We start from the raw sequence: 57,134 nt of genomic DNA on the forward strand, positions 1-57,134 counted from the left end.
ATCTGGATACCTTCACACCAATGCATATAACATAAAGTTAAATAAATTTAAAAAAGAATAAACAAAAACAAAACTTAGGGGTTATGACTGGAGGTGAGGGTAGGGGGATGGAGTATTTCAATCCTAGCATTTAGGAGGCAGAGGCCAGTCTGGTCTGTAGCAAATGCCAGGCTGCTAGGACTACACAGTGAGGGCCCCCCTTCCCTACCCCAATAAACTGAGCTATACAGAAATGGCCTTATCTCTGATTCAGTAGTTAATGATCTGGTACAATATTCAGATTTGTCTGTATTTGTACAATTTAATAATAAAAAGATCCCTTTATTTTTGTGGAGACATATGTAAATTCCTAAGATCTGAAGTGGCAAAACATGAAAGACTCAACTATTATAAGTTATTACAAAGCTGTTCTTAAGAAAATATAAACAGAGCCGGAGAGATGGCTCAGCGGTTAAGAGCACTGTCTGCCCTTCCAAAGGTCCTGAGTTCAATTCCCAGCAACCACATGGTGGCTTACAACCACCTGAAATGAGATCTGGTGCTCTCTTCTGGTCGGCAGGGATACGTGCAGACAGAATACTGTATACATAATAAATAAATAAATCTTTAAGAAAAAAAGAAAAGAAAAAGAAAATATAAACAAAAGTCCATTGCCTTATCCTGGCTCTCAGCTGTGCCACTCCAGGTACACTCAGGTTTATTGATCTTTTCACACCATACAACTTGGTTGTGACAAACCGGAAGTGTACGCCACAGAGATAGCAAAAGATGCTGGTTTCCTTGTCTTTGTCTAGCTGCTAGGCAAGCCCATTTGTGCTCGGGGTTACGTAAGAGGAAGCCTGTGTGATCAGTTGATGTAGGTGTGACTGTCTGTTTTCTAGGATATGTATGCTGGCACACCCACCAAAGTCAGACATGTAGACTGCCAAGTGGAGGATGAGTTTGATTTGGACGCTTGTTTAACTGAACCCTTGAAAGACTTCTCTGCCATGAGTTAACTGCCACCTGGTGGCAACTCTCGGAAATACTTGGCTCTGCCTAGCCATCTGGAAAGCTGGTTAAGCATGAGCTGCTGTGCATTTGTATTTGTTTTCTCTGTTAAGAGTTTATTTTCTCATGATAAATTGTTTTTCTTGCCTTATTTTTATGTATGGTGAGTGTTACACATGTTTTAAATTGTAAATGAAGCCAAATCTGGTGAAGACTGAATCTTATTGTCCACCCTCCTACCCTCCACCCCTCAAGTTAGACAACAGGATATACTTGTGTTTTTCCACAAGAACTTGAGACTTCAGTTGCCACTTTGCAGATGGGTTGGCCGTGGATTTTAACCATGTGTTTATGGGACCAATCCAGAGTCAGCTGTCTTTCTAGGTAACTGATTGAGTATTCTCTCAGTCCGGCAGCTCCAGTGACTTTGTAAAAACTTATTTTCTGGTCTTTTATCAATGTGAATGTAGTTTTCTCTCATACAGGGCTCTGAACAAAAATGTTATATTAATGGGCTTTATGTAAGTTATATAGTGTTAATTTGGAACTTGGAGTAGCACTAGTGTGAGGTAGGATCTTAGCATGTACTCTGAGAATTGAGGCAGAAGAGGGATTTAGAAAGAACTTTTTTTTTTAAATCAGTTAATTTACCATGTAATATTGCTGTAAATGATAATGTGTACAGATACTCTGTTCATGTATTCAATTGTAAACTTGTCGATATTTGCATTTCTATTGCTTTTGTATGGAATGTTAATTGCAAAAATAAAAGATGTTTTAACTGATTTGTAACATTGCTCTATACTGTGGAGGGAGGTCGGGTTTTCTTTTGCACCCGAAGCACTTGCTTGGCATATGGGAATGCCATCTTCTTTTGGTGAGAGAACCATGCCTAGATCTGGTGGGTAGTGGCTAAGCTCAGGCACTGACCTTTTAAGTCCCCACCCATTCCATCTTTAAGGGGACCTTGATAGGTTTGCTGCTCTGGCATGGGACCTGGTTACATGTCAGTATAGATCCCAACCATTCTCATGTGCCTAAGCACAATGAAACCCAAGAAGCCAGCATGCTATCTGACCTATGTTCAGTTCTTACTCATGTGCATTTGTGGTGTTAAGATAGTTAGGGTTTCAGTTGCTGTGAAAAGACACCATGGCCACACAACTCTTAAAAGGAAAATATTTCATTGGGGATAGCTTACAGTTACAGAGGTTTAGTCCATTATCATCACGGTGGGAAACATGATGGCATGTAGGCAGGCATGCTACTGGAGAAGGAGCTGAGAGTTCTAAGTCTTGATCTGCAGGCAACAGGGAGTGAACTACCATACAGAGCATAGCTTGAGCAATGGAGAGCTCAAAGCCCACCCCCAGGGTTCACATTCCTCCATCAAGGCCACACCTACTCCAACAAAATCCCACCTAACAGTGCAGTTCCCTTTGGGAGCCATTTTCTTTTCAAGCCACAAGGACTCTTCCATGTCTCCTGTGTTGTTAAATCCTGGGCAAACAACACTGGACCCTGGCATCTCTGTGGACATTAACCCGAAACCATGACCACATGTCCCTAACTGTTTTGAAAGTGATGATGGACTTGCTACAAGCAAGAGGTGGGTGGCACAGGCAGCTTCCTTCAAAGTGTTTCCAAAGGGCAATTAATTGCCTTTGTGTACTTGCCATCTGTCTACCTATAGGTTCTATGACAGCCACAGTAGATGTCCCTGAAGGCTGTATTCTTACTATAGTGGGTGCTTAGTGGTCAAGTTGAGATAAGTGAGGAGGGTGAGGTAGCGAATGTAGGAACTGCCACTTTTTCAGGGAGCCTGGAGATGGCCTGACAGGTGACATTTGAGTCATGCCTTGAAGGGCAAGTACAAAGGCCCTGAGGTAGAGGTATGGATACATTGACTAAGACCCTAAAATGTGGAGGCTAGGAGGTCTTGGAACAGTTGGTGAGAGCTGCAGGAAACAGAAAGCTGCTCTTTCCCCTGCTTCCCTTGTGCTGGATAATGCTGGGTGATACAGATAAGCAGCTGTCTGCCTTGTGCTGGGGCAGTACCTCCTGGTTTCTGCTCTAGATAAAATGCTTACTGATACGTTCAAGGCAGGCCTGTTGAACCCACAGAGTGAGATCTGAAAGGATCAGGAAAGGATCTGCCACATCCTTTCCTGATGGCAAACAGTGCTAAAATTAAGCACATTCCAGAATACAGATTTTCTAGTAAAGGTAAGGATTGTGGCTTTAAGATTTACACAAAGTTGAGAACTCTAAACCATAGTGCTGCTGATTTTAACAAACCTGTTTGTTTCCCAGCAGAAGCCCAAAAAAGAGGGCATATTTTCAAGAGCACATACATGTACTCACAAAGCTAAAATAGTTCTTTTTTGAAAGTTTAGAAATATGATAGGCTTAACAGGAATGGGCAGTGGAAGTAAAATAGCCTTTTGGGGCCCTTAGGATCTTGCAAACAGGAAGCAGGTTTAAGAATCCAGTGGCATGCTGGGCAAAGTGGTGTACACACCTTTAATCCCAGCACTCAAGAGGTAGAGGCAGGTGGATCTCTGTGAGTTTGAGGCCAGCCTGGCCTCCAGGACAGCCAGGACTACACAGAGAAACCCTGTCTTGAAAAACAAAACAAAATCCAGAGGCACACAGGTTATTCTCCATGGACCAGAAGGATAATTTTGAGGGTGAACCCAGTAACCTAGAGAGCAAAGCCAGGAGCCTAGAATCTGGCCCTTGGGGAAGAGATGAGAACTACTTGGGACTGCTTAAATGGCATGTGCTGATGGGATTCCAAGACTGCAGCATTGCTGTGGACTGGCCACCAGAGAGCATGTCCTCCTCTAGTATGCAAGCTGCAGATGGTGGAAGCGGTAGGCTTTGATCGGGTTTCTCTGCCTGGCAGGATCACAGCAGTTCATACCCATGACTTGCTGCATTCCCACCTGGTGACCAGCAAGCCTCAGCAGTGTGATACCTGATTTGCTCTGAGTGGAATGAGAAACCAGGGAAGCCTGGAGCCAAGGCAGGATTCAGACTCAGGTTTAGCAGTGCCTGAAGCTACTAGACCTTGCCATAAATTCTAAAAATACCTTTTTTTTTTATTTTTTATTTTTTGAGACAGGATCTCCCTAGATATAGCTCTGGCTGGCCTGGGATCTTACTCCATAGACCAGGTTGACCTCAAACTTGCAGCCTTCTACCTCTGTAAAGGGCATGGCTCTACATCTGGCTCTAAATTTTTCAAATGCTGTTACATAGCAAGAAAATCAATCTTCAGACTTCAGGTCTTGCTTTCAATGCTGGTCATAGAGTATAGTATTTTTCTATATGAACTGCTATTTGAGTAACCAGTAAGCTAGGGACTGAATTACATTTTTAATTTATTTGTGTATATGTATTTTGAAAACATGTGCCATGGTGTGCATGTGGAGGTCAGAAAAAAAAAACCTTTCAGGAGTTGGTTCTCTCCGTCCACCCTGGATTCTGGAGATAGAACAGACTGAGGTCATCAGGCCTGAGCAGCAAGTGCTGTTACCGGCTGAGCCATCTTCCTGGCCCTAGTTGTCTTGACTCTTCAACATAGAGCCAAGAAGTGTCAGAACTAAATTAAGTTGGTCCCAGCATGATTAATTCTTCACAATCCCAAGCTGATTGCTATCTCGTCTCTCTCTGTGTCTCGGGGTAGATGGGTCAGCTTATCGGGGTTGTCATCCCACAGCCTCTGGCTGGCTTTCTTTGTTGTGAAGCTGTCCTTGTTTCTGGCTGCTGTCAGGATCCTGTCTTTTCAGCAGCTGCTGAATTGCTAACTTCTTTGTCTTTGGTGGGAAGCTGTCAGTCGAGACTTCTAGGTGAGTTGTCAACTCTCTGCTGGATCCTAAGGAGTTTCTGAGCTCTGGGCAGCTCTTCTGATGAGCTCATGGGGCCCAGGTTCGCCCCCATCCATCATGGGCAGATCTAACTGGTCTATGGGACAGTCATATAACTGGACAAATGACATCCCTTGTAAATTGACATGTGGGCTTGTCTACTTTGAATCTGCACTGGTACAATCTGCATAACTCAATGTATTTGAGAATGTTGAGATTTTTTTTTTTCTTTGCTATTTTAAACTTTTATTACTTCATGTGTATGGGTTTTTTGCCTGCATGCATGTGTACCATATGGAGACCAGAAGAGGGCATCAGATCCCCTGAAACTGGAGTTAGAGACGGTTGTGGGTGCTAGGAACTAACTTGGATCCTTTTAAAGAGCAGCCACTGACTGCTCTTAACTGTTGAGCTATCTTTCCAGCTCCCACTGTTTGATATTTTTTTTTGGTGCCATTATTATTATTTTATTTTATTTTATTTTATTTTTGAGCTGAGGATCGAACCCAGGGCTAAATCCCCAACCCACTTCTTGATTTTTTTTTTTAAAAGATTTATTTATTTATTATGTATACAGTGTTCTGTTTGTTTGTATGTATGTCTGCACACCAGAAAAGGGCTATATGTGGTTGCTCATGTTGCAGTAAGGCCTGTTCCCTGGGACTGTCCTTGGAGTGGTTTTTCTCCACGCCCTTTCCGAACCCATGGCATTGCTGTCTTGTCGAAGGACACCCCAGTAATCAGCACCCTGTCCCATACAGAACTGGGTAAGGGTGGTCCCCAGGGGTGACAGCAGCAAAAAGTAGGAGCAAATTGATTGCAGGACCATCTCAGTTGTTTTGTGGAGGCTGGGGAGTGACTAGGTCTGCACAAAGAACCTAGTCACCCAGACTGAGACTGCCAGCTTTCTCACATGAACTCCCACCCACATAGGGCATGCACATGTCCTCCGGTGGTCCTGCATGAAATCTAGGGCAGAAATTACCTATCTGGTGTGTGAGACTACTGACCACCTACCCTTGGGCGGCAAATTATAATATATATGACCTGCAGGAATTTTGGCCCGCTCAGTATCTGTGTCAGGAGTGTCTGGTAGCTTTTTGGGTTGTGTGCAGGGTGTTGGCCGAGGCTGTACTCTTGTCTGAAGGGAGACCCCACTTTAACTTCACTGTGCCCCTAAAGATGGACAGAGCTGTGTGGTCTTCCATCACTGTAGTTAGAAGCAAACCATTTCCAGTCCACCAAAGGGATGGACTAGGATGTGAGTCCTAGGAGGTAGGGTGTTAGGTGTCTTAGATGACAACCTACACCAGAGCTCCTTGGGCTGGTTGTCAGGTGCCTTGGCTTTTGGAAATCTTCCTGCTTTTTTGATCATACCTAGAGGGCAGCTGACTTTCCTGCCACTGAAGACGTCATAGAGAAGGGACTAGCATCTCCAGTACTCCCTGGGACAGGTTGACTTCTCACCAGTCTGGAGACAAGGAGGTCAGTCAACCTCCTGCCAGGACGTTGTCCCAGAACACCACATAGACACTAGGTGGGCTTTTCCTGGGTCTCTTGCCAGCAGATAGCACCTTGTTGGGGTAAATAGGCTAGATGGCTTTTGCAGTCTCCTGTTCCCTCCCCACTCACCCCCACAATCCATTCTCATCCAAACCAGGGATCTGGACCACGTGGCCATTTCTCAATCTCCAGGTTCTTTTTTTTTTATTTATTTAATGTATTTATTTAGACTTTCCGTACATTGTTTTGTCTGCATGTATGTCTATGCGAGGGCGTTAGAAGCCCTGGAACTAGAGTTACAATCTTGAGTTGTCATGGCCATGGGAATTGAACCTGGGTCCTCTGGAAGAACAGCCAGTGCTCTTAATCACTGAGCCATCTCTCCAGCCCTCCAGGTTCTCTTCTGAAGCGAAAATCTCCTCCCCTGGAACTGGAGGTTACAGACAGTTGTAAGCTGCTATGAGGGCGCTGGGAATTGAACCTGGGTCCTCTGGAAGAATAGTCAGTGCTCTTAACCGCTGAGCCATCTCTCTAACCCTGGTTTTGTTTTGTTTTATTAAGACAGGGTTTCTCTGTAACAGCCCAAGCTGTTCTGGAACCCTTGCTGTAGACCAGGCTAACCTCAAACTCAGAGATCCTGCCTCCGCCTGCCTCCTAAATGCTGGGATTAAGGGTGTGTGCCACCACCACCTGGCTAACCCATGGTTTTTGAAATAGGATCTTGTGTAGTCCAAGCTAGTCTTCCATCTCTGATCTTCCTGCCTCCACCTCACAAGGGCTGAGGTTACAGGCACACAATACCACAACTAGCTTTAAAATATGCAACTTTAAAAATTATTTCCCATGCCAAACAAACCTCAGCACACAGAAGGCAGCAACAGGAGGACCAGCCTAGTCTACATAGTGAGCTCCAGGACAGCCAGAAGTATAAAAGAGAGATCCTGTCTCAAATCAAAACAAAACTAACCAACAATTATTCCCTACATAAGCACTCAGGAGATGATCCCTACACCAGCAGTTCACTAAAAGTAGTAATTAAAGGTAGAATGAACCAAAAGCTCAAACTGAGCTCAAATGCTCAGAACCCAATCTGTGATCAATTTGGTATTTCTTGATGGGAAAAAGTCCCCCTTTCATAAACATTCTAACCAAATTTCAGTTCTAACCTCAGTATGTAGAGTGGTATTTCTCAAGTGATTTAAAACACCCAAGCTGAGAGACAGAACCAAAGGAAGTACTTACAAAATTATCCTGTGAACTTGTCTGGGACTCAGAGCTGCTTTCTGTGAATTCTGTTTCCATTTCTCCAAGATCTACAGGTTGTCTGAGAAATGAAATTGAATAAGCATGTCAGTCACCTGCTACCATCAGAAGATGAGAATTTCTAAATTTGTTCACTAAAACCAAACACCACCCCCATATCAGTGTGTGTTGTCCCGAAGGTCAGCTTTCACACATTTGCCGAAATTTAATTCCTAACCAATAAACCCAACATAGAAACCTGCCAGGCTCACAGAAGACCAGAATCTGACAATCTGTGCTGTCATTCATACACACCTGTAAATATCCTGTTTTGTTTTGTTTTTGAGCCTGTGCCACAGAGGTAAGACCCTAATCAGAGCTGGGTAATGGTGGCACACGCCTTTAATCCCAGCACTCAGGAGGCAGAGGCAGGTGAATCTTTGTGAGTTCGAGGCCAGCTTGTTCTACAGAGTGAGATCCAGGAAAGGTGCAAAGTTACAGAGAAACCTTGTCTTGAAAAACCCCTCAAATAGGGTTGGGGAGATAGCTCAGTGGGAAATGCCTTTGTAGGTATAATGTCCTAATTTTGGATTCCCAGAACTCACCTCAAAGAAAGGTCATGGGCCACTTGGCCCTCGCAGTAACAAACTAACAAAACATGAGACCCTGTCTCAAACAATGTAGAAAGGACTGACATCCAAGGTTGTCCTCTGACCTGCACATACACAACCAGTTTGTCCTGGACTGTTTTCTAGCTCCAAAAGGCTGAATCCAGCACAGGGAGTAAGCTCTTCCCTGACATCCACAACCCTGTGCAATATGAGGCCTAAAGGCTAGTGTGTCTGTTCTCTTGACAACTTCCAGAATAAGAAAAGCAAGATAAAAAGAAAGCAACAAAGACATACATTTCTTGCAAATCACATCCTTCCTCAGCAGGAGGATCCCAAAAATGAAGAGCCACTTTCCAGAGTTTGATCTGTTGATCCCATGATCGCCGACTATACTTCTTAAATTTGTTGGGGGTCCTAGGATGGATTCCAGGTTGTCGTAGGTGTCTGGAAGACATAAGATCACCTCAGTACAAGCCATTCACATCTGCACAGTGGCTAAAAGACGAAACACACTTTGAGGCATGCACCACCACACCCAGTAGTAACTGAGATTCTATAAGGTGAGCAAAAAAAGGCATAAAAGCAGTATCTCAGTCAGGCATGAACCTGTATTCCCAGCACTTGGGAGGTTGAGGAAGAATGGTTAATGAGGACAACCAGAAAGAAGACCCTTTCTTCAAATCTTATTATTCCTTTGGAATCTATGCTTTAGGGGGGGAAAAAGTCACTTTAATCCTAATGCTGCCAAAAAGACTCCAAAAAATAAACAAGCTATATCCTTTTGTGCGTCTGTTCAAGAGAATAAAAGCAAGAATGTGCTGTTTACATTAAACAGAATACTGGCAAATTTTTCTCCAGTCAGTGACTCAAAGAGATGGCTCAGCTGCTGTAGACTATGCTCATTGTTAATAAAACGACTGGCTGGTAGCTGGGTAGGAAGTTAGGCAGGAAAGTCAAACTGAGAATGCTGGGAAGGAGGGTGGAGTCAGGAGTCACCAGCCAGATGCAGAGGAAACAAGATGAGAATGAAAATGTACCAAGCCACGTGGCTAAACATTAAGAAACATGTATTAGCCGGGCGGTGGTGGCGCACGCCTGTAATCCCAGCACTCGGGAGGCAGAGGCAGGTGGATCTCTGTGAGTTCAAAGCCAGCCTGGTCTACAGAGCTAGTCCTGGACAAGCTCCAAAGCTACAGAGAAACCCTGTCTCGAAAAAAACCAAAAAAATCGGGTTGGGGATTTAGCTCAGTGGTAGAGCGCTTGCCTAGCAAGCGCAAGGCCCTAGGTTCGATCCTCAGCTCAAAAAAAAAAAAAAAAACAAGAAGGAAAGAAATATGTATTAATGTAAGTGTAAGAGCTAGTTAGTTACAAGCCTGAGCAACCGGCCAAGAGTCTATAATTGATCACTGGGAAGCAGCTGCAGGACAAAGAAAAGATCCCGGTTACACTCAGTGGTTAAGAGCACTTGTCACTCTTGCAGAGGACACTCTTGGTACCCATGTGGTGGCTCAAAACCATCTAACTAGTTTCAGGGGATCTGACACCCTCATCTGGCTTCTGCAGGCACCAGGCATGCACACGGTATACTGTATATACACACAGACAAAACATTCATCCACATCTTTTATTTTTCCCACTTCAGCAGACAGGGTTTCTCTTTGTAGCCCTGGCTGTCCTGGAACTGAGAAATCCACCTGCCTTTTGCCTCCCACCCAAGTACTGGGATTAAAAGCATGAGCTACCACCACCCGGCTCCATACACATAATTTTAATTAAAAAGAAAAAAAAAAGCATATACCACCACACCCAACTTTCCAATTAAACACTTACATTCTTTAACTTGACTTTTATTTTTCTATTGTGTATTTTAATAACTACATACTTTATAAAACCACACCATATATTTCATAAGTCCTGAGGATAAAATGCTCTCTAATAGTCAAAGCTATGAAAATGACTACTTAAGTTCTTATGAGTCACTAATAAACACTTCCTAGAAGATGTGTCTAATATAAGCAACTCCTCAACAGGTACAATGTTGTTGGGCAGGACTAAGACACCTATGTGACAATACTACCTAGGAACCTCTTTAATGTATCGGTCATAGGCGATAGTGTTCTTCCCATAGTTGATCTGCTTCTGTCTTCTCATCAAGACACTTTCATCCGTCTCCACATCAGCTGGTACTGAAGACATAGACTCCTTTGAATCAGAACTGAAAATAATGAAAGATCAATAAGTCTTGGATTTAAGATCACTGTGTGCCAAGAAAACATTGCAACAGTTCCCCTCTCAATTTCAAATGATATGAATCCACGAAAACCCAGTCTACACTACAGGAATTTCCAGTACACACAATAAAGAACAAATAACAAATGCTACTTGAACAAACCCCTCAAATTTTTCATTAACAAATTAGAAATGTTTCAGCATGTACCTTCCTGATGAAGATTTCCTTTCTCTTCCAAAGTCATTTATGAGTAGTTTTCTCTTATATCTGAGAAGAAAATAAAACATTGCTGTTTTTAAAAGGATAAAATACATAAAAACTAAAAAACAGTGCTTCCAAAGCAAGAACGAAGCCTTTTTCCTGAGTAGCATGATTTGTGAGTGGGACAATGTTGAGTCTGAGGTTAGCCTGGGCTTATTATATTAGCCCCTGACTAAAAACTTTGAGGGGTTGGATTAGAATAGGAGATGAACTACTTTTTTCTTTAATTTCTAAAAACATGGCTTTTTTGGGCTGGAGATAATGCATGGCTCAGCAGTTAAGATCACTTGGCTACTCTTCCAGAGGACCTAGGTTCTATTCCCAGTACCATATGGTGGCTAACTCCAGGCACAAGGGAGATCTGATGCCCTCCTCTGGCTTCTATGAATACGATACATACATAGGACAGAGACATATATACACACAGGCAAAACACCCATATGCAAAAAGATTTATGAGCTACAACAGCTGTGAGCCTCTATGTGGGTGTTAGAAACCAAACCTTGGTCCTGTGCAAGAGCACTAAGTGCTCTTAACCACTGAGCCATCACTTTAGCCCCATTAAAAAAAAAAAAAAATTAAAAAGACTGTATGTGTTTGTACATGAATGCCACAGCACATGTGCAGAGGTCAGACAACAACCTGTGAGAGCCACTTCTCTCTTTTCATTACCTGAGTGCTGGGAGTCCAACTCAGGTCATCAGGCTTAGACACACATTTTAACTACTGAACCATCTCACTGGCCCAGCATTATTTCTTTGAGTCTATTCCTTTGCAATTTATGTTCCAGGTAAATTTTAATCCTGACACTCAAGGAAAAAAAAAAAAAAAAAACCCTCCAAAAATGTCTGTCCTTTCCTGTGTTTAAGTGTGTGCTCATGTGTGTGTATGCTCATGGAGGCCATAAAAACTTCATATATCATTCCTCAGAGCCATCCCACTTTGGTTTTGGCACTAGGTCTCTCTCTCAGGGGCTAGGGCTTGCCAATTCAGCTAGACTGGCTGGCCAGCAACTTCAGGGACCTTCCTACCTCTGCCTCCCTAGTATTAGAAGCATACACTACCTCACATGGCTTCTTTACATGGGTTCTGGGGCCCTAACTCATGTCCTACATGCAAGGCAAACACTTTACTAAGCTCTGTTTTAGTCTTGCCTTTTTTTTTCTTTTTCTCTTAAAGGTAAAAATCTAAGTTGCCTAGTCTGGCTTTGATGCCAGCTGGTCAATCTTCAACATCTCTCAGTTACATCATTTCAGAAGACAAATTATTTGTCAAGAGTTTAGTTTGTTGTTTAAAGCAACCTGAATAAGAAAACATTCTCTTACACTCTCAGGTACACCATCCTATGCAGAGCTTCCCTGGGTCCTAAGAAATCTTAACAAAGTGGCTAGCAAAACCCAATCATTATCTACTGCCAAGATGGAGACAGGAAGCCTTGCTGCAGAATTGGCTAACAAATCCTATCTGATCTCCTAGCTACTTGGTTTACATTCATTAACCCAATCTATTTGATTTGAGACAGCACGTATCAAAAGAAAAAGACCAAAAACACAAAAAACAAAAAGCAGGTAACAAAATCAAGGGAAATTTGGAGCACCTCAAAGTTTGAGGCCAGACTAATTTACATAGTGAAATCTTGTCTCAAAAAATCTTTTAAATGCTGGGTGTGATGGTGCATGCAGAGGCAGAGGCAGGTGGCTCTCTATGAGTTCGACGCCAGCCTGGTTTTACAGGGGGAAGTTCCAGGACAGCCAGGGCTGTTAGAGAGAAACCCTGTGTGTGTATGTGTGTGTGTGTGGGATGGGGGGGGATTTTAAAAAGTGACTGAAGATTGCTGGGTGTGGTGGCACATGCCTTTAATACCATCACTCGGCAGAGGCAGGCAGGTCTCTGAGTTTGAGGCTAGCCTGGCCTACAGAGAAATCCTGTCTCAAAAAACCCCAAACTCCCCTCCCCCCCGCCCAAAAAAAAAAAAGGAACCTGGAATTCTAGCTTAGTTGGAAAGTGCTTGCTTAGCATGCATAAAGCCTTGAATCTGATTTCCAGTTCCACATAATTAGGGCATGATGACATGCCTGGAGGTGGAGGCAGAAGGATCAGAAGTTTAAGGGCAAACCTTGCAAGGGGAAAAAAAAAAAAAAAGTAAAAAATTGGGATTATGGCTTATGTGCTACAGCCTTCAGTAGGTTCTCACTCTTCTAGATTTTTTTTTGGGGGGGGGGGTGACAGGGCTTCTAGATATGGCCCTGGCTATCCTGGAACTTACTACATAGACCAAACTGGCTGGTTGGTTAAAGGTGTATGCAACTACACCCAGTTATTTTCTGGGAACCTTAAAAACAAGACTAAGCCAGAAAGTCTACCAACTGTCTTTCAAAAGCACTTTCTATTTTGCTGAGGCAAGGTCTCTCCATGAACCCAGAGCTCATAGTTCACCTAGTCTACTACTTGTAGGAGCTGGTTCCCAGGAATTGAACTTAGGTCATTAGGAGGCAAGTGTCTTTCCTTACAGAGTCATTTGCTGGCCTTGATCTGGTTAATCTAACCAGCTTGCCACTGGGAATTCCATTTCTGCTTCCCAAGTGTTATGGAATCACGGGCAAGCCACTGTGCCGACCCAGCTTTTATGCAGGTGCTAAGAGATCCCAACTCCAGGCCTCATTCTTGTGCAAATATTCCATCCACTGAACCACCCCTGCCATTTAGTTTTACACTTTGCAAATTGTAAATCGATTGAAATATCCAAACTCTGGAGTATTTTTTTTTCCTTCCCCAGCATCTCTTTCTAGTAACCCCTGTGCTTAAAATCTATGTTAGGGGACTGGAGAGATGGCTCAGCGGTTAAGAGCACTAGGTGCTCTTCTAAAGGTCCTGAGTTCAATTCCCAGCAACAACATGGTGGCTCACAACCATCTGTAATGAGATCTGGTGTCCTCTTCTGGCCTGCAGGCATACATGCAGACAGAACACTGTATACATAATAAATAAACAAACAAACAAACCTTTAAAAAAAACTCTGAACTTTTAAAAAAAATCTATGTCAAAATGTTTTTAATAACTTCCAACTCTGTGTCATACTGGCTCATCCTGAAATTCTTTTCTCTGGCAAAGCCAGGGATCTGGTTTTACCTGAGTAATGGTGCCTAAAAGACAAGGCTCCTTAAAAGACAAGGCAACCCCTCAGGCTGCTATGGGTAATAATATGGACTGGTTTCCTTTCTGTTTTGTTTTTCTAGACAGGGTTTCTGTATAATCCTGGCTGTACTGGAACTTACTCTGTAGACCAGGCCCTGAAGGCATGCACCATCACCACCTGACATGTTTTTTTGGTGTTTTTTTTTTTTTTTGGTTTTTCGAGACAGGGATTCTTTGTGTAGCTTTGGCGCCTGTCCTGGAACTGTAGACCAGGCTGGCCTTGAACTCAGAGATCTGTCTGCTTCTGCCTCCCTAGTGCTGGGATTAAAGGCATGTGCCACCACCTGGCATGAACTGGCTTCTTTACGCCAACCAAGTAAAATAAGTACTCTTGTTGGAGAGCATACCCAAGACCCTGGATTCAACCCCCCAGCATCGCCAAAAACAAAAAATAAAAACCTTTTAGAGTTGGGGAGCTAAATCCATGGATGAAGAGGTTTTTTTCTCCCCCCACATAAATGTAAGGACCAGAATTTGGATCTGTACCACCTAACAATATCCCTAATTCCAGTGCTTGAGAGGCAGTTTCATGGGATCACCAGGCTAAACTGGCTAGGTAAAATAACCAAATTAGCAAGTTGAGTTCAGTAAGAGATTAGCTCTGCTAGAGAGCAATTTGAGGGAGACACCTGATGGCAAACTCTGATCCCAACATTCAGCTGCATGTGTGCATGACTTGCGCTCTCTCACTCACACATACCCACATTTTAACACGAGAAGAAAGCCCCATCACTGCAATTCAAGCACCTCCCCTCATATTTCAGGAGAACCTCCTAAGACAGTGGTTCTCAAACCAGGAAGCACTCAATTAGAAGAGCCTCTTACAAAATACCTGGGCCCTACTCATCAGTGGGTCAAGGAACCTGCACATGTGTATTTCTAGCAAGTTCCCCAAGAGACACTGATGCTAGCCTAAGGACTAGATCTTTCCCTTTTTGGTTGTACAGGGATCAATAAACTTGGGGCTTTATGATGCTAGGTAAACTCATTACCACTGAGCAGCAATCCCAAACCCTAAAGAACAGATTTTTAAGAACCGTTATTCTTCTTTTTATTTTTAATTTTTTGGTTTTTTGAGACAAGATTTCTTTGTGTAGCCCTGGCTGTCCTGAAACTCGCTCTGTAGACCAGGCTGCCAAACTCACACAGACCTACCTACCTCCGCCTCCCAAGTGCTGCCATTAAAGGTGTGTGCCACCACTGCCCGACTAAGAACCATTCTGTGAATACAGCAATTGAAAACCACACGCAAACTATTATAAAGTGTACCTTGCAATCTCTTTGTTAACTCTGGTCCTCATTTCATCTTCTTCAACTGCGCTTGCCCAGTCAGAACATCTAGAACGGGGCTTAGGACCTTCAGGAGTTGTAAAGCTACAATAAAGGGAAAATGCATTTCAAGGAGTGCTTCATCTCAGTTTTCCCAATAAAGAACATGACACTGTTTTGGCAGAATGCCAAAGAAACAGGTGAGTTTAAGCAATCTCTCAAAGTCTTCTGGACATCATTAGACAACTACAACCTACTATGAGTCCGCGCTAGATTATGGGAACAGTCTACTGAAAAGGCAGGGGAAGTAAAATATTGTCAGTACTACAAAGAATACCTAATATAGAACTTGGCCTTTATGGGTTTTTTTGTTTGGTTGGTTGGTTTTTTTGTTTTGTTTTGTTTTGTTTTTCGAGACAGGGTTTCTGTGTAGTTTTGCACCTTTCCTGGAACTTACTTGATAGCCCAGGCTGGCCTCGAACTGGCTGGCTCTGCCTCCCGAGTGCTGGGATTAGTGTGCCACCACCACCCAGTGGCTTTATGTTTTGAAACAGTCTCACCATACAGTCTTGAAAGCTCTCCTGCCTCAGCTACTGCATAAGTGCTGGGAATACAGATGTTAGCCACTATACTGGCTTTGACATGCTAGCTGTAACAGAAGGTATTCTAGGATTTTTAAAAAAGATTTATCTATTATGTATACAGTGTTCTGCCTGCATGTGTGCCTGAATGCCACAAGAGGGCATCAGATTTTATTACAGATGATTGTGAGCCACCATGTGGTTGCTGGCAATTAAACTCAGGACCTCTGGAAGAAGCAGCCTGTGCTCTTAACCTCTGAGCCATCACTCCAGCCCATATTATAGATTTTTAAGACTCCAAATAATAAAATGGATAGGGTCAAACACTGTGACCAACCCACAATGAGAATCCAATAAAACAGATGAGGTTTACCTTTCAGATGCACAAGACTCACAACATGTAGTAATAGGCATCACAATCACAATGTGGAAAAGGTGAGACTGAGTCTTGTGGATACTTTTTTTTTCTTGTTTTTGAGACAGGATCTCACTATATAGACCAGGCTGGCTTTGAACTCAGAGCCTTCTGCCTCTTCCTTCCAGGTGGTGGAATTTAAGGCATGTGCCGACACATCTGGCAGTTTTAACTTTTATTTCACTAAGAATTAGTCCACCATGTTGGGGGGTGGTAGCTCACATCTTTAATCCCAGCACTCAGGGGGCAGAGGCAGGTGAATCTCTTTGAGTTTGAGGCCAACCTGTTCTACAGAGCTAGTTCAAGGACAGTCAAGACTACACAAAGAAAAATGTCTCAAAAACAAAACAAAACAGTCTACCTTAAAAGTGTACCCCTATACTTGAGTTAAATCTATTCAAAGGGCTTAGTTTCATCTCAAAGAAATCTTTGGACAAGATAACCCACATGAAGCCAGGCAGTGGTGGCACATGCCTTTATCTCAGCACTCAGGAGGCATAGGCAGTCGGGAGATGGCTTAGCAATTAAGAATGCTTGTTCAAATGAAGAAACGCTATCATACTGCTTGAAGAGGATTTGACAAAATGATTCACCTAGCTAGATATGCTTACAGGTGTGCAGTGAGCGCAGGTGTCCTGTATTCATATGCTGTCTCCCATGCCGATTTTGGAGCTTCATGATTACAACTGTTTTTGAGTGCCCCGTGCTCCAGTAATCAACTACTTCCCCATACTCCTCTAAGTAACCCCCAAATAAAGCCCACTGGTTCAGCAGTAACAAAAATGCTTACAGAGGACATAGGTTCAGCACTCACAATCACCTATAAATACAATGCTCTCTTCTCTACAAGCACCAGGCACACATGTGGTACACTTATATACAGACAAAAAACACTCATACACATAAAAATAAATAAATCGAGCCTGGGATAGTAGCAGATGCCTTTAATCCCAACACTTGAGAGGCAGGTGGACCTGAGTTCAAGGCCAGCCTGGTCTCCTAGTGAGATCCAGGACAGCCCCATCCATAAAAATAAAAGACCTAACATTTTATCTTCAGTTAACTGAGACCATGACAGGGTTCAAATCTTCATTCACCTCAATTAGGTTTTCTGTTTGGTTGGTTTTGGTTTTCTGTTTTCATTGAGACAAGAAATCCCAGGCTAGTCTCAAATTCACAATGTAGCAAAGAAAGACCTTGAACTTCTAATCCTTGCTTTTAACTCCTGAGCACTACTGGGATTACTGATACGTACAATAGCACCTTCCCTTTTACCTACCTTAGGGCTGTCCTCCCCTATACTCCCATAACTAGTCCAAGGTTTTCAAATATGTGCTGGTAACTCACATTTGCACTTGACAGCCTCCCCAAACTTAGACAGATTCCTCCCAAAAGAGATCTGCCCACCCACCGCCGCAGCTACTATAGGGATTGACTTTAATCAGAGGTTTAAATCGGTCTGACTTTTCAATCTTCAGTCAGCATTGCCTGACTATTCACAAGTCTGAATTCCACACCACCTTCACTGGGCTTGGCTTATCTTTCCTTCTAGTCAGCTGCCTAGCAGTCCACATATCCCCACAGAAAGAGGCATGGTCAAAAAAATTCTGAAAGCGGGACAGTGGTACCTCTCGCCTTTAATCCCAGCACTCGGGAGGCAGAGGCAGGCGGATCTTTATGAGTTCGAGGCCAGCCTGGTCTACAGAGTGAGCTCCAGGAAAGGTGCAAAGCTACACAGAGAAACCCTGTCTTGAAGGAAAAAAAAAAAAAATTCTGAAATCACTTTCCTCTTCATCAGTCACTACATAAAGGTCCCACAGAGCACTTCCCTGAAGATCCCACATCACCCGCTTACTCTTCAGACACTCTTGGTCTCTCTGGACTACTATTTCACTTGTTGGCACCCCTCTGTGAGGCTACCAAGAGACCTCATCGACTTCAGCACATTGCCTCAACTAAAGAAAAAAAAAAAAAAAATTCACCTATGACTTCAGCATGGTGCCTCACCTTAAAAAACAAAAAACACCTAAACACTGTGGCAAACGTTTAGCAGATGGAAGGGTCCTATGAACATCACTAAGGATCAGTGACCCGGGAATTCAACTTTGGCTTGCATCTGGCTTTCACTCGGGCAATAAAATCTAATTTCTCTCTTACACACACACACACACACACACACACACACACACAGTGGGGGGGGGGGGGGGGAGAGTGTCGAAACATTTTAACAAGGTGCTCAAAGTAGTCGTGCCTGACACTATGCGTAAAAAACATTAAGGGCTCCTCCACTCCGGATAAAACCAGTTTTGCTGGCACCTATCAGTCGCTGGTAAGACGCTTCTTAGACTGAACAAAAATGAAGGGAATCCAGGGTCACCTAATTTATTCCAACATCTAAAAGGCGAATGCAACGGGATGAGGGTCCCTTGGCCCTCTTCCAGACCCACCGAGTGCCCAACCCGTTTCACTCGGCCAGGGCCCACCTTTCAGGTCGACGGTCCGCAACCTGGCGCTCGCCTTCCTGGTCGTCCTCGGGCTTCCGGTCCCTTCCGTCCGCTCTGCGTTTCCGTCCGAGGCTCCATCTCGCAGGGGACCGCGGGCTGCGGACACAGACTGTGGTCAGTGGGCGGGGCCCCGCCAGCACGGGCGGTTCAGGGACCCCACCTCACCGACACCCAGGCACGGTAGACCTGTACACCGCATGGCCCTCTTACCTTGCAATGCCGTCGCGGCCGCTCCCGTACCGGGGTGGGCTTCTAGGTCTACAGGCCATGGCGGCGGAGGGTTGGAGACCGGTTCAGCAGCAAGCAGCTCCCGCGGCGACGGCGCTGACGAGGTCTGAGCTCGGCTAGTCCAACCGCCCTTAAGTGCGCAGCGGCCCCGCCCCTCAGCAACTCCCGCGCGCGCGCAGGCGCGCGCGGGGTCGGACCAAACCATCGGACGTTCACCTGTAGGGGAGCCCTCCTCGGCTCTGCGCGCCCCGCTGGCGGCCCCGGTCCCGACCTAAGCCTCGGAACTGCAGGCGGTCGCCAAACTCCAACTCCTGATGCAGCTGCCCAGAAGGGCGGGAAAAATGTGACAGCCCAACTAAAGAGAAAAGGAATTGGCGACCCCCGTCGGCCTTCCGGCAGGATGGCGCTGTCTCTGCCGGGTCTCTGATTGGTTGCGTCTTCGCGGGCCCGAGGAGTATTGGCGGGAGATTGGGCAGTGCGCGCCACTGTCACTCAAGATAGGTAGGCGTGGCCACGCCGCTGGTGCGGGCCGGAATACGGAAGACCTATCCTTCTCTGGGACTGGTCCCTCCTACCCACCTCCACGGTACTGCCTGAGCGCCCGCCTACACTTTCAACTCTTTGAACCAGCGGTAGCTCTTAGAAGCCAGCACACTTAGTGGTGGTCTCTTTTTCCCTCTGCAGACCTGCTCTAGTCGCCTACCGGGTGTGCGGCCCGACACTACCGTAGGGTGGACCTGGCCCAGGGCAGCTCAAAAGAGGGTGGATTGGGGCGGAAGCCATCGAAGGGCACCTTACCCAACCATTGATCAGTCTGGAATGCTAGTCCAGTTTCCCCTTCCGAACGCACTAAGCACTGACACTTCCTTTTTTTTCTGAGACAGGGTTTCTCTGTAGCTTTGGAGCCTGTCCTGGAACTTCTCTGTAGATCAGGCTGGTTTCGAACTCAGAGATCCGCCTGCCTCTGTTTCCCGAGTGCTGGAATTAAAGGCGTGCGCCACCATGGCCTGGCTGACACTAATTTCTAATATTGCTGGTCTACAACTATACTCATCTCACTTTCCCAACACACCCCAGCCACAACCCCAAATGTTGCAAAAAATTGGTTTTACTATCAGGTAAACAAAATGAAGTACATCACTTAGAAAGTAACACTTTATTAAATACTGAGTCGTTTGGCGACATTTACATTTATCTTTATAAAATTAACTCCTCTGTGGTTAAAAAATAAAATAACCTCAAACCATTTGGCCTCTTCTTAGGCAGTCCTTGAAACTGCCTTGAAACTTCAGGGACAGGCAGAACTGGGCTTGCTCTGCTAGGAAATCCCTGGGGTTAGGTGCAGTGCTGGCTGGGTAAGGGCTGGCTTGATCTGTCACTACTGCTTGAAACAGCCAAATGTAGGAGCTTGAGGACCACAGGTTGAAGAGAGGCCCTCCCTCCAGCAGCTACTTGTGTCGGAGATGGTGGGTGAAGGGCAACCTCTTCTCCTCCCATCTGTACCACAGGTCAGTGAATAGTATGTCCATCAGAACCTTAACCACTGAGCTACCCTCTCCTGCTCCAAGCAACCCACAAGGGCCCTAGCTAACTCTGTGCTGCATCCAGGGTGGGTTTCTTTCTGGATAGTGCTGTGGCTGTCTGGACCTTACCTCCCTAAAACCCTTCCCTAGGGCCAAAAGCATTCTCCTGGACTAAAGCAAGAGAAGACACCCTCTGTGGGCCCTCTAAAGCATATGCAACCCTCATGAGTAACTTGGGAGAGCACTCTGGCCTGGCCCTAGGTTGCTGCTCCTGCCTCCCTACCCAGAAGTGGTTCCTTGGCTGGCTGTAGTCATCTGGATACCCTAGAAAAGGGCTTCACACTAGAGTGGCACCCCTCTCAATTGTCAGCGTCCACCCAACACCACAGGTCCTTGGGCAGATGTAGGTCTGGCTTGTAACTGTCAGTGTTCTGAGGGACAGTAATGATCTGTAATAGAATTAAGGCAAACTGGCCAAATGAAAGCTCTTAGGCCAAACTCCAACATCTTGAGGCTTTGGAGCATTCTGTGTGAAATATCAGCCCCACTTGAAGGTAAGTAGGAAGAGAAGATGCTGAAGGTATGAGATAGGGCATTTCCATTAGAATTTCTTCTCAATCAAAATCCTCAACCTACCCCAGACTCAAGGCAGAGAGTGGCTGTAGATAAGTGTGTGCTTTGACTAGAACCTTTTGCCAAGGTCAAGGAGCTTTAGCCTCTCCTCATGAGTGGCTAGTGGAGACACAGAACATGCTGTGATGCTCAGCGTACACAACACACGTCCAGGATGCAGAAGCGGGCACGGCAGGTAGGGCAGGGCACACGGCTGGCCAGCCAAGTGTCAGGGCGCTGGGGATCCTGGCGGCTCGCAAACCACTTGCCCATGCAAGTGAGACACCACATGGGACGGCAATAACACTGCTGGCACTCGCCCACTGCTGGCTCCTGGCAGGTCTTCACCAGCTTCACACTGGCCCATGTCTGCATGCAGCCTATACAGGCCTCAAGCTCCTACAGAGAGATAGTTGGAACAAAAGGGGTTACGAAAGGGCCTACAAGATGGTCTTGGGTGGAGGGAGGGGCACCCCCCACTCTCCCACTTGGGCCAGCCCCCACCTGGTTGCTGGGCACTGAATAGGCTGGGTTGACCTCTACCAGGGAGGCAAACGTTTCTAGGAAGAGGTCACCCAGGCTCTGGTGGATGACCACGTTGGCTGCACTTCGGATTGGGGCATGGAGCTTCTCACATAGTTCGCCATATTCCGCTGAGTTCAGCCTGGAAGAGGCATGGCTTGATGAGCTGAGCCAATCTGCCCTTGAACCTAAAGCCACCCAAAACCAAAAGCAGGCAAGGCCAGGGAAAACAAGCTACCTCAGTGAAGTAGCCACTAAAGATGGCCCTGAAGGCAGAGTCTACAGACTCAGTGGTCACTCATCCCCAATAGAGAGGATAGGAAGAGCCTGGGGCTGAGGTGCCACCAATTTACATTCCTAGGGGATCTCAAGAAGCTGTTGGGACAGCTCAATGATAGAGCAGAAGGGGCAACAAAGAGAAAGTGTAAGGCAAGAGGGGCCTCAAAGGAAGACGGTGCTAAAGGGGTCAATTGATGGATGTCAGGTAGACGCCACGAGTGTCTCAGTTCTCCCCCACCCTCAGCACCTCCTAAGAGGTGCATGAAGTGCAGACAGGATAAGTCCCTTCATAACCACTACGCACTTACCGAATATCAAAGGGCTGCATAGAAGGGCTGGTGCTTGCCACACGTATGGTAAGAAGCTGCACAGGTAGGTTTGAGTCTGGTGAGAGATCATGCTGCCGAGACTCTGTCACAGTCAAGTGAACATCCTGTTGCTGAGCCACATGCACACGGTATGTTGTCACCTTCATTACCCATGTGTCTGTCACAATCACTCTAGCACCAGGTGCCCCAGTAGCAAACTTGTCAATCCGCCGGAACTCCGTGTTGATGGAAGAGGCAACCGCTTGCCAACCTGACTGTGGAAGGGCATAGAGGGCCAGGGTTTGGGCCAGTGGGTGTCGGGTCCACTTGTCCCAGGACCAGTAGTAGATCAGGGTACAGGAGACCAGGGGAAGGGTCACAGCCAGAAGAAGGAAGAGCTGCCAGGCCTCTGAGGCCTGGCCAGGGGAGTACAGCTGCTTTTCGGAGGCTGCAAAGCACATGCCCATGTAGTAGCCTGCAGAAGAATAGACATCTCAGGGCAAGTTCAGGCTGCTGGGTGCTGTCTTCCTCCCATGCTGACCCATCCAAAGACCACAATGATATCCCTGTGCTTAGTGGAAGGGAAGAGCCACTTCCTTTTTTTGCAGCTCTGGGCACAAGAATGATTGGTGTGAGGATACAGCAGCCCAGGCTCCAGGGAAGTGGAGGCAGGTGTGATCATAGAAGCGCTCAGGCCTGTTTTGTTAGGAAGGTGGGTTGAGGAGACTCCATTGGAGAACTGGAGATGGAGCCGGCCAGCCCTGATCCTTGCCTTAGCTCCTAGGGCATCGTTAGCTCCCAGAACATACTGTCCTTACTCCTGCACCTCCACAGCAGGCCTGCCTCAGCCCTAAGTCACAGCAGTGGTACCACATACTAAAGGAAAATGTTTTCAATTTACTACTATAATTTCACAGAAATAGCCAAATAGAAAAAAAAAAAAAATCAAAGTTGCTAGGCAGTAGTGGCGCATGCCTTTAATCCAAGCACTCGGGAGAGGCAGGTGGATCTCTATGAGTTCAAGGCCAGCCTGGTCTGCAGAGCTAGTTCCGGAACAGCCAGACTATACAAAGAAACCCTATCTCAAAAAAACAAAAACAAACAAGTCCTAGAAAAACAAAAGGACTATGAGGTCAAAGCCAATGTGGTCTACAAAGGGAGTTCCAGGACAGCCAGAGCTGTTACACAGAGAAACCCTATCTCGTGAACCACCCCCATTCCAGTAAAAACAAAAGGAAACACAATGTCGAATAGAACTGACCACTGGCATACCTGAGGCAGTTCTTTGGGCTACATCTTGGTCTCTGAATTTTGCCTCCTCTGAGGAGGCAGATCCAACATAGCCCATCTCAGAGCTGAGACACTGTCCAAGAAAGTAAGTAAGCAAGTACTCAATGATAGGGCAAGTTGTAAGAACAATGGAACCAGTTTTAGGGCCCTGTTGGCACAGCAGGGAACAACTCAGACATCAAAACAGATTATAAATTAGACGGTAAGGTACTATATGGACAAGCTCCAATCTGCAAAAACCAATAGTAAATGTTTACTTTTAGCCAACTCACTACATGTCAAAATAACTTGTGATGGTTCTGTAGCAACCACAGTCAGCTCTACTGTCTGCTCTCGATATAATCTCCATGAGTGACTTGTGCTTACTAACTTTGGGTTCCTTGTTCAGGCATGAGATGAGCACAGCTAGGGGGCATCCAAAAACCCACTGGACAGACCTTGGTCAAGAGTCCTGCCTCAGAGCCCCACCTTCTTTACCCCTTTACAGGGCACTAGGTTCTCAAGCCAAACAACTACATGGCCATCCTGGCTCCATCTTCAGTTCTCCAGTGGAGTCTCCTCAACACACCTTCCCAACAAAACAGGCCTGAGCGCTTCTATGACCACACCTGCCTCCACTTCCCTGGAGTCTGGGCTGCTGTATCCTCACACCCATCGTTCCTGTGCCCAGAGCTGCAAATCTGACAGGCCATCAGACATCTGTTCTCCGAGACCTGCCTTTCTGTGTCCTGTATCTGCCAGAGGTCTCCCTCATCTGGTTTCTAGCCTCCAATCATTGCTAATATCCCAGCAGTTCCCCTAATGCATCCTCCAAACAGCTGACATTTGGACCTCTCAGAGGTGCCACTAGCATATGGAGTGCCACACACCACTCCCTTGGACAGCTCCAGAAACCTAGCCTGGCTAAGAAGACTGCACCAGTGTACCCAACCTTGAACTCTACATCTCTGCCTGCTCTCTCCACACCCACCTTTCCCAGGTAGCCCACCGACTCCTGTTGTAATGAGTCAACAGGAGCTCTTTCCTAGAAATCGCCCAACATCGCAATGCCAGTCACAGTGATGATGTCAAAGACTGGAGTCCGTCTCCGCCCGAGCATCACTCTCAGGCCAGCGCCTGGGCCACCGCCTCCCAACCAGGAAGAGCATAGGGTGCCCTAGAGCGCGCCGCTTACAGCCTAGGCTGCAGGGATGCCGCTAGCTTGCACCTGCACTGACCAGCATCTGCGCCGGGTCCGGCGGGGAGCCTCCTCACTCTTGGAGTCTCCAAGCGCCCGGTGAAGCACCCACCACCGGCCCGCGCACAGGAGGCTCACCCAACGGCAGCAGTGAGTGACACAGGAGCGTGGCGGAAGTGCGGCGAAGGTGGTAGGGCACGAAAGCGGCGTCCTCGCTGCCCAGCCAGCCCGACAACAGGTTCTGCACCGTGAGCCCGGCCGAGTAGAACTCGTTGGGCGTGAACACGAAGCACACTGCGAAGACCAGGTAGGCCAGCGTGAAGGTCACCTCAGGGCTGTCCATCGCGACGCCGCTCACCGCACCGGGAAGAGACAGGGGCGTCCAGTCCTGGACAGTTGGTAGGTTGTCGTAGCCACGGCAAAACCGGCCGCGAGGCACGCTGGGAGACTGAGTTTAGTGAGGCTGTCCGTGGGGCATTCTGGGAGACTGAGAAACTCCTGTCAAGGGACCCGCAAAGCATTCTAGGAGATGGAGTCCCGCCTCCGGCTGCCCGCAGGGCACTGTGGGAGACAATTACCCCATCAGGTGACCCGAAGAGCACTCTGGGAGACAGAGTCTCGGGAGGCCGCCCGGGGCACTCTGGGAGGACCCTCGGAACCCCGCGCCGACCCACAAGTTGTGAGCCACCCAGAGGCCCCCGCATGGGTGCAGACTCTCCCTTACAAGCAGCTCGGAGAAGACACTGCAGCTGGTTCCATTTAACAGCTGAGAAAAGCCAAGCAAGGGCGAACCGCCCTATGACAGCGTCCGCGGCCGACCCTGAGATTGTCGGGGCCACGGTGGACCCCACAGTGGCAGGCTATCGAATAGCCGACTTGGCCTGCGATGCTAGGCTTACGGTGCCCACCCGCCCCGACGCTCCCACTGTGCCCTCCCTCAGTCCCGGAAGCGGAACTGCCTGCTTGTGAAGGGCGGGACCAGTACAGCCTGCTATTGGCCGCCAGCGGCTGGGGCGGTCGACTCCTGCCGCGCGCTGATTGGCCGCGGGACGTCAACGCTCGATATTTGAATCTGGGGCGGGCTCAGCGGACCACGGTCACGGACTGCCAGTGCCGGAGCTTGTTTGGAATTACTTCGTCTCGGTTTCTCCAGCTCGGATCCCTAGCGTGGAGCAGGGGCGGTGCTCCTTCCTTGCGGTAGGCGTCGGCGCGGGCCCACGGCCCGTCAGCAGTGGGCAGGTAAACGGCGACTTCCCATTTCCAGCGGGCGAGGGGTGGGGTTCAGCCCCGCGGATCTGGATTCCTTCGGGCTGGGTTGCGGCTCCTTTCACCCACAGCTTCGCTCTCTCCCATTGTTGAGGGCCCACCCCTGGCTCAAGGGTCCTCTTTTCTGGGCTTAACGGCCCACCAAGCCTCCAAGGCAGGGCTGGCGCCCGCGAGCTGCATTCCGGGTTAGACCGTGCAGGTCTGAGCCAGCTGATGTGCTCCCTAGAGGCCGCACGTGACTATTATCGCCCCAGGTTCCTGTTGTTGTCCTGTGGGTAGTGTACGAGACTCGCGTCTCGGAGCCAGGACATTCTTCGCCCCAGGTCTCTTTCTTTCACCTTTACTGCAAAACGGTTCTGTCTGTTGTCTATTGTCCTGAACCTACTATCCCAGGGAAGCTTTCTTGTTCCCGGGCCAGTACCTCTAAGTTACCCTTCTAACAACAGCCTGGCCACAACCTCAGAAGAAATGGCTTCTCTTAGAGACTACAGATGGTCCTGCTAGATGGGTTTTCCTTCTTTATAGCATCCTTCTCTGAACAGGGTTCTTCAGGGCCAACTCTAGCTACCAGGATTACCTCATGCCTGTACCTGTACGATCTGATTTAGAAATGCTGTTTTCAGTCATGGTCCCTTAATGTTACACACCTGCCAACTCACTGTTCCAGGTGAGAGATCTCTCATCCTTCCTTCTCCCACTCCACCTGGGAGACCATCATCAGTTTTAGCTGTATCTCTCTCATAGGCACCTGACCCCATGTTTAACCTCACTAAGGCAACATCAAAAGCTTCCTTGTGCTCCCTCTCCCACCCCACAGTCACTCCTGCACCAAGAAGCCTGGCTTGTCAAGCTTAGTATCCAAAAACTCCCTCCAGGGCCTGACAAACAAATATGAGGACCTGAGTTCAGGTCCTTAGCACCACCTAAAAACTGGGTGGTGTGGCTGCACTTGCCTGTAATTCGAGCACTGGGCAAGCAGACCAAAGAATCCCTGGAGCTCACTGGCTAGCTAGTCTTGTAGGATCAGTGAGCGCCAGGTTCAGTTAGAATCCAGTATGGTGGAGAGTGATTGAAGAAAACACCTCATGTCAATCTTTGGTCTCCCCTTAACCCCCCCCCCAAAAAAAAATCCCATCCTAAGCAAAAGCTGGATCAGCTGTTCTTCCTGAAAGACTTCATCCAAGGCCATACAGCCTAAGCTTGTGAATTCCATAGCCATTCCAGTGCCCTTTCCCCCATGCTTTCTGATAACCAGTTTTTCAGGCCAAAAATCCTAAACATTGGTCTTGATTTCTTTTCTCCTTACCCCATGTCCTGTGTACCTTGCTGAGCAACCTAGTCTACCTCTCTTTGGCTACAGGAACCTCTGGTTCTGTCCTTTCCCTTCCTGTTTTTCCTCATGGACTCCTAAAGCAGAGTTAGCAGCAGCTTCTCTTTGTGATGACCCCTCTCCCCAGTACTTCTTGTTCTTGAACCCCCAGGAACCATGGTCCCCTGCATCTGCCTCTCAAGTGCTAGGAGTAAAAGCGTGTGCCACTACTGCCCAGCTTCTTTGGTTTTCTTAAGGCCAGGATTACATCCCCTAGCTCTTGCCCTACAGTGTAATACATTAATGGAAGTCATTCTAAATACTTGGTTCTCTTTCTTTCTCAACCTGAACCCGGTTAGCAGTTGGCAGTATACTGTTACAATACAAGGGACCCTGAGGCTTTCTCTGGAAGATGACACCTACTTGAAGTACTAATGGTATACCTGTGAAGGGTGCTAGCTTTACCTATTCAGGAAGAAGTATCTCACTGATGTATTTGTGAGGTATTTCTGTACATGGGGCTGCAGCATCATTGACTTCCTAGTGACTAAAACATATTCTTTTTTCTTCCAGAATGAGTCTGCATATCTTAAATGACGAAAATGTCCCCAGTGAAAAGAGTTCAGAAAGCTGTGACTTCCTGTTTTCACAACCAGAACTTACCGGAAGATCCTCTGTTCTCCGTCTGTCACAGAAAGAAAATGTACCACCCAGGAACCAGGCCAGAGCCACAAAGGTAAGTGTGGACTATAATGTATATACTCATCAGGTGCTCTGGGACTGGCTTTCTGAGAACCTTAAACTGATGTACTTTGGCTTGCATGTGAGGGCTTGTATCATGGAGCATGTACACTCTCCTCACTTTTCACTAGGTGACTTTTCAGACGCCTCTTCGGGATCCACAGACACACAGGATCTTAAGTCCTAATATGACCAGCAAACTTGAGACTCCTTTTGCTCTGGATGATGATATTGGATTAGAAAATAATCACTGCATCTGCTTACAGAAAGAGAAGTAAGTGTTAATGCCATTTTATGTCATGTGAGTCTGTCCTCTCTGAGGGTTGTTGTAAAACCTTCAGTCCTGTCATAGCTGGACTATTTTTTTCCTCTGGTCACTGCCCTTAAGTGAAGAATCTGGCACAGTTGTTAGTGGATAGCTGATCATCAGATAATTGGGCCATTTTAATTCCATACTTCACTCTTTGGCTGGGCCCCTACCACTGAGTCTTTATTTCTGTAACTTGATGGAATGACCAGATCGCATTTCCAGAAAAGGTTATCTACAGTCTCCTTCCTATTGAGTTCTGCTCGTCTCTATCTCCTTGAGATCAGCGCTTGCCTTCCTTCCCACACTCTACACTTGGAGAGAGCAGATAGAGCTCATAGGCAGAGAAATTACCATATGATCAATTAATCGGAACTTGGGAGATGACTCCCTCAGTACTGTTTGCGACACAAGCATGAGACCCTGAGTTTAATCCTCAGTACCTACATTTAAAAAAGCCCAGAACACAGGCTGGAGAGATGGCTCAGTGGTTAAGAGCACTGGCCACTCTTCCAGAGGACCCGGGTTCAATTCCCAGCAACCACATGGTGACTCACAACCATCTATAATTACATCTGATGCCCTCTTCTGGTCTGCATAAAGACAGAGCATTCATGTACATAAAATACATAAATAATAAATCTTTTAAAAAATAAATAAATAAAACAACTCAGAACTATACACCTTTAATTCCAGCCCTAGTGAGGTAGACATGGGAGAACCTTTGGGGCTTTCTGTCCAAATCAGTGACCTCTAAGATATAAAGTGGAGAATGGTTGAGAAAGCTATATCAAGTATTGATTTCTGACTGCTTAGCCACACGTACGTACATAGGTACACGTGTACATGCACCACGCATGCACAGGGTGCACACACATCCACATATCTACATGCAAACATCCACAAAATAGAAACGAAGAACAGTTGTGGCTAGAGGAGAAGCTTCATCCATAGGTACATTAGGCATTTCCCTGTAGGAACCTACTGAAATGACAAGCAGATGTTAAGGCTTTGCCTAGAGAGGAGGGCCTTAGAATTAGCACTTCACCAATATGGTACCAAGAACACATCTTTATCGAGAGTAGGAGGGGTCTCTGATATGATTGTGTTCTGTTTTTACTGATTCCACTGTTGAAACTTTTTATTTTATGTATATCAGAGAGAAAAACATGAGGAATACTAAACTATCACTCCTGTTCACGCCTGTGCTCTTAACTTTAATGTCACGACATTTCTCTGGGTTGTGTGCCAGCTCTGTCCTATCAGAGCACCCCTAAATCTGTTGCTCTTTTCAGGTGTCCTTGTTAATTTACAATTTTATTTTGTATTTTTCTGAAATTCAGTCAGATGAGATTAGCTTTTAAGTCAAACACTTTTTGCTCTATAACAGCTTCCTCAGAAACACAGAGCCAGCATTGGCACTTGGCTGCTATGAATCTAGCTTACTTTGAGGCCAAGGAAGTTCTTGTCTCTACCTTATCTACTGGGAGGGCAGCTCTTGAGTAGTCACTTGTGAGCTTATCCTTGGTGGCCTAGACACATGCATGTGCCATATTGCCATTCATCATTTTAAGGTATTCTGCTGAGCCTGCATACTAAAGACAGCATAATGCCCAAGCTCATGGAGCTTCTTTGGTGGAGGGTGGGGGAACAACCAGAGTGATCGGCTAGGTATTTCATTTTTTTCAGGGATTATCTTCTAGTAAGGCTAAGGTCCCAACCTAGGAGGTGATGTCTTTCAGTTCTTCTTACCTTATGAAAGAATGGATCCAATCAAGAGAGAAATAGGCAGTAAGTAGGAGTTTATTTAGCACAGAACCAGTTTAGTTAGTAAAGCTAAGCAGAACACTCAGACCTAATTTATAAGGCCTCAGCCTGCCCCCAGATTGTAGCAGCAGGCACCCAGACCCCCCTTCCATTTGTGTTCATCTAGTTCTAAGAACTCAATCCCAACTGGCCCTCTTTAGGCAGATGGGGCCACAGACCCAATTCCTCAAGAAGCAGCCACTGGCCAAATGGTCATCCATTCAAGTCATGACTCCATAAGGCTAGAATTTGACTTCTCGGATGATACCACCAACACAAAGGTGTCTTCACCAAGGAGACTGGCAGAGAGACCTGGCCTCCAGCTTCTCCTGAAGAAATCAGAAGCCAGCCAGGAGCAGGCCCCCAAAGAAGCAAAAGAAAGAGATGGGACCAGAGAGAGAGATGAATGTCCCCAGCCTGCTTCCTAGGGCGCTTACCACTTTAACTGGGAAAAATTGGATGACTCAAACTTCAATCTATTTGGAGTTGAATCCAACTATAATGGCAAAAAAGCTAAGTTCCCAGAAAGTCCCAAGAACAGGTTGGCTTTGCCTGTGGCTGAGCAGCTGAGTGCTGGGCCTATAGACGTGGAGAATTCTCCAAGGCAGTAAACAGGAAAGGGGAACATTGGCATGTCAGGAGCAGTTTTGTTTTGTTTTGTTTTCCAAGACAGGGTTTCTCTGTATAGCTTTGGAGCCTGTCTTGGAACTCGCTCTGTAGACCAGGATGGCCTCAAACTCACAGAGATCTGCTTGCCTTTGCCTCCTGAGTTCTGGGATTAAAGGCGTGCAGCAGCCACCACCTGGCAGCAGGAGCAGCTTCTTACTAGTGTGTATAATCTGGAGCCTAAGTCCAAAAATAGTTCATTATTTTATATGCATTGGTGTTTTGCCTACGTGTAGATCTGTGTGAGGGTGTCAGAAGCCCTGGAACTGGAGTTCCAGACAGGTATGAGCTGTCGTGTGGTTGCTGAGAATTGAACCCAGGTCCTCTAGAAGAGCAACCAGTGCCCTTAACTACTAAGCCATCTCTCCAGCCCTGATGCCACTTCTTTATGTAGCCAGCATACTACTTCCCTTCATGGTCTCAAGACAGATTTCAGGATTGTCCAAAACTAAAGCAGCACAGCTTTAGAGTCCCTGGCCCAAGACCATGGGAGAGGTGCTCCAGAGTTGTCTGTCTTGAAGCACAACAGCACATGTACAGCTTAACTAACAATTAGTACAGGTAGTTCACTTCTAATCTAGGACTGTAGCTGAGGAAGTCAGATAAGAGTTTGAAGCCAGACTTGTCTATGTGGTAAGACTGTCTTTCCACCAAAAAAAAAAAAAAAAAAAAGGAAAAGCATAGGCCACCACTCAGGTGAAAGCTGGTTGGTGGTACAGCAATCCACTGGCCTTAGGTATTCCAGGAGGCAGCTGTGACATGAAATTAGGTGCTGATGTGCCAGCAGCCAAATAATCTGTTTACCTCCAGAGAAAATTTTCATGTATTTTTTAGCATGAGCAGCTTCTCAAGTGACCCAACACAAGAGGGAGGTAAATAATAGTTTAATGCCAGAGCAGGGAACCCAGCTCTGATGACTCTGTCTCTCCAGTCAGCTGCCTTTAGCCTCAGTGGATGATACACCTATGGTTCAGATGGCAGTGGAGATCCTAAGCGCAGAAGGTGAGGTACAGGTATGTATGTGTGCACAGAGAAGTGCTATCACCATTGTTATATACTGTGTAGAAAAAATTAACTGGGAAATCCAGGTGTGGCACATACTCTTAATCCCCAGCCAGGTCTACTGAGTGAGACCCTGTCTCAAAACAAAAATAACATGGCAGAAGAGGCCACCAGCAATCTGGTGACAGGGTGGGACACAGCACTACTATTTCCCTCTCCTAGAGCTGCCTCCCCATCTGGGTTTATTTTAAGGAGAATAGGTAAGGCAGAGCCAGCCCCTCCCCCCCCCCCCCCCCCAATCAAGGACCTCACTGTGCAAGGTGATGCTTCCCTCTAGGAGGGAATCTTGAATTCTTCAAGCACTTCAGCTTTCACAAGTTTTCTGGACGGTGAGCTGGTGGTACCTCCTATTGAGCCAGTGATGGAGCCTTCTCTTCAGGGACCAGAGCCTATCTTGGATGACAAACTGATGGCACCTCCTGTTGAACCAGTGATGGAGCCTTCTCTTCAGGGACCAGAGCCTATCATAGATAACAAACTGATGGTGCCTCCTGTTGAGCCAGTGATGGAGCCTTCTCTTCAGGGACCAGAGCCTATCTTGGATGACAAACTGATGGCGCCTCCTGTTGAGCCAGTGATGGAGCCTTCTCTTCAGGGACCAGAGCCTATCATAGATGACAAACTGATGGCGCCTCCTGTTGAGCCAGTGCTGGAGCCTTCTCATCAAGGACCAGAGCCTCTCTCAGATGCTGACCTTGCCCCTCCTGAGCCAGTGCTGGAGCCTTCTCATCAGAGACCAGAGCCTCTCTCAGATGTTGACCTTGCCCCTCCTGAGCCAGTGCTGGAGCCTTCTCATCAGAGACTAGAACCTATCTTGGACCCAAATGAGGAGAGCTTCAGAGACCCAGCAGAAGGTATGTGACCCCAAGGTGTCACCATCAGTTCCCTTAAAAATCCCTGTGGATACTTAACATTCCTTCCAGTTGCAGGTAGTTATTCCCCAGGCTTTTTCTCTGGCTAATTCACATGTAAATTTTTGTTCCTTAAAAAGATAAGATTCTTGGGGTTGGGGATTTTGCTCAGTGGTAGAGCGCTTGCTAAGGCCCTGGGTTCGGTCCTCAGCTAAAACAAAAACAAACAAACAAACAAAATATGATGAGATACTGTCTTAGTGTTATTATTGCTGTGATGATACACCATGACTAGCCAGGCAGAAGTGGCACACATCTTTAATTCTAGCACTTGGGAGGCCGGCGGAGTTCTGTGAGTTCAAGGCCAGGCTGGTCTACAGAGTGAGTTACAGGACAGCCAGGACTACACAGAGAAACCCTGTCTCAAAAAGACAAAGGGGGAAAAAAATTCAAGGTCCTCTTTAGCTACATAGGGAGTTTAAGGGTAGTCTGGGCTATCTCCAGAAAGAAAAGGTAACAGGTCTCTCCATGGGTTCCACATCATCATATTCAATGAAACTTGGATAGAATTTTAAGTGTCTTTACTGAACATGAAGGGGGAGAAAAAGGATTCCTTTACCTATACAACACTGGGGCCTTGGCTCAGGCTTCCTTCATAGAAACAGGGAAGCTGCTAGTCAGGTTCCTGGAACAGACTCTGAATTTTTTTCAAAGAACAGTGATCCTGCTGGGCATTGGTGGCTCACACCTTTAATCCCAGCACTCAGGAGGCAGAGGGGTCTCTGAGTTCAAGGTCAGCCTGGTCTACAAAGTGAGCTCCAGGACAGCCGGAGCTGTTACAAAGAGAAACCTGTCTCAACAGCCCCCTAACCACTCCTCCCCCAAAAGAACAGTGATCCTACTCTGTTAAATACTTGAGTATGCAGCCCTCAGGGCCTGCAGTATTTGAGGTGAATAACTACTATTATTCCCTCTTTTAGTTCTAGGTACTGGCGCTGAAGTGGATTATCTGGAGCAGTTTGGAACTTCCTCGGTAGGTACTTAGTACTTAATGGCAGCCTTAACTGAAATGTGTAACCCAGTCAGCCTAGGCTATTTATCCTTGGTGCCTGGAGCATCCTGCAGTTCCTGTATAATGTCTGGTCATGCCTGAGTAGTCTAAGAGCCCTTGTCTTGCACAGAGTTCCAACCCAGGTGCCCCCCTCACTCCTAGATAATCCTGGACCCATTAGGGTGTGTTGTCTCCCTAGCCCCCTTTGCTCAACAAGATCACCCTGGCTCATGGGACTGTGTCTATTAAAGTAATGGTGAGTCTTGCTGATTTTCCTTGCCCCATCTCTCCACCTTTAGTTTAAGGAGTCAGCCTGGAGGAAGCAGTCTTTGTACTTGAAATTTGATCCCCTCCTGAAAGAAAGCCCTGTGCGGCCAATGCCAGTGGCCCCGGTGACAAATAGGTATGTCCCTCCTTTGAAGATATTAGCATGTATACTAACTGATTAAAAAAATTCTAGAGGGGGCTGGAGAGATGGCTCAGCGGTTAAGAGCACTGTCTGCTCTTCCAGAGGTCCTGAGTTCAGTTCCCAGCAACCACATGGTGGCTCACAACCATCTGTAATGAGATCTGGTGCCCTCTTCTGGCCTGTAAGCATATATGCAGACAGAATACTGTATACACAATAAATAAATAAATATTTTTTTTTTATTAATTTCTAGAAAAGGGATAACTGAACTAGAGTAAGTAATGGTGGCAGACAAACAGGACATGTATCAGGTAGTCTGTGTTTTAGTAAGGAGCTCTGCATCCTCTCTTCACACAAGCCATCTAGTAGACACAAGTAATAAATACACAATAGGGTACCAAATTGGGCCAGGTCAGATAGTATTTGTTTTTATGAGTGGAATTCTAGTTCCACAGTCATGCCTTCATGAATCACCTAGGACAACTTATACTATAAAGGCAGGTCTGAATAGTTGGGACAGAAGCCATGGGTCTTCAAATCTAACATGGGGAAAATCCAGACTAGTGTCTACTTTTTTGGAAGAAAATGTAATCAAAGTATATTGAAAATTACTTGCTAAATCTAACATAAGACCCTTGAAACCAGAGAAGAAAAGACTTGCCACCTCTAACTAGGTATTCACCCTGTACAGTCTGAAGACACCACAGTATGGTAGCTACCTCATCTGCATAGCTTGCCATGACCTACGAAATATCAGGCATGAGTAGACCGGTAGAAGAAGGGGACATGAGCCAGTAACTGCCAGGCCCAGTTCTACATTTTGGACTCCTAACCTTTGTTTGTTTGTTTGTTTGTAGACTAATACTCAAAACACAAAGCTTGTTAAGACAACACAACTGACTTTTATGCCCTAGTCAATACTCAGAGCATGAGGTGATCTTGCTTCCTGTTTGGTTTCAGTATACAGGATGCAGATGAGTCTAGCTCGGGAAATCCAATGGAAGCCAAGCTTGTGGACCTAGATTTCTTGGGAGCTCTGGATGTTCCTGTAAGCCCTTTAGCACCATTGGAGCAATTTTTTGTGGTCTAAAGAGATGAATGAGATTTTAAGGGCCTATGTTTTACCCCCACAGGTACCAGGCCCACCTCTGTGTGTCCTTGAGCCTAGAGGTCTCCTTCCTGCAGAGCCTATTGTGGATGTGCTGCTATACAGCCAGAAAGACCTGGATGCATTGGTAAGAACGGGCTGGTAGACACTTTGTAAAAATTGGAGGCTGTTTGGAGAAATAGCTGAGAGTACAGGTTATTCTAAGTACAGTTTGTACTATGACCAGATACACACAAGCTCCCTACAGGAATTTCCTACATGCATCTATCTATCTGTCTCAGATCAATGAAGAGGGTCCCACACTGAATTTGGGCCTGTGATACCTGTTTATATACAGCCAACTGGAACGGGGTTATGGCGCCCCCTTGTGGCTAGTTGGCTAACACACATATTCCCTGGGTACCTAATGGGTTCCACCACAGCAGGTTGCCCTCATGAGCATGGCCAGCAGCCCTACTTCTTGGCTTCATGAATGGAGTTCCCATAACTCAGTGGCATGGCTCCAGAGACCTGGGATGTGAATGAAACAGTCCCTGGTGAGAAAGACACCCCACAGACCTGTGAGTGGTCCACCTGCCAACCCATGTGTGTGGCTTTTGTAGGTGAATGCGACACAACAGGAGAACATGGAGCTGAGAAGCAAGTATGAGGACCTCAACACAAAGTACTTGGAGATGGGGTAAGCCTGCAGGCACCAATGCTGACCTAGATCTACCTGCACAATGAGCCACAGATACTCATCCTGTCTCCTTCTACAGGAAGATCGTGGATGGGTTTGAGAAGATTGTGTACAAATCAATGGGTGAGTGCTCGCTGTTCCCCTCCCCTTGTGTTCTGAGTAACAACATACAGTCCATTTCTTCTCCTAACCTGTTCTCTGAGAAGGGAGGCTTCCTGTTTGGTTTCACTATACAGGATGCAGATGAGTCTAGCTCAGGAATCCAGGGGAAGCCAAGCTTGTGGACCTAGATTTCTTGGGTGAGGTTAATGAAGGAAGGAAGTACCCATGTGACTGACATTCACTGAAGAGCTGGTGGCCAAAGCTCTAAAGAGGGACAGATGCTCCGGGCGGTGGTGGCTCACACCTTTAATCCCAGCACTCGGGAGGCAGAGGCAGGCGGATCTCTGTGAGTTTGAGGCCATCCTGGGCTACCAAGTGAGTTCCAGGAAAGGCGTAAAGCTACACAGAGAAACCCTGTCTCGAAAAACCAAAAAACAAAAGAGGGACAGATGCCATGCACCTTGTTACACCACCCACTTTCCTGGCTTCCCTCCCCAGAGATAATTGCAGGTATCAGAATGGAAACACAGGTGTCCTTATAGGGGTCTGTTGAGCCAACAGTGGCCAAGACAGGTCTTCCTGCTCTCCTTCCCCTTAAGTTAAGACCCATACAGCACATGACACATGTCCTCACATGAACCTTATAAAAGTCCAGCACACTGGCACTTGCTTCTTCCAGTCTTGCTGGTGTTTCCTCAGCATCTCACTGGTAGGTCCTGGGCCAAGCTCCTCATGAGGCTGACAAGAAAGAAGCAGCCATATTCTAGGCCTATGTTACATCTCAGAAAACATGAGGGGGGTTGCTTGTTGTATTACGGAACACTTAGTAGTGTCCATACCTAATGCACCCTGCTCCTGGCTCTCCATGTCTCCTGCTGCTCTGTCTCACCCCTTGTTCAGTATAGTAGCTGCTTCCTAATCCCAGATACTTAACTTTTTAAAGAGGATGCTGAGAAACAGAAGGAACTCTCAGAAGACAAAATCAAGAAGGTTCTGAAAGAGAGAGACCAACTTACTGCAGACCTAAACTCCATGGAAAAGTCCTTCTCTGACCTTTTCAAGAGGTTTGAGAAGCAGAAAGAAGTGATTGAAGGCTACCGCAAGGTGCGTTGTATCCCCTTTTGTCCTTTTATAGGGCATAGCCCATAAGTGGGGCCATGACTACTGGGTCCTTGACTACTTTTTGTTGTCACCAGGCCATGTGATGGCCTATCAACAAGACAATCTGTATCCAGTAGATTCTGGTGGAGAAGCATACCCAGATCTGTGAAGCATAGATTTTGGAGGCTGTAAGCATGGAGTCTCAGAGGAGGTTTCCCCAAGCAATAGTAGTATGCCTGGCATACATGAAGCCCTTGGCTTTAATCTCCAGTAACCTCCCTCCATACACACACACACACACACAACCTTGCAAGAAAGGGCAAAATGAGGTGGGCAGCAGTGGGAGCAAAGGCCGGCCTGGTCTACAGAGGGAGATCCAGGACGGCCGAGCTACATAGAAAAAAACCCTGTCTCAAACAACAAAAGGTCAGGTGGTAGGCAAACTGGATTTTCCCCATGGTGTCTATGGAGAAAACAAGTCATTTGGGGAGCCAGCTACTGAGTTCTAGTACCTCCGCAGTAGTCCACCTCTCCCTGTGGTGGGTATGGGAGGCCCAAAGAGTGGGGAGCAAGGCTGCACATGTCCCTCATGGCTGTGCTGCCGTCAGCCTGCAGTGTGCAGTGGTTCTCTTCATGACTTGCACTCTTAAGCAGAAACTGATATCTGGTACTATGAGGTCTGGGGATCAGACCCGAGTCTGAGGTGCAAGTCCTGAAGCTCTCTGCACCTTGAAGGTAGGATAGACGTACATGTACATCAAGAGGACTTTTGTAAAGGGAAAATGCAAGGTTCTGAATCACTAATGTCCTCAAAAGCCTTAAGTGTCTACAGTCTGTTCCTGACCCCGGGACTCCCCATAGGCCAAGCCTGGACAGGCTCAGGCTCTGGCTCTGATGGAACAGTGCACCATTAGTGTTTCCTATCTGCTTCTTCTCAAGAATGAAGAGTCACTGAAGAAATGTGTTGAGGAATACATAGTGAAGGTTGAAAAGGAAGGCCAGAGGTACCAGGCATTGAAGGCCCATGCAGAAGAAAAGCTCAAGCAGTGAGTTCCAGATACCCCATCTTGGGGGGGAGGCCAAGCCAGCTTGTTGCTGGGCCGGGCCTAGCCTGAGTCTGTTTCTGCCCCCCAAGGGCAAATGAGGAGATCGCCCAAGTACGTAGCAAAGCCCAAGGCGAGACACTGGCCTTCCAGGCAAGCCTGAGGAAGGCACAGATGCAGATCCACTCACTGGAGAAGACTGTAGAACAGAAGGTAAGGCACAGGAACCCTGGGCCCTGCTCTGGGAGTTGACTTTGATACAGGGATTGCCTGGCCATATCTTTTTTTTTTTTTTTTAAGTTTACATCCCTACTAGCCATTTCTTTCAGGAAGTCCAGGGCCAGCCTTTTCCTTTCTAGTCTCCTGTCTACTTGAGATGGGTAGGACCTTCCTAGCTAGTTGCCACTCCCTCTGAGACCCTACAGAAACCAGCCTCATCTTTTCTCCTTCAGACTAAAGAAAATGATGAGCTGACCAGGATCTGTGATGACCTCATCTCTAAGATGGAGAAGATCTGACTGCAGCAGGCCATCACCAACCCTCTGTTTGCCCATTTCTTTGTCTGTCTTATTTGTCTCTTGTGTGTGATCTTTAACCCCTGTTCATTTCTAAGTTAAATTACTTTCAAGACTAAAGTTTAATTTCAAACTCAAAGTCAACCCGAGTTCAGCTTATTTGAAAGTGTCTTTCTATAGTCCTTATATAAGAGTGGTTTTCAATCTTCCTAATGCTGCTGTGACCCTTTAGTACAATTCCTCATATTATGGTGACCCCCAAACCATAAAAATATTTTCATTGCTGCTTCCTAACTGTAGTTTTGCTACTGTTATGAATTGTAAATATCTGTGTTTTTCGATTGTCTTAGGCAACCCCTGTAAAAGGGTCATTTGACCCCCAGGTTGAGAACTGCTGTTATGGAAATTTGGGAAGGAGGTGGGGGTCTAGTGAATCTGGTTAGTTTCAGAGACTTCCTGAAGCTGTTGTGTTTTTACTTCCTGGTTCAAACGGAATGTTTTGCTTCTCTTTATCCTGTATCTTCAGTAGTTTCCCTCCAAGATGGAAAGTTATCTCTTGGAAGAACTGGCCACACAAAGCCCAGCTCTGACCTGAGCCTCAGCCATCTTGTTGGCTATAAGAAAACACCTCTTGAGCCTGCTTATCTGTATCCCCCTAGGGAATGAGCAAGTAGGAGATGGTAGGTTCAAGTTCTCCCCAATTTCCAGGCATCTAGTCAGCCACGTAGCTCGGGAGAAAGGCACCCTGTATTTGAGTTTCTGTTGCTGTGAAGAGACACCATGACCACAGCACTTCTTATAAAGCATGGCAGCATGCAGGTAGACTTGGTGCTGGAGAAGGAGCTGAGAGTTCTACACCTTGATCCTCAGGTAGCAGGAGACTGTACCACACTGGGCATAGCTTGAGCATATATGAGACCTCAAGCCCTCCACAGTGACACTCTTCCTCCAAGGCCACACCTCCTAACAGTGCCATCCCTATGGCCAAGCATTCAAACACATGAGTCTATGGGGCCTCTCCTATTCAAACCACCACACACCCATCCTGGAGACCTTGGGACTATATAGATCAAAAGCCAAATAGACCCAAGTTTCTACATAAAATCAAAGCTGTCAGGCGGTGGTGGCGCATGCCTTTAATCCCAGCACTCAGGAGGCAGAGCCAGGCAGATCTCTGTGAGTTCAAGGTCAGCCTGGTCTACAGAGCGAGTTCCAGGACAGGCTCCAAAGCTACAGAGAGACCCTGTCTTGGGGGAAAAAAAACAAAAACAAAAGACCAAAAGCTTGATGAGTTTGCTGCTGACTTGACACAAGGGTATAAAGGTACCTACATCTGTGGCTGCTAAGTAGAGACTTCCATGTAGAAATGAGCCCAAACAGACCTGAAAAAGAAATGCTATCTCAAGATGGCAGCAGCAGCTCCCACTGGTTTCCAGCTTTCCACCACCCTGCAGATAATGAAGCTGTGGACCGTGGTACACCAGGACAGACACTTAAAAGCTCAGTGTGTAGAGCTGAGGATAGGTTGACCCTGTCAAGTCAAGCAGCAACTAGGGTTAGCACCTCAGAAGACAGACCCCATTGTATGCTACCCTGGCCCTGTAATAACAAGAGTGGATGGGCACATGTGTGTTGACTCCAGGACAGGCCCAGGAGCTCTACAGAGCCCAGGAATTCTGAACAGGCATCGGCCCACCCTCTGGTCCTAAACTCAGCCTGTGACCTAGTCACTAGTCAGCCCCCTGAACCATCAAGCAGGCTGAGGAAATCTGCATCTAAGTGGGACTGAGAGTCAGTACTGCTCATGTACTTCCAGAAGACTTGGTGTAGGGTTAGAGCACAGCACACAGGGACAGGTGCCCAGGCCTGTGGCTGAACCTGAGGCAATGTTTCCTCTTAAAGAGAATGGGGGGGGGGGGGCTGGAGAGATTGCTCAGTGGTTAAGAGCACTGGCTGCTATTCCAGAGGATCCAAGTTCAATTCCCAGTGCCCACATGGTAGCTCACAACTGTCTAACTCCAGTTCCACGAGGTCTAACACCCTCACACCAATGCACATAAAATAAAGTTAAATTATTTAAAAAAAAAAAAAATGTGGGTTCCACCCAGAGAGAGAGACCCAGGCCAAGGTCCCAGCCACTCCAGAAGTAAGCACTGCTCAACCAGTGAAGATTGTGGACCTGCTGTGAAGATTGCCTGCTAGTCTGTGGCTGGGGGCTGGAGGCCCTCAGGTAGTTAACTACCAGGAGTTAAAGCCAACTGTGGGCCACAAGAATCAGGGTGAGCTACCGGTAATAGAGATAAGTGGGGGCCTTTATGGAGAACACTCAGAAGCCCAGTAACCTGGGCCTCTCAGAATGCCTGTGTTAAACCTGTTGGGAGGACAGTGTCTTGCTAAGGCAAAAGGCCGGTAGAGCTGGACCAGCTCTGTGGGGCCCGATATCTCTGGGCCTTGGACCTCTCTCCTCAGCCCAAGTCTCCCAACTCACTACCATGTTCTTCCAGATCCACGGACCTCCTGACTGGTCTCTTAGGACCATGGCACTCCTTGCCAAAGACCCATCCCACAGCATCCCTACACAGATAAAGATGAGGCAAGCACACTTTCACCTAGGGGGTTCTGCTTACATTTTTGGTTTTATAAATTACCCTTTTTCCCATTTATTTTACATACTAACCACAGTTTCCCTTCCTTTCTTTCCTCTAGTTCCCTCCCCCACCCCCCCCCCCCCCCCAACCTAGGGGCTCTTAATTGCTGAGCATGACAAAGCCTGCTAGGTTCACTTCACAGACATGGGTACTAAAGCCCAGAGAAACAGCACTCACTGAGAAAGGCTAGCCAGATGCACGACATGGCAGCACCTCTCTCACCTGGGTTCAATGGTCCAGCAGGAACTGACCAACTACTCCCAAGCAGGGTAGCAATATGGTTGCAAGGGTTTCTTGTTGCTTGGAGCACTGTTAAAGAGGCCTTGAGAAAAAAAAGGCTGTAGCTAGGCCTTCTCACAAGCTCTGTCTGTCTGACTTCTCCAGTCCTTCTGAGAGCTGCCCTATACCCTGCTGGGGCCTCTCCCAGCCAAGCCAGAGTGTCCAGAGAAAGTCCTGTAGGGCAGCTGGATGCATTAGGGTAGCCAGCCTGGCCTGGGGCCATGCTGAGGACACCGGCCGCCCAGCAGCAGCCTGGGCTGAGCCACTTGAGGACAAAGGAGCCTTGTATGGCTGAATGGGCATTTATCCTGGGGGCTGAAGGGGGCCCTGGCACTGGTCCTCCATGAGTAAACATGACCCTAGCTGGGCACATAGCAGCAAGGCCAGACTTCCGTAGCCCCGTGTCCCTTGACATTACACAGTGGGTACTTGTGGGCCTCTTGCCAGAGCAGAACATGGGAACAGGGAATGCCATGCCCTAGAGGCAAATGGGAGGAGGGGAGGTTATTACAGTGCACAGAAGTAAAGCATCACAGAAACCTTCCCACCATGCCACAGCTCCCCCAGCTAGCAGCCAGACTCCACTGTGGAAGATAAATTGTGAGTCTTCCCTAAAAATGTATGTGCTGACCTAAGCCTAAGTTCCCAGCAGGACAGTATGAGATTTTAGTATCCTCGAGGTCACGAGAGTAGAAAAGCCTGGTAAGAGGAGTGTTAGCCAGGCATGGTGGCACACCTTTGATCCCAGCAATTGGGAGGCCGGGGAAGGTGGATCTGAGTTTGATGCCAGCCTGGTCTACACAGTAAGTTTCATGACAGCCAGGGCTACACAGTGAAAACTTGTCTCAAACCACCCCGACCCTGCCTCCCCCCCAAAATAGTTGAGCTCAACCATATGAACATGGGTAGCACAGGCCAGGGTAACTGCTTCCCCAGACACTGAATGGGCTGTACCTGTCCTGTTTAAGTCCCCTCCCCAGCCCATGGTGACTTTACTTTCACAGCCCTGGTAAAATAAGCTCACCATCAGAGCAGCGGGTCTGGCCACAGCCCGCCCCTTTAATCAGCAGTCATAGGCCAGGGTGGTGCTTCTGGGAGCCTGAGCCCCACCAAATGAAGACTACTGACCTCTGGGTTCCAAGGCCACAGAGGAGTGAGTAGGCCCAAGCTGCCTTCCTGGGCCAGACAAGATGCTTTAGAGAGAGTTAAATGGACCCCACTAGTGGATCCCCAAGCCAAGCATCATCACCCATAAGATGGTGCCTTGCCGGTTCACGGCCCTGGCTCCCTGGCTCATTCCCACACTGCCTCTTCATGGACCAGGTGCTACGCCCAGCCCATGATGAACCCTCAACACTCTGGGCCCCTCAGAGTCCTCACTAGTGAAGGTCCAGCCTCTGGAAGGCCCTCAGTGGTGTTTGTGTTAGAAGAACCTTGGCATCCAAACCTGAACCCTGAACTCCCTCTTTTGAATCCATCTCTGCCTGAAGTGAGATGAATCCATTTCTCCTGTCTTTCTGGAGAAGGCTTCAGAGAGGCAGGGCTTATAAGGAGGCCACCCAAGAAATAGGAACACCCTGGAATGGGTAAACTCTCCTCTATATCTGAAATGGGCTCTACCTTTCTGGGGTGTGCTCAAGGACAGATCACAGAATTGAGGTATGCCCAAGGAATATAGAGAATCCCCACAACCGTCCTATGTACGTAGGGACAGGCACATCTGTGCTCATGTTACTCTGTGGCCTCTGTTCCCGACTCCAGGAATTGATCCCAAGCCTTGGGTTTATCAGCCATCAGGTCAGGCAGCCTGCAGGGGGCACCATTGGACAGGCCTGAGCCTCCAATGTAGTCCACAGGCGCTGTGTGCACCAAGCCAGCCCTTTACTTCCAGGCTCCTGTACCTGGGCCTCTTGTCGCATACCTTGGGGCAGGCGCTGAGGACCCTTTTGGCCCTCTCAACAGACTTTAGCCAGCTAGCTATAACTCTGATCATGAATGCCCTCGCCAACATCCCCTCTGTCAGGAGGAACCCCATGCCAGGCCACAGCAAAGAGGTTTCAGGCCTTCACGGAGAGGAACTAGTCACCATCACATGCTGTAGGACAGGAGTCTGTAGCAAAATAAAAACTTCCCCAGGGCTCAGTGGTGAGCAGATGCAGATACTGCATCCCCCAAACTCCCACTCGCCTTCATACATTCAGGGCTGGCTACTCTATGCCCCTTCACATTCTGATGGAGCAGGCCAGAGCCCCCAGAAAACCTGGCGGCATCAAGCTCCAAACCGAAAGATCACAAGTATATGTAAAATGAATTGAATGAATTACATACACTGAGGCACTCACACACATGTGCTTATTTCTTCTACTCAGGTCAGCAAGGAATAGATGAGAACATCCGTGCCCCAGCAAGGTCAGTCCTAAAAGTGGCTCCCTGAAGGCCACCATCCCTATATCCCTGGCCCTCTGTATTGGTAGCATGAAGGTCCTCAAACACAGACACATCCAGGGAAGCCAGGAATGGTAACCATGCAGGGGTGTCCTCAGTGAGGGAGATAAAATCAAATACCTGTTTTCCATCCAGAAAGCTGAGAGTGGATATTGTTAACTAACTACCTGGTGACCTTTTTGCTATCTGTGGAGGCAGACCTTATCCACGTTTTGCTATAGAGGCAAACCTCACCCAAATTCCCCAGAATGTTTATTCCAGATTCTCCCTCCCTAGCTCCCAGTTAATAGAATCACCTTAGGGGAGATGTCCCATGTACTGCTGACCTCTGTGCTATCAGCAGAGACCACACTAGATTCAAGGCCCTTTAGCTAGAGAACCCACCCTTGTGGTCACATGGACTTTGTAAAGGCATTTCTAAGTACTCACACTTTAAGGTTCACTGTGCACCTGGGTTGGGAATGATTGTTGCCTGGAAACCTTTTCCTTATACTGTGTCATTTTTGGAGTTTTTTTTTTTTTTTTTTTTAAATTTATTTTCAAGACAGGGTTTTTCTGTGTAGTTTTGGTGCCTGTCTTGGATCTCGCTCTATAGACCAGGCTGGCCTCGAACTCGCAGAGATCTGCCTTGCTCTGCCTCCCAAGTGCTGGGATTAAAGGTGTGTGCCACCACCGCCGGGCTGTACTGTGTTTTAAATAGGCTGACAATGAACCTCCCTGAAGTCTGATCCATCTCTTCGAAGGTCACCTCCTTGCTGTGACCACCTGCAGGGTCCCCCACACCTCTATAGCCCCCCACCCCGTCTGCCCACCCCCTCAAACCCTAATCTGGGCTGGACTTGCAGGGGCTAAGGAGCTGCCTTCACAAGAAGAGGTGACAGAGGTACAGCCAGAACCGTGAGAGGGAGGGTGAGTCCACACAAGTGAACAAGAGCAAGAAGAGACATTTGTTAGCTGAGTGTGACACTCACCTGGGGCCTTCTAGAAAAGGAAGGACCCCCATGTGGTAGACAAGCCACCTGTGGGCAGCCTGTGTACACTGCTGGTGGTAGCCCTGTGATGAAGACAGGCCTGTCATCTGACCCCTAGTTCCCCAAGGTATATCCCTCTGGAGGACTGGAGGAATTTGTGGGGAGTCATGGAGGGTTACGCCTGAAGGGCTGTTCTGGCAAGAATTGCAGTCAGGTAGAACCTCAGGCCCTCTAGGTGGTGCTTACTAAGGCTCAGAGGCTGAAGGCATCCTGGAATCCTCTGAGTTGAGTAGGAAGAACTGGGGCAGAGCTGGGTTACAGATAATCTGTGGGAACCCCCTGGAGAAAACTCTCTAAGCCTTGCTTGGTACACCATACACCATCTAACAGGGTAATTCCAGAGCTGAGCCCATGAGGCCAGCACCACATTTGCTTCAGGTGGGCACCTAGGGCCCTGCCAAGGGGCTCTAAAGCCTGGCAAGGCTAGCCCTTCTGCCTGGGGCATTTGTCTGGTGACCTTGGGACTATCCTCCCACATAATGCCAGCCCTTGGGCAACCCACAGTCACATAAGGGTGGGGCCCAATGACAAGGACTGCCAGGTCTTCCAGTCTCCCAGGGCCTGTCCACCAGGAACACAACAGTCCATCTACCATGTAGCTAGTCTTCCTAGCTGCCCTGACCTAGAGAACCTGGGCCTGGAGTCTTTAGGAATTCTCTCCACCATGCCCAAGCTCCACAGTATGTCCAGACAGCAAGGCTGGGTAGAGATCAGAGAGTGGCACTCCATGTCCAGGGCTGAGGTCAGGCAGGGCCAGGGATAGACCCCCACTGGAAACTCTATGTCCCCATCATATAATGAAGGCTTGGCCCCCAAGACTTGAGGAATTCTGACGTATTTGACCTTTCATTCTCAGGTCACGTGTGAGCATGTGTGAGCATGTCATGTGTGACCATGTCACATGTGAGTACCTCCTCTGTTCCAGGCCAGGAAAGTATGAAGGGGGCAGAAGAGAAAAGCGCACATTTGGGACATATTAACTGGACACATTGCAAGGACCAGGGTAGGAAGAAAAGGGTGGGTTCTAGGTCTCCCTCTGTGGCCACTAATGCCCACACTGTGTCCTCTGACCCCACCCAACACCCACCTTTAGAGGCTCATCCCTTCTCCACTCTTGGGCTACGTTGATGGCTCCCCACCTGTGCCAGCCAGCACAGGCCCCAAGGTCCCTGAGTATTCAAGGCCAGAACAACAGCAGGGCATAGGAGAGACTTTTCCCCAACCAGGGAGAGTCTGGCTAGGGAACCTAGCAAGACCTAGCTGCCCGCTGCGTTCAAGGAGATACCAGCCCCAACTAGCACAGGCTCAACCAGTAAACAAATAGACATGGTAGCTACAGGCCATCTGAGAGGTCAGCTACATAGGGTTATAGGGTTCGCCCACTTCATACTCTACCCTGGACCCTGGGACACTTAGGTTCCTCTGGACCAGGGTCCACCCCTATTCACCATCCCAGACATGTAGCCACCACTGAGTGGCTCTCATCCCGTACCAGGCCAGACAGCCAAAGCAGCCTGGCACTGGCTAGGCACAAGACAGAGTGACTCTTATACATGGGCTTCACTGGGGAGGCACCCAGAAATCAGAAACATATGGCCAGCAGTATCTCCCACCCAGACCTTGGGCAACTTACCCACAGTCACATAAGGGTGGGCCCCCACGTGTCAGGGACTGCCGGGTCTTCCAGTCTCCCAGTGCCTGTCTGCCAGGGACACAACACCCCATCTATCATTTAGCTAGTCTTCCTAGCTGCCCTGGCCTAGAGAACCTGGTCCTGGAGTCCTCAGGATTCTCCCCATTCTGTGCTCATTCTTTCCAAGCATTTTGTTAAGGGACCCTTGCCCCTCTACGCTAGAGATAAAACACCAATGACAGAGACCAGGCCTTTTCTATTCTTCATCCCCTTCCACAGGGGACACGATGAGCCAGACTAGCGTGTGTAGGACTGGGGCAGTGCCCTTTTTACCACATCAGGGGCTTCCCAGAGAAGAGAGAATGAGGTCTTCAGGCTTAGGGCCTTTCTTCTAGAAGAGGCTTCAAATACTGGTTAAACCTCCACTTGTCCAACCTCCAAGTCTCCAAGGGATCTACTATGTCTCTGGGAGGCCCTGCCTGGCCCCAGGACTGCCCAAGGCAGGAGGGCTGGGCCAGATCTGTGCTGCCCCAACGTGCCTGCTTGCTCCCTCAGGAGGCCTGATGCGCCAGGTGCTGCTCCTCTGCCAGGAACATGAGCTCACCTCGACCCTGGGGCAGGATGGGAGGGGCATCCCCACCCCACAGGCAATGTGACTTGCCCGAGGTCACAAAGCCATCTCTTTGGTTCCCCACCCTGTCCTAACTGCCCACCCCCACCACTTCCTGGAACACTCCAGGGGGCCTGGACCTGTTAGTTTCTCACAGAAGGTCCCAGGCCTCACATACCTGGTAATATTGCCAGTCAGCTCTGACAGGGAGTCAGGGAGAGCAGGGAGGGTCCTGTAGACTAACTAGATGGGTTCTGTGTTCAGAAAACTGAGCCCTAGCAACTGTCTCAAGACGCCAAAAGATATGAAGGCAGGATGTCCCATCCGAGGCAGGGAATGCCAGAGCTCCTTGGATTAGGCTTCATAAGAAGGGGTACCCAGGCCCCAGCAAAACCATTCCAGGCCAAGGGCAAAGGGGGCTCTGTATAACCTCAAGCCGACAGTTATGGTTGTTGTTGTTGTTGTTGTTGACATCTTCGCCTCTGCTCCTGCTAGCCAAGCAGGAAGTGCCAGGGGCTCTCCCTGCGGGCTGACAGCCAGGCCTCCTCAGCGTTTCTGGGAACCCCCCTCCCCACACGCCCAGAAAACAGGAATGTACCCTTGTCCTGAGCCTAGGCTTGTCTGGCTCCAAGTGCCCCACCGGGCCCTGCTGCAGCGTCCCCTCCTTCAGCTGGGGCTAACTGGGTGAGGCCAGAGCAGTCAGCAGAAAAGGCTTCCTGTAGTAGGAAGCATCTTGGGCCTCAAAAGGTGTAGGACTCAGGCCAAGCAGAGGTGTGGGCTGGGCTGATAAAGGATGCTTGAGGGAGGAGTTCATCTCAAGGAAAAGAGAGGAAGCTGAAGAAATGGGCCAGGTGGTAGTAGGAGCCTAGGCTGGAGGCACTGCCTATTTTCTCTAGTGGTTCCTCCTATATGGACATGCTTTGGACCCCCATCTTCCTAACGACTGACTCCAAGCCTGAACCTCAAAACCCAAACCCCTAACCTTACTCACAAAGAGAATATGCAGCCTTTAGACCAACAACAACAGTACATGGAGAGAAGAGCCATGCTGGGCGGTGGCCTATGTCTTTCATCCTAGTACTTGGGAGGCAGAGGCCACGAATCGTATCTCTGGGAGTTCGAGGCCAGCCCCGGCTACAGTGTGAGTTCCAGGACAGCCAGGGCTACACAGAGAAACCCTGTCTCCAAGACAGAGAGGGAGGGGGAGTGGGGGGGAGAGAGAGAAGAACCAGCACAGTGACAATTACTGTTTCGTAGGTTGGGCCCACCTCTGGCTACCAGCTTCCAAGGGGAAGAGGAAGGAGTCCCCTCTGCCTGCACATACAGCACAGTGAGAGGTCTCAAGCCCCTTGCTTCCCAGTCCTGCAACTACTTGTAGACTGGGAGGACCTTGTAGGGGCCTGAGCCCAGAAATTTCTCCCTGACAGAGTTCATAGCCTCAGGCCCTGCACTCGAAGAGCACTTCCTGCTCAGGAACCCACAGGCTCCACCTAGCCATGGACAGACACTTTTCCACAGAGGAACCAGAAACTGAGACAGGCTCAGCAACAGCTGGAACTTGAACTTGAGGGTAGAGGAGGGTGGTCAGCTTTCTGGCTGCAGGTCATAGTTAGTGGGACCTTGGGGGTGTTCCAACAGGGAGACTCAAGTCCAAAGAAGTGGCAGGCCTCAGGGAGCTCCGAGGATGGGGTAAAGATGTGCTGGGAGCCATGTGGCATGGTTACATGGTCTCTGATAGGATAAAGATGTGCTGGGAGCCATGTGGTGTGGTTACATGGTCTCTGAGGCTTGGACTATTTGGTGCTGGGGATGGGGGTTCCTTTTGGTCCTCTTTTTTTGTTTGTTTTTCCAGATAGGCTTTCTCTGTGTAAGAGCTCTGGCTGTCCTGGAACTCACTCTGTAGACCAGGCTGGCCTTGAACTCACAGAGATCCACCTGCCTCTGCCTCCCAAGTGCTGGGAGTAAAGGTGTGGGCCACCATGCTCAGCCCTTTGTGCTCTCTTAAAGAAGTCAGGGCGGGAGTCTTAGAGCAGCTGCCCGGACCTGGGGGTATGATTCCCAAACTCTGAGTCTCAGACACTAGGTGGAGCCCCTCTACTGGCCACACAAAGTAGCCACCCCAACCCTATGGGGAGGTGAATGTCCTCACCTTTGTTCTTGCTGGGAGGTCTGCCCAGTGTTGTACCCCTCAAGGACTTCTTCCTGTCAGGGAAAGCCAGGCCTCAGCTGCCGGGAGGCTCGAGAGGGGGCATGGCCATTGAGGGCTGTCACTAGTTCTCTGGTTTGAAAGACAGTGGGAGAAGGATGAGACAGTCACGTTGGAGACTTGTATCTGAGCCAGGTGACTGGGGAGGAATGCTTGGGGTGGGGTGCTTCAGCTGGACACACAGCAGGCACTTAGCAGGACACACAGCAGGCACTTAGCAGGGCACACACAGTAGATGCCTGGATATACAACAGGTACACAGTAGGATCTTTTTTTTTTAGCTGAGGATCGAACCCAGGGCCTTGTGCTTGCTAGGCAAGCGCTCTACCACTGTGCTAAATCCCCAACCCAAGGATCTTTTTTTTTTTTTAAAGATTTTATTTATTTATTTATTTATTTATTGTGTATACTGTGTTCTGCCTGCATGTGTCCTTGCAGGCCAGAAGAGGGCACCAGATCTCATTACAGATGGTTGTGAGCCACCATGTGGTTGCTGGGAATTGAACTCAGGACCTCTGGAAGAACAACCAGTGCTCTGAACTGCTGAGCCATCTCTCCAGCTCCTGACTTTTTTTTTTATTTTTATTTATATTTATTTATTTATTTATTTATTTAATTTATTTTTTTTTTTGAGCTGAGGATTGAACCCCAGGCCTTACGCTTGCTAGGCAAGGGCTCTACCACTGAGCTACATCCCCAACCCCACACAGTAGGATCTTAATCCATAGGATAGGTGCCTGAGTACACGGAAGGCATTCAGCAGGAATAGCTTTCTCTTTGGGTCTCTGGAGTTGAGCAATGTCATGTGTCTATTACATCTGTCTGAGGAACACAGGACCAAGAGGAACAACGCTGTGGAGAGGGACATCTTGGCAAAGACTATACTGGAAAGCTGCTTCCAGCAAGAATGGTGATCTCCTCATGGTCACTCTATCATATCCTTGAGTTGAGGGCCAGAGGTAGCCACTGTTTGAGGTTGTGAGGGACCAGGGAACACTGAAACCTGAGCCGAGGGTGATATGGAGATACTGTAGGCTTAGGGAGTGGGAAGAACCTTTGGGGCAGAGGAGGCATCTCCAAGCGGAGGCGGGCCTGGTAAGACACAGGCCAGGGGTCCTACCAAGTGCACATTCCTTGGGATCCCCCAGCAGGTACTTCTAATAGTTAGGAAGCACCCATGAAAGGAGCCAGCAGAGGCAGTAACCCAGCAAAGGGCAGGGTTGAAGACCCTCTTGGTGCTCCCCATGGGGAAAACGGTGGCTGCCTCTGTGGATGCCCCAGGCATGAATCCTTGCCCTGGTCCCTGCCCATAAACACCAGTTTTCTGGGGCAGGGACTTTGGTCACCAAGAAGCAGTGGCCCTATTCTCCCAGGGGACACCATAATAGAAGAAAGCCATGAAGCCAGCTGAGCCAGAAAAGCTCTCTATGCCCGCATGCCCCCAAGCTCGATGTCAGCATGATCTGATTTCATAACTAGTCTGGATTCTGCCCCAGTGGGGAACAGAGCATACAACTCGATATATTTTAATTATATCTTTGAACACCACCAGTGCAATTGTTTCCAGATGGGGACTCTGAATGGGCACTCTTCCCAGCACACTAGTGTGGAGGAGGGGACATAGACCACAGACCCACCCCATGCTGACCATGGCCCCCTGGCACAGGGCTTGCCCCAGTGTTTGCCAAGAAGGCTGTGCTGGCTAGGAGTGTCTGTTACTCTCCAATATACTTTCCATTTGACAGATGGAGAAACTGAGGCTCAGGGAATCAAGTTTGGAGGGGATGACCTGTCTGAGCAACACAATAAGATGTGGCAGTTGGCACCCTCACCTCAGGCTGGGAGATTGCTGGGATGAACCAAGTGAAACCCCAGAATAGTGACAGGCAGAGTCCAAGATGGCATCTGATGCAATCTGCTTAGAAGGACTGACCCAGGGGTTCCACCTGCAGGACAGATGACTCCAATTCTCATCTTAGCTGGCCAGCAAGGAGGGAGGTCACCAGGCAATCAGTGATGGAGACCTCATTAGTCTGCCAGCTAATAAGATTTGCCCACTTTCAGCCGGGTGGTGGTGGCGCACGCCTGTAATCCCAGCACTCAGGAGGCAGAGGCAGGCGAATCTTTGTGAGTTGGAGGCCACCCTGGTCTACCAAGCAAGATCCAGGAAAGGCGCAAAGCTACACAGAGAAACCCTGTCTCGAAAAACCAAAAAAAAAAAAAAAATTTTTTTTCCCACTTTCCTATCACTTCCCATGGAGGGGCTGCCTAGACAGTCAGTCTATTAGAAGTTTATCCTGCTTGGCTGCACCCCACTTCAGCTTGGCAGGTCTGAGACTGAGCATGAACTCAGTTCTGTACACAGGTGATGGATGGGCAGCAAGGCTTCCAGGAGACCCCATCCGAACCTCATTCTCACCCTGTCCAACAGAGGCTGGCTATCTAGGCTAGGAAGGACAAGACATCTTTGAAGAGTAGAGAGGAAGCCAGGCAGTAGTGGCGCACACCTTTAATCCCAGCACTCAGGAGGCAGAGGCAGGCAGATCTCTGTGAGTTCAAAGCCAGTGTGGTCTACAGAGCGAGTTCCAGGACAACGAGGGATACACAGAAAAACCCTGTCTTGGAGAACCAAAAAAAAAAAAAAAAAAAAAAAAAGAGAGAGAAATTGGAGCCTCCCAGGCTTTGGAGATAGAACTAGCCTCCAGGTATGACTACAGTGTGTGTGGGTAATGGAAAAGCCCTACCCTAGTGATGCTTACCCGGATAGGGTCAACCAACTCAGGGTTCAGTGTCAGGGCTGCAGACAGTCCTGCCTCACCTCACTCAGTGATCCTGTGAAATGAACACCTAAAAGAGAAGGTGCAGGGGTTGGGGATTTAGTTCAGTGGTAGAGCGCTTGCCTAGCAAGCACAAGGCCTTGGGTTCGGGCCTCAGCTCTGGCAAAAAAAAAAAAAAAAAGAAAGAGAGAGAGAGAGAGAGAGAGAGAGAGAGAGAGAGAGAGAAGGCGTGAGGTGACCCAGTAGTACTCTTAAGTTAAAGACATAAAGACACATGGGTCACCAACAATGACATCTAGGTCAGGGCCTTGCTCATGGAGCAAGCTCTGCTGCCCATGTTTGACCAAAGCCAGCAACACAGAAGTAACCCCAGCCCCAGCCTGGCTCCTTACAGCCCTCGACCAGGAGGACAGAGGAGAGAGGAACATTTGGCCACCTTAGTCAGGACAGCCACTAGTACCAAATGTGAGGAGCTCAGACATGCCCAGAGCCCACAGAGGGACTTCCAGCCTGAAGGTCACCGGTTGGCTTTTTTTTTGGGGGGGGGGGGTTAGGTAAACACTATTCTATCTCCTTCACAATACTCTACCTTCCTTATGACCCCCAAATGACCTGAGTGAATATAGGCTGCCAGGGTCAAGGTATAGGCACATGGTGCCCTGGGCTCCAGGCCAGTTCATTCTCTTGCCGCCAGGCCTGGGGCACCCACAGCAGACATGATTTCATCCTCCTTCAGCCTCATGCCTGCTGGGTGCAGAAGAGGTGGGGGCACCCACCGGGCCCACCAAGGCAAGCGTGGGTGCTCGTTCCCATGGGCTTTCCAAGGGAGTGACTCATCTCTCTCCACCCACTGAAGGCCCCCAGCTCTCTGTTCTAGGCAGGGGGAGACAGAAGCAATCTTTTCTGTGCCAGGTATCTCCAGGTCAGACCCTCACTGTCTCTAAGGGAGATTTCTGCTCTTTGTAGCTTCCCTGGGGCCATACTCTACTAATACCAACAGCGCAGGAGATGGGTTACCTCTGGACTGATGGGCCTGCCTGCCTATCCTTAGAGATTCATTATCTCCCATGACAGGCAGCTCAGAAACCACATATACCTGCAGGTGCCAGGACCACTGGAGATGCCAACTCAGTTTCCACTCTCTATACTCCACCCCCCTAACACCTACCTTCTCATCCCTGTCACACCTGCAGGTACCAGCTCCCAGGATTGCCCAAAATACTAGCTCCATTTCCACACTGTCACATGCCTCCATCGCTCTTTAGCATACGACCCCTCTCTCCACATACCATTCCTTTTTTGTGTTTTGTTTTTTGTTTTTCGAGACAGGGTTTCTCTGTATAGCTTTGTGCCTTTTCCTGGATCTCGCTCTGTTGACCAGGCTGGCCTCAAACTCACAAAGATCCGCCTGGCTCTGCCTCCCGAGTGCTGGGATTAAAGGCGTGCGCCGCCGCCGCCGCCGCCGCCGCCGCCGCCCCGCCGCCACCGCCACCACCACCTGGCCACATACCATTCCTAACAGGTGCTCACCCCCTCTGCTTCCTGTATCCTCCCTCCCCACAGAGTTGACCCCTGCCGTGAGTTCACCCCATGGCTTCATTCTCTTCACTCCAGAGCCCACACTTAGGGACAATGAAGCCATCTGTAGACTGTGGCTCCTCCAGATCTCTGGCCACAACAGCTGCACCTCCTGAGCTCACTATGGAGCCTATCCACCATATCCTCCCCTTGTCTCCAGAGTCCTAGTGAGCCTTGTGCATGTCCATCCTGCTCACCCCACCCCCAGATCACTCTGTCCATCTGCTGGTGGTCCGTTCATTTATCTGCTGGCAAACATTTACCACTATGTGTACTGTTCCTGAGTTGTTGGGGAGAAGCCAAGTTCTCACGGAGCTTGCTCCCTGCCTGGGTGATGTTGTCAATAAATAAGCCAAATGGAGTGGCCACCAGCTGGCACTGATGGGTGTCCTGGTGATTATGGTGGGTGGGTATGATGGGAAAGTAAGAGTGGACAGCAGGTGTCAGGGGAGGGAGTCCATGAAAGTAAGTTCTTAGAGAGGCAGAACTCCTGAGTGTCCACTGTATACCTAAAATTAAGGCTCCCAGGAAGGAAGCTGAGGGCCCATTTGAAAGCTTTGGGATCTGTGGGAGAAACACTGAACAGAACTCAGGGAGCCTTGCACCATGGACCAGCCTGAGTGTGGGGGCTGTCTGGGAGGCTTCACTGAAGTAGAGGAACCAGGAGCCCTTTGCCCAGGACCATGCAGGTGGAGTGGCAGGTCACATCCACATACTGCCACCTCCATCTGCCTTGGCCTTCAGAGCCAGGTGGTGGTGGCGCACTCATTTAATCCCAGCAATCAGGAGGCAGAAGCAGGTGGGTCTCTGTGAGTTTGAGGCCAGCCTGGTCTACAGAGGAAGATCTAGGACAGCAAGGGCTATACAGAGAAACTCTGTCTCAAAAAAAAAATTTTTTTTTTAAAATGAGTGTTAGCATTGGCATCTTCATGGCAGCCCTATACCCCTGATTGCTGGCCTCCAGCTTGGCACCTTTTCTTGGCAGGAAACATCAGGGTCCTCACCACCCTCCTCCCCAAATAGCTCATGACACTTAAAGCCTGCTACTGGTGGAATTCTGGCTTGGCCATGAAGACCAGCTTTGTACTGCTTCGGAAAGCACTCACCCCTTAGGAGGTCATGTGTACCTCTGGTGGCTGGGTCCTCCCAAGACCAGCCAAGTACGCCCTCCTTGGGCTAGCCCTGCACCCTCTGCTCTGGGCCTGACAAAGTCTGAGTATCATTCTGCATGGTCATGTCCAATGCCCGTCTCCCATCTGGACTGGCAAGTAGAGTCCAGCCTGACCCAGTAATCTCTTCACTTACTGAGCCTGGAGTGGGGCAAGAAAATCTTCCCTCATCTCATCTTCTCTGGGCATCTCAGCCATGTTCCCCCAGGCCCTAGAGGTAAGTCACCCACCGAGGATAAGGTTAACCCTAAGTGGCATCCTGGGGGCTCCACCACCAGACTCCAGGATCCTGTTAAGGAGTTGCTAGGCTTTGACCCCAGTTTCACTACCAGGAGGGGAGAAGGGCTGGTTCAGTCCCACAGAGAGGCTGGAGGCTCTAGGGATCCATCCACACCCCTGCCCACCCTACTCCCTTCCCCAGCTCCCAAGACTCTTGCCAGAAGACAGGCTCAGAGATAAGGTCTGAGGGAAAAAAAAACACAACACAACCGGTGTCCCGCCCCGGGCCTGATTAGTTGCAAATCCCAGGAAGTTTCCACCCCATCCTGTAACCCCATCTCTTCAACTCACTGCCATAATTCCATCGTCACCAACCCTATCACTACCCTTCAGCCTCTAGCACCCACCTCCTCTCCAGGGGCTCACGGCCTTGTTCTAGAGGTGACCCAAAGAACTGACCTTAAAATGCACCGTAAGTCCCCTATATCTCCAACTCTGGCCAGCCCTGCATGGTTGATGCCCAAGAAGCCCGTGGTCCAGCAAGATGTCTCTGTCACAGCTTTTTCCCACTATGCCAGACTCCTCAAGGGAGGCAGGGCCTGCAGGGAAGGATCAGCTTGACCAGATTGGGGAAACTGGAGATCCCCCAGGTCCCACTGGTGGACAGGCAGGACTACGGAAAGACAGATGGGACCAGATACCTGAACAAAGTGGCTGTGTGCCCTCCAGCTTTGGGAGCTGACAGCTGTTGAGACTGCAAGCTGCAGGGCGCAAGAGCTGGAGACACTTTAGACTTTGGGGATGGCCACATACTTCCCCAGCCCGAGGCACACTGAGGCCCAAGGACATGGTCACCTACAGATCAGCAGCAGTGCTGAAGGGCAGGAGAATGGCAGGCGCCGTTAGGACACCATGGGCACTGGAGCACAGAAGCTACATGGGCATTGGGGAGGCAGATACCCCAGAGAAGGGGACAGAGCTGAGGACCCAGCTCCAGGCAGGAGGCTACACGGGCCACAGGGCGTGGGCAGGGCCAGCCCTCAGTTGGCTGCACGGTGTGGATGGTGCCGTCCGGCAGATGACTTAATCACAGGCGGGCTTTGTCCCTGGGCATCAGCCCCCCTACCCGGATCCTCCGCCTGGCCTGGCGGCAGGCCGCACACCCCCATCCCCACCCCCCATCCGGCTCCTAGCAACCTGCAGCCAAGCATGGGCAAATTCAGAAGGGCTGGGGGCTCTCACCAGGCCTGGGAAAGACGCGGGGGTGGCCATGGGGTGCGGCCAGGGTGGATCCATCCAGGGCTGGACTCTGGGGACTCCCTCCCAGCCTGGCCCGTGCCAGCCCCTGAGGAGGGCATCCTGGGAGTGGCTATAGCTGGCATTTTGGCAGACAAGGCGCCAGGGCCAGGGGCCGGGGGCTTTGTATGCTTGCGGTCCCCTTCTCTTCCTGGGGCCCCCACCCGCCTGATCCTGTCAGAGCCTTAGAAAGAGAGACAAAGGCCCTGGGAGGCCCTGGGAGGGCTGGAACAGAGGCAGGAGATGGAGTTTTAATGACCACGCTATAATGGTGGGGGCAGAGGCAGCTCATTAACCCTGTCGGGCCCTCATACTGGGCCCACCTGGTGTTGGCCAGGCCCCGACCCAGCCCTTCTGCTGTACCCATCACTAACCAAATGAGACTCAGGAAACAAGGTGCAAATTTTACCTCCAGAAACAGGGCCAGGGGCCCACCCTTGATTTCCCAACCACTGCCCAGCACAGAGCAGGCTGTGAAGTGGGTGTGGGTCATGGCTGGACCCAGGCCCAGAACACCGCACGCCCATCCGCCATCATTTCCTTCTACACTTGAGACTTTCCCGTTTCCTGACCCTGAAACGCAAGTCCAGCCTGGGTGTCTCCTGTATGTGGGAA

General features: G+C 48.7%; 3 protein-coding genes across 7 annotated transcripts; 1 reads left to right on the forward strand and 2 right to left on the reverse strand.

Annotated features, from left to right (window-relative positions):
* Window positions 1-7,297: 7,297 nt before the first annotated feature.
* On the reverse strand, window positions 7,298-19,227 carry LOC118592292 (stem-loop binding protein). The gene is made up of 7 exons (XM_036201109.1): window positions 18,884-19,227; window positions 18,653-18,769; window positions 15,174-15,278; window positions 10,656-10,715; window positions 10,296-10,433; window positions 8,513-8,662; window positions 7,298-7,689 (listed from the first exon to the last, which is right to left on the reverse strand). Exons 1-7 carry the CDS (start codon window positions 18,940-18,942, stop codon window positions 7,533-7,535), a joined length of 786 nt encoding a protein of 261 aa, XP_036057002.1. The 5' UTR covers window positions 18,943-19,227; the 3' UTR covers window positions 7,298-7,532.
* An 811-nt stretch (window positions 19,228-20,038) lies between these two features.
* Window positions 20,039-25,196, reverse strand: Tmem129 (transmembrane protein 129, E3 ubiquitin ligase). Of its 4 annotated transcripts, none has more exons than XM_036201431.1 (4): window positions 24,751-25,188; window positions 22,146-22,620; window positions 21,541-21,700; window positions 20,039-21,435 (listed from the first exon to the last, which is right to left on the reverse strand). In XM_036201431.1, the coding sequence occupies exons 1-4, from the start codon at window positions 24,953-24,955 to the stop codon at window positions 21,187-21,189; spliced, it is 1,089 nt and encodes a 362-aa protein (XP_036057324.1). In that variant the 5' UTR covers window positions 24,956-25,188; the 3' UTR covers window positions 20,039-21,186. The 4 variants fall into 4 exon arrangements, with proteins under 4 accessions (XP_036057324.1, XP_036057325.1, XP_036057326.1 ...); XM_036201432.1 differs by lacking the exon at window positions 24,751-25,188 and adding an exon at window positions 24,653-24,744; XM_036201433.1 differs by lacking the exon at window positions 24,751-25,188 and adding an exon at window positions 24,406-24,626.
* Window positions 24,654-38,756, forward strand: Tacc3 (transforming acidic coiled-coil containing protein 3). Of its 2 annotated transcripts, none has more exons than XM_036201428.1 (15): window positions 24,654-25,809; window positions 27,761-27,923; window positions 28,060-28,202; window positions 31,639-31,720; window positions 32,047-32,623; window positions 33,601-33,653; window positions 33,971-34,074; window positions 35,041-35,128; window positions 35,214-35,315; window positions 35,791-35,867; window positions 35,947-35,990; window positions 36,913-37,073; window positions 38,010-38,116; window positions 38,206-38,326; window positions 38,566-38,756. In XM_036201428.1, the coding sequence occupies exons 1-15, from the start codon at window positions 25,499-25,501 to the stop codon at window positions 38,629-38,631; spliced, it is 2,199 nt and encodes a 732-aa protein (XP_036057321.1). In that variant the 5' UTR covers window positions 24,654-25,498; the 3' UTR covers window positions 38,632-38,756. The 2 variants fall into 2 exon arrangements, with proteins under 2 accessions (XP_036057321.1, XP_036057323.1); XM_036201430.1 differs by having other exon boundaries at window positions 25,742-25,851.
* The last annotated feature ends 18,378 nt before the right edge of the window (window positions 38,757-57,134 follow it).

Source organism: Onychomys torridus, chromosome 10 (assembly GCF_903995425.1).
Source record: "Onychomys torridus chromosome 10, mOncTor1.1, whole genome shotgun sequence".
Lineage (NCBI taxonomy): Eukaryota > Metazoa > Chordata > Mammalia > Rodentia > Cricetidae > Onychomys > Onychomys torridus.

Bases quoted from the DNA above. Each gene is read 5' to 3' on its own strand.
- Tacc3 (XM_036201428.1), top strand. From the start codon at position 25,499: ATGCTAGGCTTACGGTGCCCACCCGCCCCGACGCTCCCACTGTGCCCT. The intron at 27,924-28,059 runs GTAAGTGTGGAC...ACTTTTCACTAG, and splicing joins ACCAGGCCAGAGCCACAAAG to GTGACTTTTCAGACGCCTCT. The intron at 35,316-35,790 runs GTAAGAACGGGC...TGGCTTTTGTAG, and splicing joins AGAAAGACCTGGATGCATTG to GTGAATGCGACACAACAGGA.
- LOC118592292 (XM_036201109.1), bottom strand. From the start codon at position 18,942: ATGGCCTGTAGACCTAGAAGCCCACCCCGGTACGGGAGCGGCCGCGAC. The intron at 15,279-18,652 runs GTGGGCCCTGGC...CCTTTATTGTAG, and splicing joins GCGGACCGTCGACCTGAAAG to CTTTACAACTCCTGAAGGTC. The intron at 10,434-10,655 runs GTACATGCTGAA...CATTATTTTCAG, and splicing joins AGGAAATCTTCATCAGGAAG to TTCTGATTCAAAGGAGTCTA.
- Tmem129 (XM_036201431.1), bottom strand. From the start codon at position 24,955: ATGGACAGCCCTGAGGTGACCTTCACGCTGGCCTACCTGGTCTTCGCA. The intron at 21,701-22,145 runs GTAAGTGCGTAG...TGCCTCTTCCAG, and splicing joins ATGCAGCCCTTTGATATTCG to GCTGAACTCAGCGGAATATG. The intron at 21,436-21,540 runs GTGGGGGCTGGC...ATCTCTCTGTAG, and splicing joins ATTCAGTGCCCAGCAACCAG to GAGCTTGAGGCCTGTATAGG.